The sequence below is a fragment of the Tyto alba genome, unplaced genomic scaffold, assembly GCF_018691265.1.
Source record: "Tyto alba isolate M040663 unplaced genomic scaffold, T.alba_DEE_v4.0 Super-Scaffold_42, whole genome shotgun sequence".
In the NCBI taxonomy this organism is placed as follows: domain Eukaryota; kingdom Metazoa; phylum Chordata; class Aves; order Strigiformes; family Tytonidae; genus Tyto; species Tyto alba.
This window is the reverse complement of record NW_024881318.1, coordinates 2,920,064-2,992,152: the sequence shown is the minus strand read 5'-3', so window position 1 is coordinate 2,992,152 and position 72,089 is coordinate 2,920,064. Positions and strand designations below refer to the sequence as shown.

Genomic DNA, 72,089 nt, shown 5'->3' with positions numbered 1-72,089 from the left:
AATTAAAATGGGACTTTATGTTCCACTAGCATTTAAGAATTGTGAAACAAGCTGAAAATTTCTACACAAGCCACTCAGTTTCATGAATCACCCCAGAGCGTTTGTTCATTTACCTGAAGTTAAAACAGCACTGGCCTATTGCTTACAGAGGGCTGATAAAAATTATTAATGTTTAACATTCTCAAGTTCATGCATGTGAAATAGCTCCAACAAGCTATCCATGAGAATATCGCACCTTAATTCATCACACTGCAAACACACGAGCATTTTCCCCACCAGAAGGCACATTTCACAACATTAAAACGTACGCCCCTCGCCATGTCAGTGACCACAGTGTTAGAGCATACCTCAGTTTAGCACATTGTCAGGCTGCCGAGAGTCTGAGTATCATAGCTACAACCTCTTTTATCCCAGAGGCACCAAAGAACAGCACTGTGCTTGTAAAACCTAACAGCCTCTAACAGCTGTAAGAGGAGAACCTGCTCCTAGTGACCGAGGCTGTTGAAGCTGCAATGAATTCTTCTAGAGAACAGACCTTGCCAAATGCCGCCCTATCACAAGGGTAAACAACAGTCCAGACTGACAAGTCCTAGAGAAATAATACCCGCAGAAATAACCGAATCTAGGAGAAGGCTTGCTCCCGACACGTTTCAGACTGAGTAATCTTTAACAAAGCCAGACTCCACGGAAAGGGTCTGTGCTGACCCCAGAGCAGCACACGCACTCTGTGGCTTTGGCACCGCAGATACAAACGCCGCCTTCGTACAGTGCCATTCCTACCGTAAAGGCAGCTGCATAACACAGACTGTAGGATAGCGTTCTAATGTAAGTCGAAAAAACATCAGCTAATAGCTGGAGGAAATAACCCGCTTTCCACTGGGGATAGAGATTAAAATTTGTATATGTGGTGTTCTGTTTTTTTCCAGTCATAATAAACTTCCTCTGAAGAAAAACAAGTTTTCAGGAGTATTCTAGGAACAGCAGGTGAGTTCTAAATTTCATTTCGTATAGAGTTTATCCTGCAAGCATAAACTCTTTTTTTTTTTACTTGGTAAGCAGAGAGAATAATCTCTGAATCCCTGAATAAGCCTTGAAAGTAAATAATGTTGAAATTACTGCAAATTGCATAGTTTAAGAGTCTTCACTTGAACATGAAAATTACTAATTTTTACTTGATCTTTATACGAACTCAAGCCTCTCCCCCATTTACCAAAAATAAAAATTAATTCACTAAGATTAATAAAACAGGAATTGCATGTATTGAATTGATTGCCCATACAAAAGAAAAATAACAAGAGGTTGGAAAGTGTTGTTTTATTTTAGTGCCAGTAGAAAGTTTTAGCTTTTAAAATAAAAAAAACCCAGAAAATTGAGGCTTCTTCATCTGAAGACAACTCCTCTAAGACTAAACATGTATTTTAAAAAGTTCATGTGATGTAGGAAAAACTGTAGCTTATACACTTGTGTTCTGAGAAACAACAGCAAGGTGCTATCAGTGACTCTGCAAATCATTGCCACAGTGTCTTACTGCATTATGGGGGCTATAGGGATTAGATTTCATACCACTGTATAGACTATTATGGACTAATATAGCAGATATCTTGGTCCAAAAAAATTACTGAAACATCTCAGTAGCATCTCCAAATAAAAATGTTTTCAAGACAGAGATATTTAAAGTAGGCAGTTGTTGCAAACCAAACAGAATTTTCCTCCCTCCTCTCCCACTTCTTTTACCCTTTAGAAAAACCTCACTCCTTTCACAAGTGGTTCTTCACACACAATGAGATATTAAAAAGTGAAGCACAAAAAAAAGGAAGTCTCAAATTAATTTTTCTTTTAAATTCTCAAATTAATTATTCTGAGCAAGATCTTGTACAACCTGGAAAACTAGTGAGGTCATGGCAACAGATTCAAAGCTCTGGTGATCTGAACTGGTGTGTGATTACACAGGCAGCTAATTCCTATTAGCTTAATAAGAGCCAGGTGTTTTCCTTAAAGAGCTCATGCATGCAATCACTTATCTCCCCTCCCCACCTGAGACAATGAAAAACTATTCCTTTTTACACTGAGCTCAGGCTCCTTCATTTGAAACAAGCCCACATTTGCACAGAGTCACATCTCAACAGTGTATTATAAGAATATGCACAAGGTACAACCATATTATTGATTTTTTTGTTGTTGTTTTCACAGCAGATATTTCATGGTGAGGTAGAGGATAAAGTGTTCTTTATTCTTAAACACCAGCAAAAGCATGCCCTGAAGCTTTGTTGAGAATACTTATTTCAAAAAAAATAATTCCAGAGTTGTAGGGCACTACACCAAGGAAGCATTTACACATGCTACTGTGCACTGCTTACCAGACAGGTTAACGAGCCCATGAGGTTAACCACCACACCATTAACACCGCCCTGCTAGACAATTCTCACAGTCCACGGGGTAGCACAACATACCTCAGGACCACAAGTGGGCCCTGCCATTGGCAATGCATCTGCTCAGGCTCAGGGAGAGCGACCCTCAGCCACCTGATGCACCCCTAAATACTGGCCTCCAAAACACTGCATGGGCTGCAAGAGCTCCTCCACAAAACTCATCTAAAGCTAGCCGCTGCCTCAGCTTCAAAGCACACCAGACCACATTTTGAGTGACAATCCCTGGACACCTGCATGAGAGCTGGCATTCTGTAGCTATCCTCTAACCTTTCAACAAAAGGTCTCCAGTCATGGGGTACTCACACAGGAAAAGATGACCTCTTGTCTCAAACTGCTGGGACTCCCGTGTCAGTATTCCTGTCTCACATACAGTTCGGTTCTTCTATCAATACATATACTGCAGATGCTAGCATCAACATCAAAAGGGTATTTAGTAAAGCTAAATTGCTGGCACTTGAATACCTTAGCCCAGCCCGTCAACGCTGTCTCTGGGATCACACCTCAGCAAAATGTTTTTGGGAGCTCTGTGCCACACTGCTTAGACTTACTTAGACTGCAAACCCACTGATTTCCAAGGCCCTGTTATTCTGTCTTGAACAACCGCACCCGGAAAGCCTCCCTCCCCTTCAGAGCACAAAACACACAGAAGGGGCAGGGACCCAGACACTATCACGCTTGCCCAGGCCATCCAGAGGCCAAAACACAAGGCCACCTCTAACTCCATTAATCACAGCCTTTTTCATTCTACCCTCAGAAATAGCATGAGGACAGGGAGCCAGGGGGCAAGTTTCCTCATGATTTATTTCTGATCTGGCCCATTTCCCATAGATGTCCATTCTATAAAGGGCATCAAATCTAATGCTTGCCAAGGGAACATGACCTCCAATTTAATTGCTGAGTACTGGAACCTCAAAGTCATCCCATTACAACCAAAGATTAGAAGTCTACTTACTTGTCAGTTGTAAACCCTCTCACTCCGGCCGAGTCAGTCCAGAAGAGCAGTCTCAAGAACTCCAGAGCTGCTACTAGCCAGTAAATTTAAAGCTAAGTGCAATAAGTAAGCTTCTCCAAATTAACAGAGACTATTCTGAAGACCTAACCACACCAAGTATCACTTCACAGACTCAAAAGCCTCTGGAAAGTCTCTGAACCCCTCACACCTGATCTTAATGAATACTTTCTAATTAGTCCAAGCACCTGTGTAATTCTAAGCACCTGTGTAACCCTCAACCCTGTTTCTACAGCCTGTAAATTCCTCTTTCAATACTTCTGTTAAATAATGTTGCAATTCTGAGTGCTAGGCTAGGAACTGCAACTGCTTATTTTATCTTGAGCTCAAGATCCATATTTCACTCACCAGTTGTTCCTATGTGCAAGTTATCTGCAACATGTAAATGGCTCGTAGTTATTGCTGTCCAGTTAACAAATGCTACAGCCATTCAAGCTTCCAACTGAAAACTAGTTTCTGCTTACTGAAAGAAAATCCTTTCTGTAGCATTCTCCAGTTACCCATTTAACAAATAAACTTTTCTCCTTGAAATAGGGAGAGAGTTCCACAACTCTCTTACAGGACCAGCTGCCTCCCTTTTCTCCCTGCTCCTTCTTTTTCCCCGTAGAAATCTCTTTCAACACCTAAAGAGAACTTACGATGCCTGATGCTCAGTACCTGTGTTAATCTAAACAAATAAAGACCAGGGGCACCTGAGAAGCCTATGCTCTTGCCCTACAGACACATTCTGTTGAACAGAACAGCAATTACCCATAGAGACAGACTAGACAAAGAAACAGCAGATTCATTTTCTGGATCTTGAAATCAGGATTTTGTGAAAAATATTTCAGTTCAGCAGAGCTATGGTATCCAGGACTGAAATAACCATGTGAAATTCAATTTCATGTTGCACAAGACAGTAAATGAGTTAGTAAGCTATCTGCTTAGACTAAGTATGACATCTGTGTAAAGTTTACGTTTAGCAAGGAAAGTGTCTGCAATGTCACATAAAACACTTGATGACTAATTTTTTGTTTTATCACCACTTTGTCTCCAAAACATTGATGCTGTAGCTACATTATTTTTCTGTTTGCTTGGGGGAATAGGTACAGAGGAATATAGAAAAGAAAAACACAACCCACACCCAACTTTACCTTGGCTACTTCTTGGCTTTATTAAAATAAAGTATTTTATTTTATTATTATTTTATTAATGCACTTTTAGTATAAAGGCCTGCTATAGCGAGTTCTTTTTCCAGTCACTATTTAGCTAGAGCCAGGTCAAACTGGCGGAGGAAGAATAGGTTAAAGTATCAACATGGAGCTATAAAAACATTGTCTTCATGATTTTTCAAGAGGCCAAACCCATTTTTACGTCTGCAATTTTTATCAAAAGAGCAGAAATAATAAAAAGCGTGTGAAGTTCTATACTGAATGGTTTTCAATTGTGTGAGCTGAAAGATTTCACCTGAAGCACGAGAATAGGCAGGGGGAAAGCGCGTTGTGACTGCTCACATCTACACTGAACTTCACCAACGGCAAAGAAGTTAAAATAATGATTAATGACAGTTGGGTACAGCAAGCAAAAGGCACCAAGCACCTTTTCGACCCTACTTCTAATGCTCTCTGCCCCAGCAGAGCCAAAGGGACATTTGGGCTCCAGCGGCGGAGACGCTGCCCACACTGCTCCAGGCCTCTGCGGCTGAGGGGACGAGGCTGGTGATTAACAGTTTTCAGGCCACTAAAGGCTCTTCGAGTCCCGAGAAGAGGATTTAAACACTTTTTCGCTTGCAAATATCGAAAATGAATAAAGTTGCTTATCCTCACCTGCATCAAAGACATTCACGCAGTGCTTTGTCTACTCTGTTTTACGTGCAGCTCACGTGGCATTAAAGAAAAGGCAGCGGCTGCTCACCCCAAATCCACTGCAGTGTATTGATTGCATCACGGCTGCTGCGTGCGGTAAATCCTGCAGCTGAAGCTTTGGACACCTGTGCTGAGTGTAGAGCTATCATGTAGATACATGATATCTGAACACATACGAGCAGACTTTAGTAAGATATTAAAGCAAACTAATCTGTAGACCAGAGGGGTAGCAAGGGCCGAGTGGGGGTTTTGTCTTTTCTGAGGTAGGTGGCACAGGCCACTGCTGAGCAAAGGTTTGATTTTATTCCTGAAGATAATAATCCTACTGAGATTTGGACTTCAAAATGATTTAGGGCAATAGTCTTGAAACGACTAGCCTTTATTTACTGTTCTAAGATGAAACCTTCTGTATCCCATGCATGTATCCTGTCAGTACCTAACGTGGGATGGAAAGACTGAAGTCACAGACAAGAAAGAGGCCATGATACACATTTGTCTGATCAGAGAACCATTTATGGAATACTGGCTAAATTCCATGCATTTAATGGCTGCCAGATAAAAAGAAGTCACTACACAGCAGCACAATGAACTAATATTCACTGACCCAAATTCAGAAAAATACTGTGAATAACGTGGGGGCCGGGCAGGTTTGTGGCCATGCCACTCAGTGCTCACAGCCGGCTGTATGGGGAGAGGGAGGCCTGCTGACCTCCTGGTAAAACGTAGGAAGGAAGGGAAGTTACAAAAATATTGTGTTCTTTGTAAATGCCCATTACTAAGTAGTTTATTTTGCTGTGGGTTGTGATTTATATGATTAATGCTTTGCCTGAAATGTGTAGCCTGCAGCAGTGGTTGACAGGAAAAAGGAAGTTCTGTGCCTTTGATAACTGCTAACAGACAGTTAATTTCCCAGGCTAATGGAAGCAGTATAGCTGACCTGGGCAAAAGACTTAAGAGCTAAGGAGCCAAGTAACAACGTTTGCAGGGGGAGAAGTTTTCTTGGGAGGTGGGGAGTTCCCCCCTAAGGACAGGTAAATAAACATAAGTTTCATCTGTTAGCCACCTACTTACATCAGAATTGATTAAATTATATGCACAACTATTTTGCTGGGGAAACAGAAATTTCATGGACAGTACACTGTTAGTCAGATTTTACACCCATAATCTGAAAAAAATCTTCAACCTGAATTCTTTGTGTTAGATGTGCCAGATGATGAATCATTATGGGGAATGCCAGGATGATCTAGAACTGATGTAATGACTTTGATGATTGGGAAACTCAAATCAATTACGTTTACTGAGCCCCAGTAGAAATCAGAAGAGATCATGGTTTCCAGGTTAAATACCTTTGCTCTACTTTATACTGCTCTGAGTTAATCTTTCTCTATCTAGTAGTCAGAATGACCAGAACAGGTAATCTTTAACCACTAGCCATTGACATGCAAGGGTCACAACATTTTCCTTTCGGTAATCTAAGTTGTCCTAGCACTACATATGCCTTCCCTTTGTATTGTGGTATTAGTGCTGGTGAATGTGCTTCCTTTAATGTTTGTGGAGGTTGATACCTCTTGAATACCATAGTAATCTGGGGTAAACAAATAAATACCAGCTTGACCACTTTGAGCCCAAGAATTCCTGTAGTAATTTCCTCTCAAAAATTATGTGGTTATAGCCTAAGCTGATATAAGTCAGCACAGATTCACTGAAATTAATAGGTCATAGCAGAAGAATAAATTCAGTTACACTGTTGGATATGTGTCAGTTTTCTCCATAAAAGGATCTGGCCTAAATCTTTGACCCAAATTTGTCTGAAAATTTCAAACCCAGTAAGCCATGCCCACAGCTGGTGGATTGTAACAGGACTTTTCCATAGATGAAATAGCCAATCCCAAATAAATTAAGAGTATTGATTATATGCTCATTAAAGAGAGAGAGCTGGAGTAAAGCCATAAGATACAACTCAAGTTCTCATACATGAATGGCCATTAATGCAACAGGTCTGAGGCTGGACTCCAGGAAAGGCAAACGGTTAAATATCAGGATTCCAGAGGATTGAAGAATTGGGGGCTCCCTGGACTGGTGCCTCAGTAGTTCCTTTTTAAACCTCTGTACCTTACAGCATCAGATTTTTCTGATCAGAATCTTTTGCTCTAACTCCTTCCTCAACTGAGGGACTAGTTTCCCATCTCCCTCAAAACTGCAACTGACGTTAACCTGAGGTTTGTGATAAATTAGCTGGATAACATGGGGTCTCAGGCAATCCAGATGAGGAAGAGGAAGCTCTTCCCAATCCACTGGCTTCTCCCCACTTACTCTACATGTGCACCATGACCCTTCTCTGTGTTATTTTTTGTTTTGTATAAAGTTCAGACTCTTCTGATTTTAAGTGTAGAATAAAAAAATACTGAGAACTGAATCAGGTGAGCCTTTTCAGGTCACATAAATGACCCTGATTTGAAAGTCTTCAGTTTGAACTGAATGGTGAAATTGGCTTTTGAAATCTACTCTGAATAAGCAAAGTGATTGTGTTTTTTAATCGCTTTCAAACAGGCTTTCTAAACGAGCTTTGTTGAACGTGTAATGTATTTATGATCAAAATTAACCAGTTGCAAAGAAGGTTTATTCCAAAGGGATTTGTACCACTCACAAACCTTTGCAGGCCCCTAAATTTCAAAACAGAGTGACACAGTTCTCCTAATACACTAGTGAGATCTTAATGCACAGAATATTTAACTCCTTTTTTGCCAAAACTGTTGTTCTTAATTGAAGAATTTCATCATTAAGGCTTTACAGAGCCAAACCATACCTTCTTCCTGTTTGTTAAATCTTCCCAGTGTGAAAAACTTCCTAACATAGCCTGATTTTTGCCCCTGTTGCAAGTTATTATTCCTTCAGTTTTTGAGTTATTCTTTCACTCTTTTCACACATAAAAGACTCAGTTCCTCAGATTTCTATTTCACACTTCGTATCCTCCACATTTTTATAAGAAAAATGATAGGAAATAATTCTTTATGGATCAAATTTTGGCCTTTGTATAGTGACACCTTAGTAAACAGGAGTTATGCACATAAAATGGAATCACAGAATCACAGAATAATTTAGGTTGGAAGGGACCTTTGAGGGTCACAGGGCTCAGTCCTCTCCTCTGAGCAGTGCCAACTTCAAAGTTAGATAATTTTGCTTGAGGTCACATCTACACATTTTCAAGGGAAGAATTTGGCCCTCTGATGAATGTGCAATGTGTATTGCATTATTTGTCCTTGTGTTACCGTTAGTAACATTTAAACAAACCGGTTCCCTTTTTTTTTTTTTTTTTTTTTTCAGGAATTTCCAAATAATTTGGCATCTAATTTCAAAGAATTGAACCCAAACCAGTCTGCAAGAGTAGCAAATGTTGCAATGATGTCTCAGATTCTCACCACTGTCTCCATGTGTAGTGGGCAGTACTTCACTTACAATTGCAGATTGTCATTTTGAGGAAAACAGCTTTTTTTTTCCAGAAACACAACCCCAGAAATATTCAGTAAGTGGTGTTTCCTCTGTGATAAAAAGCAGTACATTTGAGTCTTTCTCGGCTGTTTTTAGACAAACATTGTGCCTTTTTTTTTTTTTATTTGAGGTGTCTCACCCTCTTTTTATGATTAAGCAAATTGCCAGATAACTTCTGTAGACTTAAACTGCAGAGCCATATTTTCAGAATGGCATATGGAGTTTGTACACAGAATTCTGGTATAATTGTACAAGTAATTTTTAAATAAATATTTTCCCCAAACCTTGTTCTACTATTATGGGGGACTATGAACTAGTACTATTACTACTACTGCTCGTAATTCCGTCATCTTTATACTGTGTCCATGTAGAGGTCCCAAATGAGAGACTTTCACCAAAAAACAAGCAGTGTCAACACCAACTGAAAAGCAGTCCCTGCTTCAGGAGGGTTTTCTGAAGAGATCAAGGGCAGAAGGTAACACAAAGGTTGAGAGCACCATCGCAAAGCCCTAACCACAAGGACTCTAAACAAAGAGCATAGCTGTAACTGGGGTACGTTTTTCCTAACATTACAGGAAGTCTGTCGGTAGCAGCAATCATGGCACAGCTGGGCCTCACCGCGCAAGATGTCTGCCTACACAAAGAATAGGCAGACATACAATGCGATCCCGATCTTTCAGAAGGTAGCGGAAACGTTTCTTTTACCTTCAACAGATCCCGGTTTTGCCCAGTGTTTACTGATCAGCCAGATAGTGATCCACTCCAGAACCTCCCCAGTCATCTTCCTGTTAAGGTCTTTATAAGGATAAAAAATGAAACTATATCAGTTCATCCACGTTGCTGCATTACCAGCTGAGATTGACACAAAGCCATGGTCCTCCTTCTTGTACAGCACCTGAAGTTAGGTAGCACAGTTTTCTAACCTAAACACAAGTGACTAGGATTGTGCTGTTACAAAACTCTTAATTTCACTATGTTTCTCCAATACCCTGTCATACAGCACAGAATATGATAGCTAAAACTCAGGCATGTGCTCTTTCTCTTTTCCTGTCTCATGTAATTCTCTGCTTCCCTAATAAGTGTCACCTGTTAGCATTATTAATTTTGCTTTGAACTAGTTAAAGTCTTTTACTGTAGCAAAACTGGAAAAGGATAGAGGGAAGCAGTTGGATCACTTACATTAGGCAACTAACATTGCTTTTACAACTAAGTGTTTAAAAAAATGTGTCATTAAATCCCTGCAATTTATAAATTCTGGAGTATTTCATAAGGGGAAAAAAACTATTCTTGAGCTGTATATGCAGTGATAAGACTGCTAAGAATCTATAAATACAGCTTCATTATTGCAAAGAAAGCACAGTTCAGTGCCTTCTTTCATTCATGACTGCTGACATTATTATTTGTATTACTGGTATATCTGAGACTGGAGCTACACTGAGATTAGAAAACAGCATTTTAGGAAACAGTAGGAGATAGTTCTTGCCATGACAAATTGGCAGTCCAAATACATGACAATCTAAAGGAGGAAAGACATGCCACAAACTGGTAAAGGTGCGGGTGTTCTTGTGGCTTTGCAGTTCAGGGCTTTTCCATTACATGGCATTATATTCTGTGTTTGAACCTATGATGTGAAGGACCCTTCTCACAAAAGGAGAGCTCTGACTCTCAGCGCTCACATATACTGCTTGTGTATACTGCCAGTGTCATCTCGCCCTGGCAGTGGTGAGGGAAGGTATGTTAACAAAGATAGAATCTGCATTTGTGCTCTATCAAAGGTCTAGTTACACTAAAGCTGGAAAGCACGGAGAGCGCAAGACACATAATATTTCCAGATTTGATGTTGCAGTGATTTTCTGCTGCTGGATGGACACATCCAGCCAAAACCAGTAAAGTGACCTGGTTCCTCACTTTTGTGAAGTATTATATTGAAAACTCTGCTTTAAAAAAAAAAAAAAAAAATACTATTACTTAAGACTGTCACAAAGTATTTATATTGTAATGGAATAGAAGCATGGTAATGAAAGCGAGCAATTAAATACTCATTAGTTAACTATCAGGAAAATGATCGTACTGAAGGTGTGACTTTATGTTTAGAGAAAGCTCAGGTTCAAATCCCATACTAGCCTTCATAAAAAATGTGAAATCCATCATGTCCTAAACTTGGGGGTTTATGCAAATGTTGATTCTCTGGATGAGGTCCTGAAATGTGTGTGTAATTCCTGGTTTTGCCATTGGTGTTCAGATAGGCTCCGCTGAAGTCAGACTTTTTCCCCCATCTCATACGTGTGCTGGAAAGTAAAACCCATTAAAAATGTGACAGGCTCTTTAAGAGTTCTGAAAATTCCTGTGCAGAAAAGACAGCAAATCAAAATTTAAAAATTAAAAAAAGATAGGTAAAACCCAGAAGTGAACAGTAAGATTAGCACTGTGACCTGAGAAATTGATGAAATCAGTCTCGCTGGAAGAAGTAAATGATTAAAATGAAGTCAGATAAAACACTCTTCATCTCAGGGTGAAGCAAAACAGGCAACTGAAAAAACCCTAGATTTTGCATTTTTCCCTACCCACATATGCTCTCTCTGAAGGGACTGAAAAAACTGAGATTTCAGAGCTTTTTTTCCTGTTCCTCAGCCTGTTTGAGTAAAGGTGACTCTGGCTCTGTGCAGTAAGGGCCATCTCCCTCCCCAGATCAATATATTCATATGACTTATCAGAAAGAGAATGAATTGTTTACTTTAAAACCTCAGGATCCCATAAATGGCGAGGGAAAGGTGTCCACTGGAAACAGAGGCTTTCAACAGCTGACCACTGCTGGGAACTCCTAAAAGAAAACCAAGACCTCCAAAGATCCAAATACAGTGGTGTTCAGCAAAATGTCACGCAAGAGAATCTCAGTTCTGACAAGCCCTAACGGCACACCAGAGGATCATTTGGCAGTTGTGTCAGATGGTAAGTGCCTTCCTGTGAGGAAAAGGAAATGCTAAAATGTATTAACAAAAATAAAATAGCGCAGGTGAATTCTGAATACTAAGCACTTCAGCATATCAAGCTACCCAGAAATGCCTGCAGCCTGTCTGTGTAATTTAACAGGATTTAATGTGTTGGACATAGTGATCTCTGCCTGTACTTCTAAAGAGATTAGGCTTTTATTAGTGGCAGTGGGCAAGCCACCCAAAATGTTTACTGTTTAAAGAAAAAAAAAAAAGGGTGGAGGGGAGGCTGACAGTAAGTGTGGTCAGACTTCACCAGGGTTACAGGAATGCTTCCAAGTCTGGATATACAAAAAGGACAAGTTCTGTGATCCATTAAGATACTTCTTGAAAAACTCTGTTGTTTTTCACAATGATCTTCTCAACTGTAACATTCCAATAATATTCTTTATACAAATGTCTAGCAGAAGAGAAGAAAAAAGTGGACTTTTTTTCTCTTTGTACTTTGGTTTCTCCCTGTACTGACCTGTAACTTTCCCATTGTTTTGAGCTATTTTTTCCATTGCAGTGCTAAAAATTAGTGAACGTTTCTCTTCTTTCATTACCTTTTGTCTTGTAAATATTCTTGTGAATTGCTGGAAGCTTCCATGTACTTGTGGAACTATAAAACTGTCTGTTTGCAGCAGCATCATTTGCCTGGCCATCTACTGTCATATACATTTCATAGTAAAGTCTAGAGGCACTTCTGCCCAGGCTCTACCACTCTTTGCACTGTATCTGCCAGTGATTGTCGGACTTCTCCTCAGAGAACTTAATTAGATCTTCCCTCACCTTTCCTCTCTGTTGCAGAGAAAAAGCTGAGTAAAATGTATATGAGGAAAGCTAAGGGGAAAAAATAATAACACTGTGATGAATTAGAAAGCAATGTAAAGTACTTATGTTCATTTAGCATTCATTTCCCATTATCACCACCTAGAGCACAGGCACATGGATTAAAAATAGCCTCGTGGACCTCAGGGCTACAACTGCAAGCTGCATCCTGACTAGACAGAATATGTCCTGGGTGTTGACTGTGTATTTTCCATCATTAATTCAATAGACTTAGTGCCATTTTGATGTGCAGGGTGCGCAGCAGCTCCCTTCCTTCTTTTAGAGATGTTTCCTTCGTAGCTGTGATTGCACAGTGGCCTGACCTGTGGATCTGCAAATCTGCCTGCCAGTGCTGCGTATGTGTTCAGATGCACAACACTTCCATTGCAGCAGGTACAGACTCAAAACACAGACAAAACTGGTGAAAGACGAAAGCACTTGCAAGAGTTTCAGCCCTGCCCAAGCATTTATAGACTTGCTTCCTTGACAAGGGTGGGAAGGACAGAGCAGTTGTAATAATCACATTTGAAAAAAAAACTGTCTGACCTGGTAACCAGCCAGTGATGGTTTAATTCTCAGGCAAAGGCCACTCAGAACTCAGCTCATGCTGCCACTTTGTGCTTTCACAAAGGACTGGTTATGTACTTGCAAATCAGCAGTTAAACTGGACCAGAGCCCTAATGAGTCTGCACTGACTGATCAACACTGGTTGAACTAGATTACATTTAAGAAAAAGATCCGGGAGAGATACAAAGTTGAATCAAAAGGTAAGAGAGGAAATACTTGTTACTCTGCGCAGAATATGCTGGTAGCTCAGGTGTACTCAGTACATACAGGCAACCAGCTTGCTGTGTATTCGTGTCTCCTCTCTGCTGAATTTTCAACTTTTGATGCTGCAGAATAGAGTGAGCTAAATTTCCCTACCTGACGATCTGCATATAAACATTGGTATTTGGGAGACCTACGCCCTTATCCTTAACCATCTCGTGTTACAGCTCCTTCCACTGTCTGAAACCAGAGCTGCTCCTTCTGCAGTAGCCCTCAACCTGCATCCCATCTGGAGAGCAGATTCTTTTCTGGATCATTTCCTTCACAGCACCATGCTCTGCTCCCCACAAGCTCCCATGTTTCAGCTTACCTGGTGGTGTTGCTCATACACAATCTCTTATGTTGGGGCACGCAGAGTTGCACTTCTCACAAATTGTGGCATGGCCTGATTCAAACTAAGGACTGCCCCTCCTACTTAGAAAAGCTGATATTTAAAATGGCAACCACCTGGTCTCAACAAGTATAGAAATGTGATTGATTTTCCTCCACAGCTGTACCACGTTCAGCATACATACCTCAAACGTTTAGATTTTACAGCCAGCTGATGATTGAGATTTGTGCCTCTCTCCCTCGTTTCTCAGCTGGAATGCACGATGGGAATGCTGACTGCAGACTGAGAATAAAGCAGAGGCGTTACGGCTATTAGTGTGTGGGAGAGACACATCACCAGGGCAGTGAATTAGGAAAGATAAAACATGAGATTGACAGGAAGGCTATGCCCATAGGAGGACTTCTCAGAGGATCTGAGATTGCCTTTTGAATGCTTTGTCTTGCTTAACAGTCTTTTGCTAAAATGCAACCAGATCCAGCAGGCTATTGGAGAGTCTAGTTTCAATACATATGGGCAGCAAATGCTCCCGCATATGTAAAAATGGGAATGCATTTACTGAGCTTCAAAAAACCCAAGACAGAGAGTTTAAATGCATTATAGCAAGATGTTCCATCCTCATCTCTTGGCACAAAAAGACAACTCCATCCCCTCCCATGGTGCTTCTAACCAGTCCACACAGCATTCTTTTTTGAGTCAGAAAGCTCAAGTTTTCAGTAGCTACAAAAACCACTTTGGTACGCAGCACACACAAAATCTACCCAAATTCATGCAAAATGGAACATTAATGTTTAATGTACTCTGCTCTCCTTGAAAGATTTTTACCAATTCCAGGGGAATAAAGGAATTCCACTCTGTAGTCTGTCACTTCTTTTTTTTTTTTTTTTTTTTTTTCCTTTCTTTAAGTTAGCAAACATCATTAGTTATTGATTAGTTACTAATATTATATTGTTAGTCCTGTTAATAAGCATTCACTAGCTGGCTTGCACTTCCACAAAGCTACATTCCATCTGCACAGGTCACTGTTTCTTCCAGTTAATACCCAATATGGTCTCGCATAGATGATCACACTAGTTGACAGTCATGGAGGAGTAAGACACAACGGCTACCACTATTCACCCAAGCTCTGGTTGCTTCTCTGTAGTATTCAGATGTGATGATGACACATAAATGAATTTCCACGGTTTTACCAATCACTGTGCAGCATGTGACCCTCAGCTACTGTCTGTGTGCTCTTGGTCCACTCCTGACGTACAGGATCTTTTATTGAATTTTTTATACTCACTGACGATGTGCAGAAATGTTATTAGACTTGCAGGCTAAACAAACATAGAAACACACTCTGCCCTATTAAACTGAAAAAACTGTCTGGGAAGGAACAAACCACAGCCATGTGTATGTTAGTAACACTGCTTAATGCACCGCTGCATAGGTGTTAACAAGTCATAGAAGAACTTGCATTGAATAAAACAGGTGACGTGGAACTAGGAGTACAGGCCAACTTGGTGTCTTGTAAGTGGGCTAGCTCTAAAATGCTGGTAAAAACAACTATGTGGAAAACAAATACAATCTTTAGCATCATGATTCCTCAGGTCTAACATAGCTCTACAAAAGTCAGGCGCTTATTCTGAGCTGCCTCCATCAGTAAGAAGAAGACACAGGTCCTTTTGCAGAGGATGATTCATCCCTCCCATTATTAATTTGTCTCTTAGGACAGGACCAATTACTTTCTCAAGGTGCCTGTCCATCTCCTTTGCCTGTAAAGGCAAGCTTAAAGCTGCTTAGCTTTTAGACTACTACGGTTAGATTAGACAAAATATCTCAAAGAAATTTGGAATCCCACTGTCTCCCACTTCCTTGGTGAGAATCCTGATGTACCACATACAGATACGCATAAACACGGTCTTTTCTCTGTGTTTTGCAGGTCTTTGAAGCCCCCATGCTGAAGTCTGCAATGCGTGTATGTTACTTCTTCCACGGACTACTGATCTACTACTACCAGAGCTGTGGAGTGTGACAATGGTGTTTGTGTCCAGTCTATCAAACGCCATTATCACACTAAATAGCTACTGGTAGACAAGACGTCAATTCAGAAAAGTATGTGAACTGTAGCAATGCGTTTTCCTACCATGCTGAGGAATAAATAACCTTTTTACATGTATGTCAGGATGACTCTGCTCTTTTTTTATAAGCAAAAGCACCATAATATGTGGGAAATACCTACTCTGCTACATGCACTTCCAGATTCCCATTGTAAAGCACAAGTCATCTGAAGGAATCATCACTATAATGTCATCATTAGGAATGTGGATTTCATTGAAATCAATGGGGTCCCAATTACCTCTGAAAAACAAGATCAGCTTGGGATTTTCTTTTTCCTGTTGAACTGACCAGGACAAGAGAATACTGAAGCCAATCAGCTGACATAGTGAAACTCTGGCTGTTATTCTGGCATCAAATTTGAGCATACGTTTGGAACATTAATTGACTGAGATGCTCATGACATTCTTCAAACAGAACACTTTCAAAAATTCTGATAAAAACCTATTATCTCTAACTTGAAACAACATTTATTCAGGCTTAAATGCTTTCAGCTTTGTTCCCTTCCATGTCACAACTGGATGGATGATTTGAACACGATGCTCAAGTCCATTGTCTTATATTCTAAACCTATGATTTTGGGAATGGTCACAATTTCCTCATAGAAATTCTTCTGAAAGCCATTGCAAAGAATAGGAATCATCTGTAGGAACTTTCAGGGCTTAATGAAAGCCAGGCACCAACACTGCACTGAGAAGCCTAAAACCCATTGAATAATCCAAGGTTTAGGCTCACAAAATGTTGTGCTCTGATTTGCAATGACAGCGGTAACCTTAATATTCATCAGCATGTTCCAAACTCCACCTTTCCTGTGCTAAGTAACCAGGCATGCATAATGAATAGGAAACCTCCTATGGCTGTGAGTGTGGAGTGATGCTGGAAGAAAGCAGAGATGAATATGTGAAATTTATCATTTATAGATTATACTGTGTTTCCATTTGCAACCAATTTTATTACACAGTCTTTCCCAACAGAACATCTTCAATAAGTTACTTCATTTTATTCCCTAAACCTTGTTTTCTTCCCGGAGTTATTGCCGTAGAACAGTCATTAGCAATGTGTGCTGCTGAAAAATAATGGAAGAACTACAAAGTTGTATATTAAAACTGAGTTCCAGTCTAGATATTTTTAAAAGAATTCTCAGCATTTCCAATTATAATAACACAACAGGTCTTCATAGAGGAACCCAGAATAGGTTTCCTAAATCTACATATCCTAATCACTCTTTGCATTCACAATTTTCCTTCATGACCATCTGTTCTGAAAACCTGCACTGCCCCTCAGTGCAGGTATCTGATACAGCAATAAAAGGTGCCTGAATGGAGAGTAATACAGTAGCCTCCTGACATATTAGTGCAGAACAGCTCCTGCAAAAGGAAGAACATAAAGCTTACTACCTACAGGAGTAAGAAAGACTTTCTGTTGCTTATTTTCCTCTTACAACCCTGCAGTGCCAAATAGACATCAGGCAGGGTGACAGAGAAGGGAAGGAGCAGGATGATGGTAGAGAAGGTGGAAGAGGGGTGGGAGTGTATCAGTGCACGTGTGAGTGCAGGGACAAAGCACGTGGTACGGGAAGCCAAGACCTTGAGCATGGCACCAGCTGTGCAGCCACTCATTCACCCACCCAATTCATCTCCTTTTTCTCGAACCCTCTTCTCCAGCTGGGAGGAGAGAGAACACCACTTGTGTTCCTGATCCCTTTAGCATTGTTCCAAGGGACATAAAGTCTCTTTTGAGAGAGTTGTGCCAATAGCACTGCTGTTCCACTTCCCTGACATCCTTCCAGTATCTATTGCACCCATTGGCCTCCTCTTCCCTGGTCCAGTTTTGCTTTCAGGAATAATAAATCTTAATCTTGGCTACCAGATAAAGCATGAACGGATGGACAGAAAAACCCTGATGTTATTCCTCCCTTCTGATGTTTCCTACATTACACAGGAAGCTCATTCAAACGCATTTCTGTAGCAGCAGTACCAGCCTCTTGGTGTATGCCACAAAGGCTTTCTGCTGGGTCCTGATGGCAAGTCCATCCCTGTTATGTCACTTGATACGGACCTGTCACATCACTGAACCGCAGCCGTGATACACCGTGCTGCCGTGTACGTGACACACATCTAGCCACAGCAAACAAGCAGCTCTCCTCACCTGAGCCTGTGTCAACCCCTACCACAAGACCAAATGCGTTTCTACAGTGTGTTTGGGGGAACATGAACATGGTTCATGTGGTGAGCTTTTAGCTGTATTAAAAGAAAAAGGCTGCAGGTTCTTTGTGAAAAGTGTGGAAAGGGAAAGGTGAGGGCTGGGCTGCCCAGTAGCATACGGTTGGGCCCTATCCTTTGTCTGAAAGGAGCCGATAAAGGAATTGGGAAGACTGATGCAGTGGGCCAGATCCAAAACATCTGGCACAGACTGGGCATCTATAAGAACACTAAGCATCAATGCTAACAAGGGACACTGTTCTGCCACCGTTGCAAAACCAGCAGCCTCAGTCATCCATAAACACAGCCAGAATCCAGCAGCAACAGAAAGGCTCCCAAAGCCAAAACGCTCCTGCTGTCCAAGGCTCGGTAAATCACAGTAATTTCACACCCACAATATTTTATGGCAGACTCACAGTGAAATCAGCAGAGCTGCAGATAATTGTGGCTTATTTTTCAAAAGATCTTTGCTGAGAACGAGCTTCTAGCTGAGGGAATCTTTGTGCAGGTGAGTTGGGGGGGGTGGGCGAGAGAGCTGGAATTCCTTTCTCTTTTCTCTGGCTTTGTAGGAGGAAGGCAAAAGTGACCTCGCCTGCAAGGCCCTCTGTGTAATGTTTCTGCAGCAGCTCATTTTCTTCTCAACCTTTGCTTGAGAGAGAAATAATTCCCTTCCCTCTCTCACTATGCCTGCAGTGCTTTCTAGGGGGCCTGTACCAGTCTTGCTTGCCCCTCTCCTGATTACTGGCACTGCAATTTTTCTTATTTGAAGAACATCTTATGCTGTTTCTCTCCTCCCACTCAGTAAGACTCATGTACTGCTTTGCCTGAGCACAATATCTGTATCATGTCAACAGAAAGAGCTGGAGATTTCATCTGTCATTTTGGACTAGCTCTACAATTTGCAATGTCATCACAGTTTATTTCACATCATTTATTCTTTCAGAGATGCAAAGCATTAATCACCACTGCTGGTACTCCAATGGTGGAAGGGCAGTACAGGCTCCCCAGCTTCTACTTCTAATGTTATTAAAGGAAATCCATTTAAAATAGTCAGTCAAACAGCCATGTAGGCAAACAGTCCCTAACCTTCCCCTGGTGCTCTGTGGCAGGATAGCAGTGTAGATTAATTCTCTCCCCCTATTACTTTCTTCCTACTGTGCTCTTAAAACTCAAAATTAAAAGTTATTTCCTGAGACTTTAATTGTAGAGCAACGTGATCCTTACAACACCCACACGAGTATTAGATACACTCATGTTTCTTGAAGAGAAAAAAAAAAGAAATGAAGGCACGATGGAGCTGCATCCCTGCAGTTCACTGTTAGGTTATGTGAGGTTAAGCTGCAGGAGTTCTATTGAAAAGTTCCTCCAAAAAGAATTGCATACAATTTTCTCTTGCTATGTGGTATAAGGAATGGATTGGGAAACATACTGCCTGTTTTCTCATGGGGTCTTCCATCTTATATCTCCTTGAAGTGGATAAATATTCAGGCATAGCATTCAAAATACATCAGCTGTAGGTGCATCCCCTGGAGACTTGGGGCCAAGCAATTTGCAAAGTGGCTGTATGCATAAGGACTGGGAATATGTATCACAGCGCTGCAATCATCTGTTCATCCAAGACTAGTCAGTCGTAGATTCAAAACCTGAAATTTAGCATTCTGGCTTTTTTTATTTGGAAACTTGAAATGATGAATAAACTAACTTCTGTGGCAAAGATCTATCTTCCTGCACAGGTTAAAAAATGCTGCAGACATTTTGGTTAAATGTTTCTCAATTTTCCAGTTTTAGAGAAAATTATTCTGCACTCCAGACATATCTCCCCATATTTCAGGACCAGGCTGACTGTCTTCTATTCCCACTGACTTTCTCCTGTGGGTGAGATTGTTTTTTAGGATCTAAAGCTGGAACCAGAGTCTACAGCTGATTCCCAGCAACTGCACACTGGTTTTTGGTTTTCAAAAGTGCAAGCTGGCTTCTTGAATCCCTGGAGGACTGAGGTACTCTGATTCATTCGCTGCTACCACTGAACGCTTCCGAATGTTCAGGTGACATTTTCAGATATTCCTAAGGTTCTATTTCAAAAGAGACTGTGGAGGCCAGTTTCCACTGAGCCAGAAAGTTCTAAGGATTACAGGCACTTGTTGGAAAAAAGATCAATTTAAGAGTTATGTGTCTACTATTCTGTGGATATGGATTTATACACTGAAATGCGTTAGGTGTTTTTGAAAAACATTACCACTGGAACTCAGATGGGTTCTAAAGCACTTACTTAAAAACTGTGAAAGATTATGTAAAATTATCAGTTTATCTATAGGGACACATATATCTAAAACCCCAATACCTATAGACCATTCATGTGATTAATTACTTTTGAACAGGAAGAAACAGCCTATAGAAGCTTTATTGACTCCATTCTTGAGTATTTTATCATTGTTAGTCTGTGTAATAGAATTTAAATCACAAAGCATTAGTGCTTCAGCCTAAACTACAGTGGTGCCCTATGAAAAGCATAACATTTTAAAATTGCTATCAGGACACAGTGCAATTCATTCATTCTGTACGTATTTCAGAATATTAATATAATAGTACCACTGCTAGCAGCAAGAATTAACCTCTGACTGCTTCTTTAGAAAATGGGTTCCAGTTTCTGCTTTGCTGATGCCTCTGCTGAGATACATATTTATTTTACTTGCTCACAAAATCCATGCTTTGTTTCCCTTATGGAAAAGGCAAAAAGCAGACTTTGGCTCAGATTAAAACACTATCTGTGAAACAGGTAGCTGTTTCTCCCATTCACCTCAATGTGCCATTAAATCTAGAGCCCAATGAGAATACTGTTTACCCTACTGATAACTGTTATTTCACTGCTTATGATTTGGCTGGCATCCAGCTGATGCATATTGCTAACACCAAGGTAAAACCATAGTTCTACCAGGTGAATCTTGCTTCTGGCATTGAAGTCAATGCACATAAACAGGACCAAATTTTCTTTTCCCAGTCTGACTTCTTGGTCTAGACCTTTGTAAAAGATGAGTTCAGATGCACTCAGCTTTCATTCTTTTTCAGATAGCCAGGAAATGCTGCCCGATGCAGGGTATATATAAAGAGGTATTTTCTTTAACAGCAAGTTAAGGTGGGTGGAGTGGCTAGTTATCAGTCTACAAAGAACAGCAATTATAAGCAAAGTATGTTTAAAAAAAATCTGACATGAAAACTTAGACATGAGCAGACAAACAGTCTGTTAATCATCACTTTCCATCAGTCTTCATTGAGCATACTGGAGCTCTCCCTGTGTCACTGTCAGACTATCTAAATCTTAAACTCTCTACATCATGACCCAGAAATGTCAGCAAGGAACCAAGGATGTTCTTGAGAGGGCCTGCATAGACAAGGCATTCCTGCCACAGAGTTCTGACCTGTCAAACAAGACAGACAGGAGGGCAGAACAGACAGCTCAGAAAGTGTGAAAGAGGATGTTTCCTTGTTGTTTTAAAATTCTCTACTTCCATTAGATATGCCAAATAGCAATCATCTGAGTACCACAACAGAGCAAGGTTTTAAAACTTGTCAAGATGGCTTTAACCTGAGGTAATTAGTCAAGTACCTTCTAATTTAGGTAGCTATTAATGTATAATTATTTCAATGTAATTGCCCATGTAGATGAACTCAAGGGCAATGACTGAATTTTAACAGAATCACATGACATCAGAATAATTGAAGCTTTTGTTCTATTACAGAAAAATGACTGCTGTAAACCAGTGTGTTGCCAGATTTTCCTATTATCATCAGTTAGACTTTCCACTGACAGAAATCCAGGAATTGTGACTCACACAGTGTTGTAATATATCAGCTATGTAATATGTCTATTAACAAACAAAATATGTTCAATAAAGTCCCAAGCAGCAGAAAAGCATCCATCTTAGCTGGGTGTATGTCTGTTTAATCCAGATATGATGGCTTGTTATTATACAATGCTCCATGTACATATTTACTCTGTGAGATCAATAGTAAGAAAAGAAAATTAACTTGTGAGTACAGATGTCAAGTCTAGTTGAAAGATGAATGAAAAATGTCAAATCCATCAAAACAGAAATATAACCAGAATATGGCCTGAGTTCTTAATTAATGCTCCATCAGGGGGCTTGGAGGACAGTTCCCCACAAAGGAAAACAATCTAAAAGATTCACTTATGCTACTGCCAGGGGACAAGAATGTCATCATCTTCTCCTTAGTAGGCAACACAGAGCACAGAGCTGTTCACTGTATTGTGTTCCATGGACATGTGGAGCATAAACATCCTCATTCAGATCTATGGTTTCTGCTGTGCTTATTTTGGCCAACAGGCGTAAACAACATTTCCTCCAAGTTTTTGATTAATGAATAAGGAAGAAAGCTATCACTCAGTCCTGCAAACAACTGCAGGGATGCAACTGTGGTCACAGATGGGTGTTCCAAGCATCCATCTGCACTTAGTCACCTGCAGGATCGAGACCTCCGTCTTTCAGACAAGGGTAATATTAATTGTCATTGGGACTGAGCACACCAGGTAAATGCATTAAGGTGATGTTTTTACACAGGCTTGAAATATCAACAAAACTAGTCCTCTGAAGTTGTGGGGGTGGGGGGAGCATTAGTTTCTCAATACCCTATTTCTTAGAGATCAGAAATGTAGGAAGCAGAACAATGAGGAAACAGGAGCAAATTTCCTTCCCAAAGATACTACATACCACTACCATACTTGCTGTTTCTTGAATGACCAGAAACTGCCTCCTTTGGAAAGGTAGGGAACCGCTCTCCAGCCCCTACATGACAGACAGGTGGGAGTACCTTAGGTAAAGTAAGGGTGGCCTGCAAACAGTTTATCTCTTATTTGGCACCCACTGCTTATCAATACAAAGCAGAAAGTACCTGAAATTGCTTTTCTTTTCCTAGCACTGATGGGAGTCTTACACCCAGGTATTGGTTTCAGGAACCACCTGTTATTTAGTCATCACACAGAGGTAAGAAGTCTGACAATGTTCAGTGTTTGTATTCTGTGCTAGCACTGCAGGCTGGGTTTTCAACTCCAGTAAGCTTGCTGCAGTCCTCTGACAGGTATAGTTCCTTCCTCTGGCTGCAAATCTCCACAGAAGCTACACTTAAGTTTAAAGGAGCACAGTATCTTTTTTCAGTTCTGGCCCTGCCTCGAGATTTTGGATAAATCACGACTCTTTAGCAGAAAGGAACTGGCCCAAGTCACCTGTCATGTTCCTTCAAAAAACAACTCTATGCCTCACAGAAAAGTCATTGCACTTACTCTAGTTGAAAATGCTGCAGGGTACTGAAATACCCTCCGTATGCAATGGTTTATTTCAGATGGTAGCTGTTTGGCAACACGCAGACTCCAAACCTCTATCCTACAGTAGGATTGGTGCAAGCCCAACAGTACTGTGCCATGGGGTTAACTGTAGATTCAAGGAAGCTTGCATGGAAAGCAAGAATTGTATGAAGAATCACCCAAGGTGCCCATCTTTAAGCTGGTGACATCAGTTTCTGAGGACATAAAAGATGCTAGCTAATTTTGTGGGGGGCGGAAGTCCATATGTTCAATCACGAATGGCTTTGTCTTGTATTAAAAGACACATAAATCTTTTAAAAAAATACAAGAATAGGATTATAGTAGGATTACAATATGCAATAATCTGGGAAAGAAAACAATTTTTCTATAGTAGCCTGAGCAACAATACTGTGCAAAACTTTCACTCAGTGACATCTTAAATATATTGATGTTTATGTAGCAGCTGAACCCACAGGGTCGCAGGCTCAGACACAGAGAAGGGAAGATGTTTTCCAGTGACCGTGGTGCACTCAATGTCCAAGACTCAATATGTGCAGATACCAATATACAGATAGGTTGTAAAATAATCCAGGCAGATGGCTTAGTTTGTCTTCAAAACCTTGTCCTGGTGTTAAATGTCAGGTATCAAGACCACAGAATCAGCTCCTTTCTTTGCAGCTGGCATCAGCATCAAGATGACTTCAAAATAATGTCATAAGGCAAAAGACTGAAGTTATCCCCCCACCAGGCACTGGTGCCTATCACTACTACACATCCTCGAGAGGAGTTTTCACAAGACGGGACAGGGCAACTCAGTGCTCTGAAGAAATGAAGTCTCTAGGTTCTCTTGCTTTCTTGGGCATTGTTTCTTTATAGTCGGTGAGTTTGGTAGATTTTTGGTTTTCATAGATGTTGCTTTCCTCTGTTTTTGATGAGTGGTTCGGAGAGATTTCAGCCCCAGCATCTCACAGTACTTATTGCACTGGTGGAGGGCTCTGAACTGCTCAATGAAGGAAATCGAGCAGTTGCCTTTAAAACCTTTGTATCTGTAGCAACAAAAAAAAAGAAAGCCAAATGGGATTTCAAGATTCATTTTCAGCACAGGGAGGCAGAGTATGACTGTTGACTCATAACCAGCTTGAAAACATTAACAAGTCTCTTCCACCCATGCTGTTTTGAGAAGCACTAACTCAGTCACAGAAAATCAAACTGAGCCACTAAGAGGTGAAAGAAACCAAGTAATAAGTAGTGACAGAGGAGGGAAAGGGGTTAAAGAAGCATAGTCTTGTGGTCTGTGTCCTGGCTACTATTTGTCATTTCATTTAGTTGGGACTATAATTACCTGCTGGCTAACTTTGTCTCAGTAATATATAAATGAAGTCCATTTACATCATTCTCTATAAACAGTTCTTTTGACTACCACGAAAGACAAGGTTGCCGCATGAGGCGGTGTCAGAACCAGCAGCTGTTTTCATCCAAACATGTCCATAACTTCAGCGTTACATTCCTCCCTCCCCCAGGCTTGACTACAAGATCTCAAGGAGCCAAGCCTCTCGGGAAGAAGGATGTAAGGAGCGTTCCTGAGGAAGGCAGTCTCATCCAGCCTTCACAGTTCCCAAGCCACCACCGTATCTCCCACTGCTACCTTTCGCTTCTTCAGTGGGCTAGCAAAGCCAGGGAGTAGCAGAGCATGCACATCTCTCTTCTCCTCACATTCCTTCTGGTGCCTGCTTCTGAAGCTGCATCAGCTTCTTTAAAAGCTGCACCTGCTTTTTAAAGGAGTAATTTTTGGCCAGATTACTGGGACGGAGAAGGGAGAAGAAAGGTCAGGGTGCTCTTCTCCTTACTGGGTAACCTTAAGCACACATTCTACCCTATTCTCTTGGTTCACTGGACATACAACGTCCTCAGAACTGAACTACAAGTTATCACTGCATGAAGAACAAACAAGATTTAGCACCGAAATTAACACAACATGCTCATGGCACAGCATTCCAGAGCACTTCTTTCCTCATGCAGATTGTATAGTGCTAAAGAAAACTGTTGCCCTGAGGTCAAACTCCTTCTGACAGATAAGCATCTTTATTGCAACACAGTTTGCCAAATCTTCTTCTACAAAGGAATGGTGCCAGTGCTGAAAATACACTGAAATACCGTGCCACAAAAGGACGATTTCTGCCTCCAGTGATACCTAATTGTCCTATTTTGCATCTCCAGTGTTCCTACAGAGAGGAAAGAGAAAAACTGAAACCGCAGTCTGACTGCTTTCCTAGCATCAGTAATTCCATCCTAGGAGGAAAGAAATCTCTTGGGTGGATAATGAAAAGCTGAAAGTTTCTGTAGGATATCTAAAAGGTAATATTTATTGCTTATTCAGGCACATACCAAATTGGCAATGTATACTGGCAGTTCCCCTTACAGACAAAAAAAGTCTCCTATACATTTTGCTGCTGCTTTTAAACACTGTCACAATTGCCTACCCATGGAGGATGGACCCCAAACGATTTCAGACAAGCTATGGCAGCCACAATGATGAAGACTTTGCTGATAATTGTAAGGTGAACAACATTATTTTCTAAGGAAGACCATTATTTTCTAAGGAATTAAATTATTGCTGGTGGTTAACTACAATAAGAAAAACTATTTTGGAGTTCAACTTTTTTCTCATAAGTATTTAGGAGTCCTTTTTGTCTTCTCATAACACTTTATTTTCAGATTCTTCTTTGAAGTCAGAGTTTTTGAATGTTAAATATGCATTTCAATGAAATATAGCTCCAAATGCATTTTACTATTATTTGTCCTGTGAAGCTCTTCACGCCAGACCCTCTTACACCCTGTTACCCTCTAAATTAAACAGGTAGTAAGCCTGCCCTGCTCCAGAGAAACCACTCTGCTGGCTTGCTATAAACAGCCAGGTGAACTTCAAAGGGCAGGCAAAGAAATTTTTTTTTTCCCTCTTCTCTCCAAGTAAGTTCTGTGCTTGTTTACCCAAAGGAAGTTTAAGAGGGCTGCCGTTGTTACTTCAGGACTACACCCTGGAGCTCAGCGAGACAGTGAACTGTTCTCTCACTCCTTTGGAGAAATGATAGACTTGAGGCTTTACTAGAGCCAACAGGTGTGTGCACAAGACACAGCAGCAGAACCTGAGTTCCACGGGCAAACGTGCCTGCGCTCAGCAAGAGAATCTCTTGATATCAAGCATTGATCCTGGCTCCAGAAACTAGCTAAAGCAGAGCAATGCACAGCCAGCAAAGAGCAGTAACTTAGACCAAAATATTTGTATTAATTTATCACGAATATGCAATTAACCATTGGGTCTTTCGGGTGAGTGCCAGCAGCTGCTGCTAGAGCACCTTCCACCACCCCGGTGTGTCAGCGCTGGGTGCCGCAGAGGTGTGTAACGAGGAGATAATGAGGCTCTGTGCAGACAGCCTTGGGGTAGCACCTGCCTACTCTGGTATCTGAAATTCTCCATTTCGGCTGCGAGAGTGATTGAGAGGCTTCATTTCTCCTGTGCTTTGTGTAGGTGTGTTCTGGCAGAAATATTAATGATAAGTTACCTCCAGGGCTATCAATTAGGCGAGAAGTTTCACTGCTCTGAATGATGACTGTTTTAATCTGTGGCTGCAAAATGACAGCATGCTCTTGCTCTTTTTTTTTTTTTTTTTCCCCTAGGTAGCCATTTTGTGGCAACTAAAGAAAATTTCTTCATGTTTTTTCTCTTGCTATAAAATTCTGATAAAATTCATTTATTTGTGAAAATAATCTTGGAATGAAAAAGTTGAGCTAAAAAAAAAAATACACTTTTCTCATGAAGTAAATAAAAGTCTGTCTAAATGGCTATCCTATCTGTATTTGGTATTTGTCACTTCCTGTATGTCTTTGAAGGAACATCTAAACATCAGTAGCATTTGCTCAGATGATACTATGACTAAGAGACACTTTAAATGAACAATTGAATGCCCTGCTAACTAACTTTAGCTTTGGAACTCAACATATGCCAGGAATATTTGCAGTAAAAGTAAGAGCATAAATATCTTGAGAAAAGAGACAGAACATTTATATTAAAAACATGTGATTATTTTTATTTTACTAGCTTTGCTCCTAAATCAAGCCATCATCATTTCCCTTCCCTTAAAATAACACATTTGCATTTGATCTTGTGGCTACAGATGTGGCCTAGGTAACACTCCACTTTGGAAGTCGAGGCATGGGTGAGCCTAGTCTGGCTCTGCAGTGTGCAGACAGCCCCAGGTCTTAGAGCAGGCCATAGGAAAACTAACCTATAGATGTGAGACCAAAGTTTTGCATCACAGTTCTCCAGCTGTTTGCTGTTTGTTAGTCACTGCTTCCAGACAGCCTCCCTTGTGTGCTTCCAGACTGCATCATTTGTTCTGGACAGACCTAATGACCATAGCTCTGCTGTAGTCTGGCAGGACTTGCGAGCTTAACTCAAACCATTCTGTGCTGCCATAGCTTGTGGTATGTGTAATTGAGGGAAGGCCTCCATTAATGAATGGCTTCTAAATTGTACAATCTGTATCGCTCTCATATGTTTTGTGTTCAGTAACACCAAACTATTGATCATTCCAAGCCCTGAAAAATATGAATCTGTTATTTTGCTCAGCATGAGCTATTAATTCACTGACTAGATGATTGATAAATAAAGCCCGGACAGAATTCCACCTCCCAAACTTGGCAGTCACATATTGGCCTGAACCAAATCTTCCTTAAATCTGAAGGTGGGATGTTGCATTTGTCCCCAGGCTTAAAATCCCCAATCCCTCTTGTTGCCTTGTTGGGTAAAACTAGATTTATCAATTCCCCGAAACCAGACAGACTTTCAGATCCACATTTGGCAAACAGCACCCCTGTTAATCATCACGACCGTAGGTCACTGTGTTCCTGATTCCTTCATCTTTGTGTTTACCATTCTTGGATAAATACCTGAGCATTTGTGCACAGCTTCTAACCTGGCTCACTGCTTGCACTTAGAAGCCAGTCACTGCGTTGTATTATTTTGGTTTACGTTCGCCAAAGAATCTACTGAGTAGCTTATTTAAAGGACTGATTTCCTGACTCTGGTGCGCCCCAGTGGCTACGCTCAAAATACTTTCCAGGCTTTTCCGTTTCTAGTTAGGCTTCGCCCTCTACTGACAGAAACTGTATTGCAGCTAATTCAGCACATGGAATAAGTGACCCTTTGCCTTGGGTCCATCTGGTTTCCAGTTCACTGGTAAAACAGACATAGAAAGGGTAAAAGATCAGAATTACTTTGAAGAGTGTTAATTGTTGAAAACATCGGTCTCTCCACAGCCTCTACAGAAAGGAGGGCAAAGATGAAGACAAATGATACATAAATGCTTATCCAGAAATTTTTGTTCAGACTTGGAATACGAGTCTGGACCCCCAAAAAAATCATTAACGGCAGTGAGCAATGCTGAATATCCGTACAAAATTTTAATATATGCTGTTCATTCTGCTTAGTTTACATAAATCGGGGGGATAAACGCCATGAATAATTCAAGACAGTTGCTATATTGTTTTTTTGCAAATTCATTGATAACAATTTATACTACGACATTAGATTATTTGAAAGCTTGACCATACTTTAAGCATGGCAGGGGTGGGGGAGATGGATTTTATTTTTTCCCCCCGATCACAAGTTTGAACTTAGAGTGAAATTAGAATTGCATTTAATTTACATTCCAACCACAAACAACATGAATGTCCATCCATTCATCAAGGAATCATTTCCCAAGGATATTTTTGGTTTGCCTTGATGTGATTGGCCCAGGCTTAGAAGAATTGGAGGCAGAGAACCTGTCTGTGGTCAGTGAGGTCACTACCTCTGCAAGGAGTGGTTGAGGAAACTCTAAGAATTCCTATAGGAAATCACACAAAAAAATCTGCTTTGTATCTTCTCTAATGATACAGTTAAAATCATAACAGCATCATACTACATTTTTCAGTTAAGTAGGACTATGTACGTTCTGCCCAACATGTGAGATAGACAACCTCCCATCAGCATGGCTGCACGCTACCAAAGGCAGCAATAGCCAGTAGTACAGATGAATTCTGTGTACTTGTTTGTTTTCCCCATCCAGGCTCGTGGAATTAAAAATCAAACTGCAGATACTAATGCAGAGGTGTCCTTTCTAAGAAAGGAGCATGAAAAAAAATACAAGACGAGAAAAATCTGTTCTCTTGTAGCAATATCATTAGTTAAATGACAAACAAAATAATACTCAACATTTTTAAGAGGTTGTTCACAAAGGAAAACGATATTCCCTTATATATGACTGAGGTGATGCTTACTACAGCTTGCATTGTATATTCATTTTCTAACTTCACCTTCCCCTTCCCTAGTCCAACATGTAATTCTACAGGAGTAATTTCCTATAGTGAGCTGGTCAACAACACCCATTAAAGCATTTCTATAAATCTTCTGATTCCAGAGAATAGTGTTGCCTAAATAAAATTTTTATGACTTCTTTGTTTTATAACAGGATGATGTAACTTCATTCCAACTGATTTAACTTTGGATTCAGACCTAAAAGAGTAAATCAATGTAAATTTTGAATGGATGCCAGCCTGCAAATGTTAAGGATCTACACAGAAAATTCTGGGGTCAAATTTTTAATAATTTAAAAGATATTGTGGGGGTTTTTTTCCTGTACCACAGGTATATAGCCAAGCTCTAGTATAAGGACTGAATACATATGACCAGATCTGCTTTTTCCTGTCAGTTTCTCAAAGGAAAATATGAATTTAAAGCATTGGTCACAGGTATTTGCTCCTATCCCCTTCCCCTTTCAGCAGCCAGTTGATTTGAATGACTGCCTGCACTGCCTATTCCTATTAATGGCTCTTTCGGCCTGTGGCATAACTAGAAGCTTTAATTAACAGAAACTTAAGAGAAGTGGAAGAAAGTTATAACGTTAAAGGCCTATATTTTTACACACATGCTTAAGTCTCCCCAAAAGACCTGAAACCATTGCAAAACTACTAGGAAAGAGGCTTCTTTAAATATTATGAACAGATCTTATGTTATAGGTCAGAATTACTGCTTTTGAGAAAGAAGGGAAAGAGTTACCATCAAATCCCTTATCTAATAAAAAAGGAAATGTGTTAAGTGGCCTACACAAAGCTGAATGGACATTTTCCCTCCACCCATGCAGCTGACAAGAACATGGACTCAAGAAAAGCTTATGGTCACTGCCTACTATAGGAAGAAAAACTAACTCACAGAGTTCTAAACTGAAAAAATAGTCTTTATAAAAGCTTATGCCATAAATACATATTCCAAAGCTTAGGAACTCTTCCTGGCTTCAGGGAGGATTTCAGCTGTGTTCTCTCACGCAGTCCCTGCACCACCCCTTTAAATTCCTTCTCAAAAGGGCAATACAAACTTTGGCCCCTTTGAGAGCACCTCCCTTCCTAGTTCCCACAGGGCTGTGGTAGATAGCCTCTCTTCTTCCAGTGGGAGAGTAGGAGGGGAGAAGGGTCACCTCGGCTACCGGCAGCTGGAGGAGCAGCAGGGCTGGATAAGCACTTGTATTTGCATTTGCTGGGGTAGGTGCTAGCTAGGGCAAGCCCAGCTGGAGCTCTAGCTCCAACAGCATGCTGGGTGTGAGAGATTTCCTCCATGGTCAGAAGCTCTGGGCACCAACAACACTGGGTCTGTCACTGCACCCCAGGCTGGAGCCACTGCTGGCCCTGCATTTTCAGCCCTACCTTCCTCCAGCTGAGGTACCACCAAGTAAAGTGCCTCACTTGTAAGTCACCAGAGACCTCTCAAGCAAAGCCCAATCCACAGTGTAGCCCCATCCTTTTAGAACAAAATAAATGTGTTTCCCTTATAGGCGGATTCCCATAAGTATGAACAAAAAGAAGTTAAAAGAGTCAGACGAGGACTGTTTTTTCCCAAAGTTAAAGCAAGAGTACATTTCTAGTGCACCCTCCCCCCAACATATTTACACTGTGAAGAGACTGATGTGTAAAGCAAAACCATGCTGTTGAGAAATAAATTTTCACTCACCCTTTGGCCAGTGTTGCTATGCCAACATCTGTTAACTTCATTCCTACACCTACAAGGCACGAAGGAAACAGCTTATGTTACACTAGAATTTCTAGGAATATCTTAAAATTCAAAAGCACCGTATATAGAGGCATTAAATATTATTTATTGATTCATATTTTTAATTTCAATTGTCACAGTTTTTTCAAAACATTTTAAAGTACCCCGATTAAAAACAGGATGTTTGTGCTTTGTATCACTAGCAATTTCTAGAAATCAGTCTCGTACCAGTAGTTTACAGACAGCAAGGTGACAAATAGAGCATAATTTGTGTCCTGTGTGAGACAGTCAGTGGGGGAGAAGGAGGTGTTATGCTCTGATGAGTGCATTTTAAGAAACATACAAAATCTTCGCTTATGTGCCTGCCCTGAGATGTGTATATTTATTTACGGGTTTTGTGGTTTTGATGATTTGCAAACTTGGACTACAATGTTTATCAGTAGGAACTGCATATTTGCTTTGCTAATCAAATAGCAATAGGTCAGACAACCTTATTTTTACTTTTTGGGTAAGATCAAAAATCTCTTTCTCATTCAGTATTTCCAAAAACTTGGGGGTTTTAACCTCTTCCTTTGTTGACCTGCTTATAGGCAAAATCCAGTCCTGCCATGTGCAATTTTTTCTATACAGGAAAAAATCACCATTTTGTCAAGACCATTTTCCTTGGAGAATACCCCCAGAAGTCTCAACTGTTATGCCTGAAAAATGCAGCTTAGATACTCATATGAGAAGATGATCAGAGAGGAAGGGTGTTTCTCTTCAACAGCAGCAGGTATATTGTCCTTTGTGGCAGCAATCATTATAGAGGCTCGGATATGATTTCTGCTGTTGTGCTTCCCTCAGGCTAGGATCTTGTTCATTTTTCCCCCTTTAAATTACTTTATGGGTCTTGTTTAGATGACTTGATAGTTTTCCTTTCTCCTCTTGTTAAAGAATATGGGATATTTTCTAAGATTCCACATTTTTTGGTTTTCTTCAACACGGGTCTGTCTTTCTCTGCTTCAAATACATCTTTGCATACTGTGTTGGGTACAGGACCAGCAGCTCAGCAGTTACAAGGAGTCACACCCATAGGAGCCTAAGGCAGCATTTAGTAAATGTGAGGAGGGAGTTTCTTCACCATTATTCTTTTTCTGAAGGAACACATTTCTTCAGACCTAGCCAGGACCTGAATGTGGAGCATTCCACTGTTGAGAGATTGTTTGTATTTCAATATGAGAAAACATGAAGGACTAGGATGTTATTAAAAACTGAAGTCTTTAATTCACAAGACATTTCATTAACCTCTGGGAGGTGAGACCATAAGCCAGACTTGACTCATATTGAGTGTCCTGATTTACTAAGGAGATATGTGGAAAAACAACTCTCCTGTTAAGAGTGTAAGATTTGTTTTTCCTTTTCCAAACTGTCTTCTACAAGGACATAAGTGAGGTGAAAATTCCCTTTCTCTGCTGATTAGATAAACATCATAATACTGCATAGGTTAATCCTGCACGTTAGCCCCTGCTGCCACAGTAGGCAATTAATTAATGTCTTTCTGTTCCCTAAGATGACACACACACAAATAAATACAGTGTACTTAAAAGAGGCTAGAAAATAAAATACCCTAACTCTCTCTTCTATCTTTTATTCTGATCTGCATGAGATGCTGTGTAAAACAGGCACAGGGCCACGGTACTGTCCACATCTGGAGAAGACTTCGCCTGTTACAAGCTTATGGAAGGAGCACATTCAGCATTGCCAACAGGACACAGAGAGCCAAGAATAACATTGCTCAGAAATAAGTCTCTGGAAGTTCTGCAGTTACAGGGATTGATTGTGAGCGGTCACCAGGCTGTATCACAGGAAAGCCATTTTATTGCCCCCATTCAGAAAACTCACCTTGCAGGTCAGTGACAAGCAAGCTCCCACTGGTCTTCTCATACACCCAGTGCTGGAAGGTGCAACACTTCTGGCCAGCCTCTGAGTCTCTTCTCAGGAAATTTACTTCTTTGCCATCCTTGACAGAGTATTTCACAAATTCCCCAACCAGCTCCTCCTCCACTGTTGCATAGGGGATGTTATTAGCAGGGCGATGAACAAGAAAAATAGGAATGATCCTGAAATCAAGGGATAAAAACCAATAAAATCCAGAGAGTTCTGTCAGTGAAGGAGTAAGAAACCCTCAAAGTGGCCAGTGTTCTCAGAGAGTGAATGAACAGTTACCAGGTCTAAACCAAGCCAGGAGACATCTGGATAAGATTGGGACCTTCTAGGCAGCTCAAGAACTTAATCACATTATCCTCTATGTTCTTCGTATTATTTACTCAGATGTAAACTTTTTCAAAGCATCCTTTCTTACGTTGTCCAACTACATCCCAGAACCTAAACTCTGCACAGTAGAGTGCTTGCTTATTTCGGAGTGTCACTGCTCTGGCTGCTCAGGCAAAGTGATACGTGATCCAGTCTCTGTGAGCTGCTAAGAACCTGCCAATTTGATCCACTTCAGAAAGAGCTTTGCCCAAGACCAGCATAGGTGGAGAATTTCTCAGACTAGACTTCTAAAACCGGACACATCCAAAATTAGCAAACACTTTTGATAATGAAAATACAAAGCGACTACTTTACCAAAAAGTAAGAGGAAACAAGAATGTCTCTGGAAAGATCATCAGATTCTCAAGACAAGTTGGCTCAAGTGAAAAATCTAGAATCTGAAGATTCTTGGACTTTGGCAAAGTTTGGATCCAGGTCAGAAAACTTCAGCTAGTTCTGTATGAAGTTTTCAGGAAATTGCAAAGTTGAAACATTTTGTCTCATTTTATTTATTTAGAAATTGAGCTAGTTTAGCCAGAAAGACTTACAAAGTTTGAAGGAATCCAGATTAGGTCCATTTATGTCTAAAGATTCATCAACACTCATGTCCAATTGGATAAAATTTCACTTGGAGTTTCATGGTCTTCCCAGATGAGAACGTGAAGTGATAATGACAACAGACTGGAGGGAAGTGTCTGTTGCAGTAGCAAGACGAACTTCTTGGTCACCAAAGTTCCTGCTGTCTGGAAAGCAGTGTTCTACCTCCAGATAGTCTTCTTCTGTTTGTACTTACATTGGAAAAACTCTACATACTTGTTAGGCAGCAGTATGATACTAGGATATAAGTCTCCAAAATTAAAACCTTAGAGTAAGCAAAAAAGTGCCAACAGTGTATATTAGAGTAGAATTTAATACTGCTCTGGTCATTTTGGAAAGCCATTCAGCTGGAGCTGGTAACAGAACATAACCATATTTTATCAGCTGGCTCACAAGAGCTCCTAGCAGTATACCAGAACAAATGGGAGAAAGGACTGTCACCACAAAACAGGCTTCTAGTTACTTGTTTTCTTACAAACAGTCATCTCTTAGAGCAACACTGACAAAGGGCTTGCTTCTAGACATACTTGTCCTGGATTCTGGAAACGGCAGAACTGTGAATGTACATACGTGCTCTATATACACTGAAAGGAGGTCTAGAAGAATTAGTCATGGGACAGAGAACCACATATAACCAGAGCGCTTCTGTATAAGTCTTCCAGTCCTAGTCCACAATCAAGTTTCTCTGACGCCATTAATTTATTTGTTGTTGTGATATTTTACCCTTATTGTTATAGCACATGCAGTTAAACTTGTACAGATGGCCTTTAAACCACTCGTTATTCTCTTTCTAAAGAACAATCACTGCAATTCTAGACACTTGTCTAGTTCTAATCTACTCACTCAAGGTATGATAACAGCTTAACTCTACTAGTATCATTCAAGTGAACAGCTTTTGTTAGTATATGAGGCTCCATATAGTTTCATATCACTGCACACTGAAAGGAAAATAAATGTGTCACTGGTTAATAGAAATGTTAGTACTACTCCATTGTGGCAGCATCATAGGTAACCTCAAGACCACAGAATCCCTCTCTCTCTCCCCCTCCTGCCCTTTTATAAATGTCTAGCTGCCAGGCCACTGGCTATTATAGGGCAGGGCTTTCTCTATCGTTTCCTCAGCTTTCTTTTGCAGTCAAATGTGCACAGATAGGCTAAGGTTGTAGCTTTAAAGCTAACTCTGGAGAACACGGATGACTTTTCTCTTGCTCTATTTACCTTATAAAATGTTGCAAGGAATGTACCCTTTTTAATACAAGTTTGGTCTGACAAGGGCTGGCTAGAAGAAAGGAATCTAGCCTTAAAATTTTGAAATTAAAAAGCAAACCAAAAGCACATGCACGCCATCTCTAGAATAAAGCACCAGATCTGAACTTTCCATGTGCCTGTTATTTGCACCAGACTTCAGTTTTCAGAGGGTACATGCTCTCTCTCGTATCAAAACTAGAGGTTATATCCTGTGCCCAGAGAAATCTCTCAAACACAAATTTTACCAAGAGCAATATATTTCCAGAGAAGAAGCTGACTTGCACAAATATTTTCCCTAAAGATTTCACTGTCATCTCCATCACAATTTCTAATCCTGAAGAGACGGCTTTAAGGAATCATTCCACAGGCTGTGTTTTAAGCAGGTTTTTTTTCAGGGAATTAGTGCAGCTGAGCAGATCTTGTGTCATCTAAATGGAGATGGAGATTTAACCTGCTGTCAAGCATGCAGGTCTTACCCTTGAAGGAAGGAAGATGGAATTTCAAGCATCCATTGCAAATTCAACTCTACACAGTAGCCTGACACTGGAACAGCAAATCCTTTGAAAAAGATCTATTACCAAATCCTCAAGGTGCCACCTCCCAGCCCCAGAGGCAGAGGTGAATCTTTGCTGAGCTATTGGTCTGATGTACACTAACTTGGGAAATTGAAAACTTTGAAATTAAATAGATCAGTCTTTGGGAAAAACTACAATCAGAGTTGAGCTTTCTGGCTTAAGACTCTATACATAGAAAGCCTGACTGAAGAGTGATTTCATGCCAGCTTCAGAATGATCATGATTTCTCAGAAGATTTAATTTTTAATGGAAAGTTGGAAGGCCAGACTTATCCCCTACTGCTGTAACTAGATGATACTAGTAGTATCACCTGCTGGTGTTACTTCACTAACACGGATAATTTCCTCTAAATTTGTATAAAAATCATGCCTTTTGCCTGCTATTTACTGTCTTTACTCATTGTCCTTTTCTAATGGGAACAGAATCTTTCTCACCACCTTGATACTCAGTATTATTTAGGTAATGACTCCAGCTGTAACACTGTTCTCAGATTTCCTCTTTCTTCTTTAGTAATTACTCCAAGCAGTCAGTGGGGAGCTGTGGCACATGACAATATATATACACATACATGTATATGTATATAAATATATTTATATGTATATATACTCACTCTGGTACTTCCCCAAAGTCTTCCAAGGTTTCAGCTTCAGCTGCATATATCTTCGCATACTCTCTTGCAGTATTTTGGACGTAGCATTCCTATATTACAACAGATATGCCTATGGAATATTACTCAAAACATTTACCAGATCATCTGTTTGAATATTTGCAAGACAGTTTTTCCCTACGGTTCTTGCTTACAAAGGACAGGGGAAGCTTACCTGCAGTGCTAGTTTGTAGTTCTTTTGAACTAGATCGTCCTTACTCTTGGTCCCGTATGTGATAGCATTGTGCACTTTGAGAACACAGGCGTGGCCAGGACCGAACACCGGCACGAGGCCTTGCATCACTTTACTTCGGAAGGCTTTCCGGTGCATGCCTTCACCAAAGTGAAACTCTTCTGTAGCTATTATTCCATGCAGGTTCCCACCAAAATAGCTGTCACTGATGAAATCTTCTCTGAACATGAGCTGCATGAATTCAATTTCTTCCACACCTGAAATACAATGCCACTTTGTTCTGCACAACATCCTGCAGTCACAGGGAAAGGGATGGACATGGGAGCGCAAATGCATCTCTCTATAGAATATTAAAGAAAATGGAAACAGAACACATGGCCTAACTTGTCTTAATATGGGTTTGGGACCCTGCTCCTCTAAATCTAACTTGTTGCCTCTACCATCTAAAGCCAGCACAGAGAAAGATGGCAGTTCAGGTTTACAAGAAAACAGAGCGTAGCAAACAAAAAATAAAGATCACAAAAGCTGTTTTTAAAACTATTAGAGGAGTTGTAAACTGGAGCTTCAAATGAATGTGAAGTAAGTCAAGCTGACTGAGAACTAGAGGCATTGAGGGAATACAGAGATCCTGCCAACTCTGCTTTTTTGGGAAGACAGAGATGGTAATAAAGCCAATTGCAGCAGCGTATGCAGATATGAATTTAAAAGTAGAACACAGTTCTGTGCCCAGTGTGTTCAGAGCACGTTCTTCTGAAGCTAGTCTGACTTTTCTGAAAAGCCAGAAGTTGCTGGTACAACCAGAGCTTGTTTTAGCTTTCAGCTTGGAATGATTTCAGGGAAAGATTCTGCCAACGTATTCGTAGAGGCACTCAGCTGAAAGAGGTCTCAGTCCTTATCCAATATGACCATTATGGAAACATGCCTTTCCTAGTACCAGCCACATTCACTACATCAGCTCCAGTGCTGCAGACTGGCAGGTTAAAGTGTTTCTTTTCAATCTGGCAAGCACCAGCTTAAAAACAGGTTCATGAACAAAGGTAGAAGAAAATAACCAGATTTTAATTTCATAAGTGGTTTTGAATAAGAAGCACATTTCTATAAATGACCATGTCAGTCTCAATCAAAAAGTAAATACATAAATTTTAGAGATCTTTGTATTCAGGAGAAAATGGTACAATAATATTTCTCTTATCCCCACACCTATGGATTTTGAAGGTACCAGTAGCATAAGAATGTACACTTAAGTTTGTTACAGCTGAAATCAAGCAGGATTATGGATTTCACCCTTTTAAATGATCACCGGAATACAAATAGAAAAAAAATATATAAGGGCAATAAAGAAGTGGTTATGGTTAAGCACTGAGAAACTAAAAAATTCTAAGTGCACTTCAAGTCTCTCTAATCCTAACATTTCAAGGAACATCAGTGAAAAAGATAAATAGGAGAACAAAAGGTGTACAGTAGGGAGCAATGAAGGCCTCTGAGCTCCCCTTTGTAGTTATGGGTGGTTTAGATTCTGTCCACTACTGCGTCTCTTTGAAGCACAGAGGAAACAGTGCACATATAAAGCTAGAATAAGAAGGCTCCTTAACACCACCTAAAATTCTCTGTTGACCAAAAGTTATGCAGTGCTGTTACATGAAAAGTCCTGTCTTTACTTTAACAAGGAACTAAATGTTTAATTTTATTCTTCTAGAAAGAGAAAGAAAACTCAATTGGCCAAATGAAGTGCTCTATTAGTACAGTGTCCAGAAATTATAAACCGATTTGCAACACACTGTCTATCTTTAGCTGCAGCCCTGCAAAACATACGCCGAGTGTGATTAAACACAAGTTAACATATGGGGAAAGCATTCCAAATCTTCATGCCTGTCTTTCTCTTGGAGTAGTTACATAGCAGGTGACTTGCAAAGACCATGTGTTCAAACACCGCTGGCGAGTTTTTCTGCCAAAAGAGCTTTCAGTACTGTGTGTGTGTCTGCGTCTCGGTATGACGCGACACAATGCTATTTCACTGTTTACTGGGTGTGAAGTGCTAGTGCATCAAGCTAACGAGAAGCTACACAGTCACGTTCAGACCAACAGTTTGTCACAGTGGGCACTCCATCACCCTGCACAAACCATTCCATCCTACATGAGGGTATTTCACCTACAAAACTCCCGTGAGCTAAAGTGAATTTGATCTTTGATGGTATAGCAAAGGTGAGTGTAAAAAGGGAAAGACAGCTAGCAAAACCACAATACTGATTCAGTGGCATTAATGGATAGTTTCCCATGGGATAACTGTCAAAATGTCTCAGTCTGGTTAAATTTTTCCATCCTTTGTTCTATTTGGAAATCAGAATGAACAAACATTTGAGCACACATTCAAGAGGACTGTGTACTTACCTTCACAATTCTGAAAACTTGAGAGATGTTCCAATACTACAAGGAGACAAAGAAACAGATTCTGTAGTTAAAAAAAAAAAAAAAAAAGGAAACTGCCATTGTCATTATTATTAATCAAAATTATAAATTGAGTTTTACCTTCAGAAGTCAGATTAAACTCAGCAGTCACCTTTCCATACATATTATTCAAGCAGCAGTAATACATTCCCTGGTCTTTGTTACTGGCTTTAGCTATTGCCAAAGAGACGGGAGAGTCATCCTGGGCACTGGAAAAGAATATGTTAATTTTCCACATTAATATTTTAAAAAGATCTCTCCCGATCATCCCATATCTCTCTCCTCCTGTCCCTGGAATTTCTGTCCCTCAATGCAAAGACTGATTCAAATATGATGCAAGCTGACAAATTTTATTTCACCCCACTTAAAAGCATTCAGCCTATGTGTTTCACAAAAGTATCTTAATCAAACCCCAAAACAATTACATCACACCAAAAGGCATTCTAATATTCCTGTCAATATCATGGTCAAATATATGGAGCATGAACATATGAAAGCCCAAAATGTTGTATGCTGTTCCTCAGTACTGACTCCTGACTCAGCTTTCTCTGTTCCTTTGCTTTCTTCAAGCTAGATAATTGCTCTCTGATGTCTGTGTACGCAGTTTCACAAATGGATCAAAGGTAGATGCTACTAACAGGGGTGCAATGCCATGTGAATGCTACAGTACTTGCAGACCCACGCTGGCTATAGAAGCAATAAAACCACACAGTGCTATGTCTGAGTGAAAAGTCCTCTCAGACTATGAAGGTTTTCACATGTACCACAGCGGATGTCCACGGAAGTATTTATCAGCAAACCAGATAATCTATGCAGGGATTATGGAGGCCTGGCTACTGTGTTTTAAAGCTGTTGTGAAGTGAATTAGTGAAGGTGTACACAGTTTTGTTGCCAACGTGAAGTTTCATGATATTTTGGCACACTGGGGAACTAATTTTATCCAACAACAGTTTTTAAATTGAATTACCTGGCATATATTAATATTACTAACAGCATGTATTTTTCAATACACGTTTCCGAGTGTTGACAGGTAATAAAAATTCAAAGATTTATTGTCTAATTTCCTGTAATCACCTCCTATTGAAAGTAAAATCTAAAATGTACCAAACAGTCCAGATTATGTATTTCTGTAGGTGAGGTGTATTTCCAAAAGAAGAAACAGTGCTCAGGTACACACAAAACAATTAATTAGATTTTGATTGTGAGAGAAGGGAGATTTCCACTGAACTCTACTGAACATTTTTGAAATAAAATTTGTAAATAGGAATCTCTCTTACTGTAAATCTCTGTTATATATTTCACTTTCTTTCCAAAATTTAAAAATATATTTATCCTATGAAGTTAAAATTCAGATATTTTGTTATCATGTATTATACTTGTTATTACTGTAAAAACTGATAAATTTGGTATCTCTGCACTATTTGTTAAAACACTGCAAAATTATTTAGCAGATAATGACATGTATTAATATTACAGTGGATACTGCAATACAATAATCAAAATCCATATAGTTAAAACAACAAGAATCAGAATGACACGGGAAGTTTAACTAACTCATGCAACTTTTTCATTCCACTTAATAAAACATCTGAGAAGATGCCTTCCTACAAAACTTTTTTATTTTAGCAGAATTGTGCATTCTGATGGAAACATCTTTTCTTATTTTTTTTTGCTTTAGGTAGAGTTCATTTTGTATTTTTGAAACATTATAAACAGATTTAAAAAGTTATATGAGAAGAATGTCATTACTGCTACAGAAGAAAATAACTCATTTAATGAAAATGAAGTTTTAAGAAAAGCTGGAAAAGATCCTGGTAAAGGCCTTAAGAAGCTTTTATTTCCACCCTTCTCATTGCACTGCCTCCAGTCACTCAGTCAGGTTAATTGGCTGGGCTGAAGGGAGAGATCATTCTTCCTTAAATACAACTCCCATTGTTTAATCCAATCAGCTTCAAGTTCCATTTGATACTGAATATGAAGTTCAAAGTGGAATCATGGACTCACAGACTGGTTTGGGCTGGGAGGGACCTTAAAGCCCCCCCAGTGGCACCCCCTGCCCTGGGCAGGGCCCCCTTCCCCCAGCCCAGGGGGCTCCCAGCCCCGTCCAACCTGGCCTTGAACCCTTCCAGGGAGGGGGCACCCACAGCTGCTCTGGGCACCCTGGGCTGGGTTTGGGGGGGGCGGGGGGCTGAACAACAGGTGACGAAGTGACCCCAACCCCCACCCCCTGCCCCTTGTGCTGCTGGGGGGAGGACGTAGAGAAACTGGGAGCAAAGCGGAGCCTGGAAAGAAGGGAGGGGTAAGGAGAAGGTGTTTTTAAGATGTGGTGATTCTTCTCACTGTCCTACCCTGTCTGTTAAGTGTTGTTGTTAGTATTTGAATTAAACTGACATTTTTTTTCCTTCCCCTAAGGAGTCTGTCTTTTGCCTGTGCCCATAACAGATGAGTCATCCTGCCCTGTCCTTGTCTCGACTCTGGAGCCTCTTGCTTTATTTTCTCCTTCTCATTCCTTCGAAGGAAGGTGTGAGTGAGCAGCTGTGTAGTTCTCAGTTGCCCTCTGGGCTCAGACCATGAACTATTGCAGTCTCACCACACTCATCATAAAACATTTCTTCCTTATGTCCATTCTAAACCTGCCTTCTTTCAGTTTAAAACCATTGCCTCTTGTCCTGTCACTACAGGTCCTGGCAAAAGACTCTCTCCATCTGTCTTATAAGCACCCTTTAAATACTGAAAGGCCACAAGAAGATCTCCCTGGAGACGTTTCTTCTCCAGGCTGAACCGCCTCAACGCCCTCAGTCTTTCTTCAGTGGAGAGGTGTTCCAGGCCTTGGATTGTTCTCATGGCCTCCTCTGGACCTGCTCTAATAGGTCCGTGTCTTTCTTGTACTGGGGACCCCAGAACTGGACACAGTAATCCAGCTGGGATCTCCCAAGAGCAAAGTAGAGGACGAGAATCATCTCTCTTGACCTGCTAATGCAGATTGTCTTTCTTGGCTGCAAGTCCACATTGCCAGCTCACGTCCAATTTTGCATCCACCAGTATCCCAAGCCCTTCTCTGCAGGGCTGCCCTCAATCCATTCATCCCCCAGTCTGTATTGATATTGTGGAATAATCAGGTCAAGCTCTACACTGCATGTTAGTTGTTTTAGCAATTCACTTCCACCACACAAAGACAGACAGCTTCCCACATATTAACCGAGCGTGTTTATGTTGTTTGGCTGGGTGCTGAGGTTCAAACTTCATTTGATCTTTTACGGTACTTGAAAGTTGGATGAGACTGGTTATGAACAGGCTGAAAGGAATTACTGGTGATGGAATGCAAACTGTGACCAATATTATGCACTGTGTGAAGATATGCTTCTTAATTACCCTGTTTAAACTTATTTTTTGCACCGATCATACTAATCCTCTTAACAGGTACAAGAGTGAATTGCTGGCATATTTTCCCCAAAGCTATTCAGAAACTACCAGTCCTTCAGAAACATTCACTCACCTTCTCTGCAGTCGAGCTAATAACTTGGAATCTTTAGTCCATGTAATGGTGGAGTCACCATGAATGTTACCAAATTGACAGCATAGTTTAATATTTCCAGAGCAGTCAGGGAACAACTCTGCTTGGACTTTCTTCAGCAGCTTGGGAGCTTGAAACAGAAAAGCCACAGTTCAGGATTAGAAGATAATTATATTGTTTTGGTATTTTAAAGGAATCCCAGAATGATTTGCAGATATTAAGAATATTAATATGACAACACTGGTAAATAATCATGATTTCTTCTGATGCAGAAAACAAGGCTTTAAAATACAGAGGTTTCAAAAGACTGATTTCAGTGCCCCACACAGTCAATGGAAACATTTTCAGTGCAGACATTTTGAATTTATGGAATAGGACCCAAGGGAAGTTCTAGCCTGAAAAGGCGTCGACATAAAATAATTTAATCAAAACACATTCTCTCTGACTAAAGGACCAGCTGGTTTTACCAGTAAAAAAAAAAACAAAACACCACAAAGGTAGAGCATACCATATAGTTACACTATGAGAATTCATATTAACTGAATACTTGTAACTAGTAGATTTTTTTAACTGATTACAGCCTTTGAGAGAAAAGACTTTAAGTCCCAGGAGATGCTCAGTCTCCAAGGTGTTCTTGGAACATACCTAACACACACTGCCAGGATGAGACTCTTTGCAAGATGCAGCGGTGGCACCAGTTCCTTTAAAACACAGCTGGAGGTAAGAACCCACACTTAGTGGTTAGATATTTGCATTTGGTAGTATCAGTGGCCGTTGCTTCCCTCTTCAGTTTCAAAGGATTCTTTTGCTGCCTCTAAAGAAAGTCCCTACCTTTCCAGCCATAAGGCATGGTTCTTTTGCTAAACATTGATCATCACACAGGACAAACCCAGGAATCACTCAGGTTACAGAAAGAGAGCGCTCTGCCCAGTCTGGGGAAGGCCCTGATAATCTGGTCCTCTGCTAAGACTTGTTTATTGGCTCACAGAACATTGCAGAACCTTTGTACATGGGCATGGCATGAGCGGGGGCGTGGGGGGTACTTGGAAAGAAAGGGACACATACACAGGGAAAGGTATCAACACATACGCAGGGAAAGGTTTTGGGATCATGAGATATCCCTGTGCCCAAGTGAGACATCCCCAATAGATGTAAGGGCTGTAAAATGCAAGATGTTATGTTTCTGACTGTGTTAATTCTGAGCTGCTGCACTCTGAATGAGCTGGTGTGACACATCTCCCTCGGGGATCCCATTCCTGCAGTCTTAACTTTCCCCATCTAATGCTGTAGGAATGCTGGATCCAACTCGGTCAGGCACCTGGAATTCACTGCTATGTTTAACTTGCAGTCACTTAAGTCCTTAGGCCTAAGAATCTTGCTGAATCAGGGCTAAAATGACACAGAGAGTATGTGACAGAACTGTAAATAGACCTAACGGCTCCAGATTACCTGCCCTAACCACAAAGTCGTCCCTCCTGCAACTGAAAATGATACAAAAGAGAACACTGAGAATATAGCAGACCAACCATACCAACCTCCCCATAATGCTGGGCAAAGGTCCACACAATTCTCTAAAGTACTGACATAGATTCATTTCAGTCTAGACTGAAGCAGATCAGAAGCAGGTTAAGAAAAGTCAGTCTTAGCTGATGCAAACCTGTAAAACATTTTTCAAGCATAGTCTCAGGTACATGGGAAAAGATCAGGCATTTCTCAGTAATTGCAATTTGCTTGCTCTGCTTTGAAGGAATGTGCCTCTCTCCTCCCACACATTTGGTTCTCTGGCAAAGGACACACCTTCCAACAGAGAAAAGTTTGGGGTTTTTTACAATGTGACTGGAAAAATACAAGTCTCACCAGACCACACTGGAATTAGAATCTCTGAAGAGCTTCACAGTTGTGTAGCTTACCCATAGTCACTATTCAGTCTTGCTCTGATCTGTGAAATCATTTTATGATGTGAACATGAAATGTAATGTCAAAACATAAAAATAAGACCTTGGTCCTTGCAAAGTATCCATAGAAACCACAAATACCTCACCTGTCTAGCTGCTACACTATTGCTACTCCTGTCTGCGTTTTGTTTTCCCTGTTAGCAACCTCCTAGACACTCTGAGGAGCAACCTGAATCTCATTTCAATTATATGTTTTCTATGTCAGTTTAATATTGCTAATTTCATCAGTGTCATTTATGACCAACAGTGGTGAAAAGGAATGCAGAACCAGCCATCAATCACCAGACAGGACTGCAAAACATTATGTTTATCAGTGGCACCCTACCACTAACAGTATTACTTTGCTCGTAATAAAACCATTTGGCAACCAAGAGAGGGTAGTTGCATTTGGGAGCCACAGTGTGGAAGAATACCTGGGAACACAGCCCTGACAGAACATAACATGCAAGCACTGGGCTTGCAGTTGCTATACTGTGTGTAGTTTTGTGGTACCATTATGCTCTACATCCCTGAAAAGTTACTTGAAGAGACAAATGAAGTAGTAACTATTTCAAATGGGTTAAAAAATTCATAAATTTAATATATTTTCCAGCTAGGAAAAGGATGTTAGGGAGGTTCAGCTCTGTGGCACGGGCCCAGCACTAGTTACTAAGTTCACAGAACTGGAAATTAAAATCAGTGAGGGCAGGACACCTTTAGCTAACATGATTTAGAGTAAAGGAGGCTTGCAGTGTATTTAACAAATTTTAATTTCATGTTGTAGCTGAAACGATGGGAAAGGACAGAAATGAAAATCAGTTTTCTCTTACCTTTGCTATCCTTTTTCAAAATTAGTTTCCTTTGCTCTTTTCTATCTTCTTTATGAATCATGCCTGCCTCGCTCTTCACAGACTTTTTAACACAACTAGGATCCTTGCTGACATTTCCTCTCTCCTCTAGTCGGGGTTTTTTTGACAGTGTTGCTGGCAGTAATTTATTCTTAGCTCCAGCACCTACATGCCCACTCTTTGCTGTGTCTTGTTTACATTTGATGGGCTTGGGCTCAGGCTCAGCAACAGTTGGTGATGTCTTGTAGGATTTTGAGCCTTCTTGACTTCTTAGCTTTTCTGCATTGACTGGGAATGGATCACATGTGGTCAAGGCCAAGGAGAATGGCTGAGGTCTGCTGCAGGGTGGTTGCTTTTGAAGATACTGGCTGTTGCCTGAATCAGCTGGTGGCAAATTAACTAGACCACTTACTACACTCTCTGATGTTCTAACTTCTTCATCTTTATCACACTCAGTAGACTTAACTGAATTAGCAACCTCAGTTAGCTTGCTGGAAGAGATCAAGTCAGGACAGGACTGCTTAGTGCTAACACTCATAAACTGTCTCTGAGCCATGGAGCTAATTAAAGTGTGCAAAGGAGACTTCATTTCATCTTCATCTGGGTTACATTCAATAACTCTTTGAATCTCTTGTTTATTTGCACACAAAACTGCTTCCTCCTTGTTTTCTTCAGGTACCCTATGGAACCGATCCCGCAATGCTTTGCAGAAAGTCTCTAGTGTACTCAAACTTTCATCTACTTTGACTGCAGTTTGTGTGGATTCAGTTTTAACATGACTTCCTGTGCCAGGACACTCCATTGCTGAGATACTGGTACAAAGGCCCTCTGACCGGCTTACCGGTGTGAAGAATGGCAACGTTTCTTTTACAGTCAATTGCTGGATATCTAACTGGTTACTGATATCTCTATAATCCTCATTTGCTATGCTGTGGCACTCATTTTGAGCCTTTCTAAGTAGCACGGTACCAGATGCATCTGTGCAATTTTTTGATGAATCTGGTTTTAAATCTTCACCAGACTTGAAGGTGCTGTTAACAAGAAATACATGTTGTTCTGATGTATTCTGAGGGGAAACTGCAGTCTGAGTCTCTGAAACATGACTAACTCCTGAGTCACAGGAAGTTTCAGCCCTTTGTTCATCACCTATGCAAATCTCTCTCCGTTCTCCTGTTCTACATGGTTCATCTCTGGGCAGTTCCACACAAAAATCTCTTAAAAATGGATCCCCAGAAGAGAGATTGAATGCCACTTCTTGTTTTTCTATTTCTGGCAGTTGGTCTCTATTTTGGGGGAGATTCTTACACATGATGGTTTTGGGAGTCTTAGTTAAATTTGGCAACTGCATTACATTACTGTATTTCTGTGCATTGGAAATAGATTGAAAATCTTGACAGTCATTATTTTTTGAAATATGGTAACTGTCAGAATTAGTGTAATTTTGTGCGCTCAATTCTGAGCGATTTCCTCTTTCTTGTAGATTATCTTCAGAACTTTTATGTATGGTGTTAACAGAAGACTGTTCTTCATGTGTAAACTGACTGGTATTTTCACTGGGGAAAATGTCTTTCTCTTCAGGGAAACAAGCCAGTTCTTTTCTTGCTGGATAACAGTGTCTAGATTTATGCCCTTTACCAGTTACAGACTCATTTATCAGACATATGTTGTGCTCACTATGAAGTAATTGCCCAATTGTCCCATGTGACTTATCTGACATGTAAGCTGGATTTTCTTTGTCACATGCTAAATTACCACTCTGAGCATTTATTAATCTTTGAGAAGAATTTGCATCACATGTTTGGGAAGCATTAGTAATGGTAAGCTTTCCTTCCCAAACAACAGTCATTTGAATAGATCCATTACTGTCAGTTATTGTTTGATTTGACTTCTGCTCCAAGCACTCCCCTGTATTTAAGATTATACTATTTGCTGAAACACAAGGGGATGGTGCTTCTGTTTTATTTCCAGTGCTAGAATCTAGACATACACCATCTGTTTCTACCACCTGTGCAAGACAAATGTTTCCTATGGTTGCACTGTTACATGCTTCATCTGTTTTAAGTAGGATATTAGAAACACTGCAGTCTTCTTTCTCCGTTCTTTGTCCACTAGTTGGTAGTGTAATAGGTTCCTGCTCTTTTATCACATTTATTGGCAAAAGATGATCAGAGCAGGTCTCCTGTACAAAGTTCAGTTCTGTGACTTTGATATCTGTCGGCCTAATTTCTAAACTTGTTATCCCCCGGTTTTCAAATGGGATTTGATAGTCTGAGTCATCTTCATGAAGAAGTTTCCATAGCTTGTCATGCACTGCAGATATACCAGCATCTCCTTTGCACCCCGGTTCTCCAGATTCCAGGACTGACTTGGGATTAGCTTCGAACAGACATTCATCACATGATAGACTGCAGAGAACATCTGTGTCATTGCTGTTGTGTGAGTCAAAACTATACCTTTGCTCTCCCTCCCCTGGCTCATCACATAACTTTGCAGAAGAGAGAACAGCACATAAACATTCTTGTTTATCAGGAACAGAGTTCGTATCCCATAAAGCAAAAGGTGAAACATCACTCTTTGCTTTGATGTCATTGCTAATAACTTGCTCACAGAAGACTTGTTGGTGACAACTTTCTCTCTTATCACAAGGAGCATGGTGTTGAGAATAGGCCTGTAAGTTTGCATTTTTTGCTTGTAATGTCTTTTCAGTACAGAGCATTTCTGAAGCTGGATGGATGGTTCCTGCACTCTCACAAGTCATGACGATGTCTTCCTTTTCTATTTCAGGCTCCATACATAGTCTCTCACAATTCTGGGTAAAGAATTCAAGATTAGCACCTTGATTCTACAAAAAAGAAAAAAAGAGAAATGTAATTAAGAATTAGAATTGCTCCTTGACACAGGCCTGAACTAGAGTCCTGGCTTGAAATGTACCTAAATTTTTAAAATTTTCTTTATTTTTAATATTTGTCAACAGTCAAGTTTCTGACTTGTAGCTATCAACCTAATGGACTGAAACCAAACTCCTGGGTCTTAACAGGCTTGATCCCTGGTGAGTTTCAGATCAGGATCCAAATGCTGAAAAATATAAAATTTAATCAAGATGAAGATCAATGACTGATATAGTCCAGCTAGATAAAAACAGATAAAATAAACCAAACCAAAGTGATATAAAATAATCATATCTATGCCTTTTGCTAACAGTCGGAGTGTCCCACCATACTACCCAGACTAGTTCTTTGTGAGCTTGCCTTGCCCTTTGCTTCCATCATGGACACCGGTGTCTTAAGTTTCACAGAGATGCCTTCTTAATATGTATCAGTCTTGAAAAGTTCAGAGAATGAACCCCAAGTCTGCCGTGCTTCAGAATAAGACTCCTACCAAGAAATGAACTTCTCTGGGTCAGTTTTAAGCCGCCTTTGAAATTTGTCTTGGGTCTTCTCTGACCCCTTGAGGTGACGAGTCCTGCTTCAAAAGAGTGCCAGAGATCATTCCAGATCTTGCTTCTGTCCAGATGGTAACGAATTGCTCAATATAAGGCACGTTCAGTCCACTAGCAATGAAATATGCATTGCAACCTTAGGGGTACCTCTGGGAAAGCAGGAGCAGGAAATAAAAATTCATATTCCTCCTGCATCTCCTTTATTCTTCTGTATCAAAACATTCCAAATTGTCACTTTATGTAGAAATAATCCATTCCTTGATTAAACTAAGCCAAACTGAACTTACTTTTAATAAGGTGTGCACTCCTTGCATAAGAGAACAATTGGCTGATGCTTGGGCTTGCATGGGATAACAAAAATGCTGCCATCTGCCTGGCATACAAAATTTGTTAAACTGTTCACCATTCCTCTCAGAACTGAGCCTTCACTCTTAAATTCTTGTTCTGGAGTCCCTGCCATGCTTTTGTTCTCCAGGATTTTCTCTAGTTCTCTGCAGTTCTAAATTAATTCCATGGAGGCAGTGAGCATTTCACCCATAGCAAATCACAGTTGGAGAAGCCTACAACTTTTTACTAGACAAAAATACATTGTTTCCTAAACGACTTGTGCTTTATGCTTTTGGTTACCATTCATTTGCCAGAACAATCTGTAAAAGTAGAGAGCAATTTAGCAGTCAACCTTTGAAAAAAAAAAAATTACTTTCAAAGTCATTAACGGAATATAACAACATGGACCTCAGGAATTATTTTGTACATTTGACCATGTATCTTTCTAGTGGTTGTCTCAAGCTTTGCACCTACTCCCAGTAAAAATAAAGAAATGTTAAACAACATCAGACTGAGTTTAAAAAACACCAATATTTATAGACATTTTAAACTTTTTAGCTTTTATCCAGCCACAAACTCAACTTCATAACTGTTTTGGGTTGTTTTTTTTCCTCATGAGTCCCAGTTCCATCCATAGTTATTTGTTAACTTGTAGTGATGTGCTGGACAGCTGAAACTACCAACTGTGACACATAATGGGTGAGTCCTCTGGGTTATAGCAGAGCTGTAAATGTGTAATGACTGCTGGCAGACACAATTCAGGGAAACGATTCTAAAAAGCAGCAAGTGTTGTTATTTAGCGAAGGGTATGTAATGAAGGATTTCCCATGAGTTGTTGTGTGCTCGGGTAGAGGCAGGGGCCGCTCGGACACTAGGTTCTTAGTTTCCATAAGTTCATGGTAAAAGCATTACCGGCTGTAGTAAATATTGCTTTCCTTTGCTGCAAAAGCCACCCACTTCAGCTGCAACTTTCATCCCTTCTGTTTCTCCATTCAGCTTGAGTAGGATGTGGAGCTGACTACATGCTGTGGACAACGGGGAAGGAAGAGATATAGAAAATTTTTGTCAATGATTTTAACTGCTGTTCCCACCCCAAGCACCACGCAGTTGCCACCACACTGTCTTCAGAACTCCTCGGCCAGTGCATACTTACCTAGAAACCCTGAGCCTAGGAGCCTCAGCTCCACAACCACAGTCCCCTCTGACTCCCGAGGCCTTGGTCTCCTGCTCAAGTCTACTCTGCAGAAGATGCCAGTCTCTATCTAGGTCTTTGAGTTTAGACACACACCTTCTCTCAAGTCAAGGGGGGATATGAGCCTAGATGTGCCTCTACAGTCAGTTCCACTTCTCTTCCCACTCAGTTCTCAGCATTTGGTCTGAGCCTAGTGCTCCTTCTGCCACTTCCACTATGCCCTCAAACCTCTGGAAAGCAGAGTTTAGTTTTCTATTCCTTACAGCCACAGCAGCCTCAAAATCACAGCTTTTACTAAAACCTGTGGAATTTGTGCTAAGTATGTTAGACATAGGATCAGTCAGTCCCTACCTGCTATTGGTATGAAACTGAAAATGGCGCTCTCATGCTCACTGGAAAGGGGGCTGATTATTTCAAGAACCCTTTTATCTATCTAATCTGTGTCCATGTTGGCATCTGTCTGCCTCAAGCATTTATAGACATGCAGCACTGTAGAGTCTAGACGCACATTTGGGTGGCTGGAAAATCAATACAGTGACAAGAGAGGGCTTGTGATGGAGTGCCTTGCCTTGCATTTTACAAAAGTAGGTCTGAAAGCAGAATGCAATTTTAAGCCTCGCAGTGGCACATTTATTAATTTTTTAATTGATATTTAACAGGGATATGTGCTCCTAGGGTATGTGACAATCAGCTCCATGTTACTTTTGTTTGAAAGCACTTCTATCCAAATCCTTTAAATATGTTTTAGGAAACCTTGCTGGCTTTAACTTTGGTATTTTCTTAGATTAGATTTATTTCAGCTAACAGAGTCCTAGAACTATTCATCTTGATTTGGTCTTTTGTTCCCTGTTCTCACAGAAGATTTCTAGGGTTTAATGCCATACATTTTAACAATTGCTCCAATTATTGGACAGTCTGCTCAGCTCCAGGGGTGACAAAAGAATGGTAAGAAACCAGATAATTTAATTATATGAATGCATTAGAACAACCAATTTTAATTTGTGTGTGTGTAACAAACTGCCTGGTGCATGGTGACAGAAAGATGAAATCACAGTTCTGTATTCAACTCATACATGAAATATACAGTCCATGTACTTTCATTATAAAACCATCGTTACTGTGAATAAAGTAGGGATAAGCAGGTAAGTCAGTTACATAATAGCTATGTAAAAGGAAAATGGAAGCAGCCACTTCAAAACCAAAGCCTTCTATTTAATCTTGTAAAACCAGTGTAAGGAGGACCCTTCCTTGTTTTTTTTGTTTTTTGTTTTTTGTTTTTTTTTTCTCTGCTAACAAGACTCATTGTGTTCCAAAGTCTGACAGGAACAATTAAATAGAAAGGACCATAGGGAGTAAGTGAGCACTTTTGTCACCTCTGAGTTATGGAAGGAAATAAGGGATAATATGGAGAAAAGAAGAAGAAATTTAAAAGGATTCTACTCCTTCATGGCAATCTGGTATCAGGTCATTTTCATCTGACAGTCTCTGTGCATATCTAGAAGACACAGATGACCAAACTAATGACCTACAGACCTGCAAAATGTTTTACAGGTGAAGTGAGCTACCCCCAAAATGTTTCAAGTCACCCCTTTAAATGTTTTAAGTCACCAGGAACCAATGAACAGCACCCAATCTGTGGCCTCAAATGTTATGGTAAAACCGATCTGTCCTTTCAGCCCAGGGTGTGCTGGTTCATTTTCAGATCTGGGGAAATTCTTCTACTCAATCCACTGTATCACCCAACTTAGTGGCCAACCTGTTATATTTTTTACTCTTTCTTTTAATTGTTTTACTGCCATACTATGCTTGTAGAGTGCTAAGTAACTATGCAAGCTATGCATAAGTTTAAAACAGGACTAGATCAAAAATACAATTTTCTGAGCACAAAGCTCTGGCTGTGAAAGCCACTGGCTCTCTTGTGTCAGTGAAGAGAGATCCATTTGTTTTCTAGTTGCCTTGCACGCTACCTCTTGTTTTGGTGCTTGCACTCAGTATCTCACATTCACTCTTGGTTTTAGGAGTTGTACTGGATCCCATTTTGGCGGGAATGACAGCTTCTGTGCAGTTAAGAGATCCTTTCTGGATCTGACTGGCTCTTAAGCTTGGCAGGCTGTGTGCTGTTCAGTGACTGGCTTTAAATAACACTGAATTAACAAGCAATAGCAAATACTTGGGGAGCATTCTAAGAAACACTGTATAGATTGGCTGTGCTTCAACATATATAACTGCATCAACAGGATGCAACCCTACCGGTACTCTGGTTACAGACTTGTGCCTGGGGTGAAGCCAGCTCAAAGTCAAAGACAGCAGTTACTTGTTATATAAAAGTAAACTTCAGTGTGGTGCAACCCAGAGTGTGGATGGTTTTCATTTTTAGCTTATTTTATGACTTTTAAGAGAAAATAATTCAGCCTGTGGAAGGTGATAAACTAATACTCTGCGATCCACATTTGCAAAACAAGAAAAACAGCACAGGAAGCCTGACTGGGAAGGATTATTGTTGGTGTTCAGAGGGAAGTTTAGGTAATTACCTCCATCGGTCATTGTTTGGGCCGTCTAATAAAATCATCTGCTGAGAGGTCAAATGATATCAGATACTAAGGAGATTGGAGCATTTCAAGAACCTGAACAAAATACAATTATTGCCATATCTGGGAGGGTTTCATTAAATAAATACCTGATTCTTAAGGAAAGTTTTCAATGTATGAGACATGGGAATATAGCACCTGAGCAAGATGTTGCATTTAATTTCATTACTGATCTGGAAGAAGAAAGAGTCAGCAGACATGTGAAAACAGCAAGTGCTAGCTTCTGGAACAGCATAAAGGAACTGGAAGACTACACAGACCCAGGCGGCCTGGAAATGCTCCCAGTTCCTGGGACTCAGTGCACCCTGCAGCCACATTCCAGTCCCATTTCAAGACAAGGTCTAGGCTCTTGCTGTTCCCTTTTCCACCCTGGTTTCCATTCAAAGGAGAAAGCAAGAGGAGCCATTGCATCTCAACAGCTGACCCACACATACCTCATATGCAGACAGAGCCATAAAATAATGAATCTGTGCAGGAAATAAAAATCAGATTTGGAAAAGATCAAAGTAATGCACTTGGGAATACAACACATACATGCCAAGGGGAAAGATATCAGGGGTAAAACTACACTGCTGACCAAGACATACACATAACAGAAGGAAAAATTAAATATAGCAGGTAATACTAGGGTCAATGGAGGCTGTGGTACAATACAGCAGCAGAGCTACAATTTCCTCTCTTGAAGTATCATGTCACAACAAATAGTGTTCAGAGTCTTATTAAAAGAATAAACTATATAATTCCAGAAAAAATATTTTGATGGAGTGAAGGTTAGACAGAAACACCAATACAAGTGCTTTCATTTGAAATTAAGGCAAAATTTAAAAAAGTATACTTTGCTCTGCAGAAACTCTATGTTATTACCTAGAGTTAATAGCGATACCAGCACTATCTTTCCTTATCAGTATTTCTTGATAACAAAACTGAAAGCACATCATAATTATCTCCTAAATAAATATATAAAGATGGGATCTTCAGAGTATGACAAAACACTAAAGAAAGCCAAATACATTAGGTTGCAATTAAAGCAAAGAACAGAACAGAAGCTAAATCACCTTACTGCTGTGTGATAAAAAGTCGTGAGTAAAGTTGAAGTTAAAATGACCCTTTTCCACGTGATTTTTTTAAAGGCACCTCATAACATCATGAGAATCTTTGCAGTATAATCTGAGCTAGCTGTTCTTCTCTGCTCCCTTTGCCATACCTGAGAAATGGATCATCTTCACCCAATGTGACAAATTTTGTTTCCGAACTGAGTGAAAAATTGTCACATTCACACGCAAATAAACTCAGTAGGCATGAATTAAGGCTGTTTTAGTTCTCTTTCCCCTACAAAACATAGGTATAATTTATACACCAGTCTCTCACCTGATCAGCTGAACCATCTCTGTTAACAAAAACAAGAAGTTCATCTCTGAAATTAGACGATTAATTTTACATCACGGTTTCTCACTGTTTTTTAAGAGAGAATAGTTTAGCAAGGTAATTCTCCCCTGTAAATCAAGACTCCACGTTACATTTATATCCCTCTGTTTGTACAAATGGAGTGTAACAAACCATCCCCATAATACAGACATTAAGTATATCACTGCCTCTGAATCAGAGCTCACTCAAATCCACCATGTTTGCAACTGCTTTTAGTTTACACTGTTCTCCAGCAGTAGCTTAGCAGGTCTTTCAATTTCCCCATTTTGTGCAATGCCACTCAAATTCCTCTTTCCTAAAATAGCACTCTGCTTTAAATGGCACACCTGCCTTGTATTAGCTAAAATAACTCAATACCTGTAGTTATGTCAACTGCTTTAGACAGGTGAAACAAAAGACATGAGCTATATTTTATCCTGCAGATGCTTGCTGACAGTCACATCCTGCTATTCCTGCTGAAGAGGCAGAAAAGGAGGAAGTTAAGTAAGAACTGTAGTATTTCAAAGGACAGAAAACGAGTTCTCTGCCTTTGACAACAACATTGATCAATATGCTGACCAGGCATAGCTGTCATGGATCCATGCTCTGAAGTGGTAAGGATTTTCCAATGGCTGGGGGTTTTGTGTGTCTCCCAGGAAAGACTGGAGCTAACCGTACCATTCCATTTTGTCACCTGTGTTATCTGCCAGCCCTAGAGTGGATCCTGCTGAAGGAGCAGGGTTGGTACCACAGCCTGCGTGAGCTCTAGTTCCTCAGACTAGCCCTCCTCTGTTTGCTCTGATGCCGAGCTCCTGCCCCTTAGCGTGCTGCTCAGGCCCGGACGGTTCCCGGGGAGCATTCAGCTCTCCTCTCAGCCAGACGCAGAGCAACAGACTGAGACAAGATCACCTTTTCAAGCAGATGTACCAACTCTAGCCTATTAGAAAGATGAGGTGTAGCCTCTCAAACTCTGCTGTTGGGGCTGTGGCACACAGTATGAATGTAATACTCAGAAACAAAGCATGCTAACCACTTCATGGATTGTTACTCTGCACCCAAGGACTACTTCAGTATTTTATACAGAGTGCAAAACTTTCCAATGAAGTGAAAAACCTTAAGTAATGAGAGATCTAATTTCTGCTAAGGTTCAAAGTTGGAGGAGATTCAGATCCCAGCTTCCTCTGTCATAGGAAACAGATTTAGGAAAACTCTTTTTTTCAAAATTCCAGCAAAAGAGCTGTGAGCAGTGGCAAATTCACCAAGAGCGAGCAAGAATACATGTCTCAGAAAATTGTAACTGACTAGGTTTTGAGCTCAGACAACCAAAAAACCTTCCTGTTTTCCAGCAACTACTCACTTGGATGTGACAAGAGGCAGAGATGTATTTTAAAAACACCTGAATGAAAAATTAAACAACTATAAGCTGATTGAAAATGTTATGTTAGGCATACACAGTAAATTCTTACTCATTAGTGTTTTGGAACAGAAGCCCTCACCCATTTTGTGTTCAGAGCCAGACACGAAACCATTTCCCATCCAACAGCCATTTATTGGTCTATGTGAAACCATTTGCTGGGTTTCAGTTTAACTCCTCACAGGCAGAGCTAACCTGTCATAACTGTTCTGACAGTCTTTCAAACAGTTTCCTTTTGCTTCTCCTCCTCTGTTGTGTAGCCAAGGTCCTTCCTCCCCCCTTTCCTTTCCACCTGTTTCCCACATCTTTCTGCACATTGCGCCCAGCACACACTCTCTCCTTCATGACACTGTTGGAGTGCTGTGCACATGATTAGCAATGAAACACTAAATCACAATTTTCCATTAGACAAGGCAGCTTCTAGGACATCATACACAACAACAGAGAGCTACCATCTTAACATACCGAGCAGGGCCAGTAGCCCAACAGCTGAACAGCTTCATTGGCCTAGGCAGTCCTTGCAATCTCAGCTACCTCAGAATCTAACAAAGCAGAGGTACTATGTGCTAGATGAAATACTTTTTGTGCACAACCAGATTTCCCGATTACTTAGAAGTTCTGTGTCAGTTCTGTTTCTCTCCCTTTTGCACAATAAAATTTAAAATTATCCAGAAGCTACATAAATTTATGTCAGGAAAGTCAAACCAAGTACCTCTCAAATTTTATAAGAGCAGGCTGTTCTGACATGAGCAAAACCAAAATAATGGCAGGATGAACAGTAGGTCTAATCAACAGGAAAAAAAGTCCTCTAGAACTATACGACCACCACATACCATTCTTCCCGGGGTATCAGCATAAACATTAAGTATTTTGCTTATGCCCTGGAATCCCTCTGAATCTGCCAGTTCACAGAGGACTTCAACATTGCTGGCATTTGGCAGGCCGTAGACATGGGCTCTGTAATTCAGGAATGACACCAGTACCTTATGCTGGCTGAACACTAAACAGAGACCAGCTCTTAAATGACACACTGCAAATTTGAAGACTCCTGGCTGTAATATCATACAGCTGGCACAGTTGGCTTTAAGGACCTATTATTAATTAAGCTGTTTTGAAGCATTACATAAATAATTTCACCTGGTGCTAGACCATGAGGTTATGAGAGGAGTCAGGAGCCTCCCACCTTGACCACCTAATAGAAGAAGTCACCCAGAACAGCAGCTGCTGCACAAGCCAGACTGCAAAGATTGTTCCAGTTAGAGACAACTTGGCACTAAGAGGAAGTGTAAATCCCTCAGTAATTAATGCTGTGATTCTGTGGCTGCTAAGTACCTCAGAAGACCTGATTCACCACACGGAGAGAGAAAATACAATGCTCTTCAGAAGTGGTCAGCTGTGGTTTTTGCTACAAGTCCATCACCTTGCTCTTGGCAGAGCTCTCAAATGCTGGGCTCCAGCTAATACCACAGTGCACTTTTATGTAAACCTGTGTGCAGCAATAGGAGGTTGCTTCTTTCTTGCCTTTCTTAGGTTACACAAGCAGATTGCTGAGGAGTTTCTGGCTTACTATATGAGAGCTGTAAGAAGCTGTCCACATTTTCCTTGTGCTATAAAGAGTAGTTACCAGATGGGATGCTTTTGTTTGGCTCATTTTCAAGACCACACAATTTTGAACCTACACCTAAATTTCATCTATATTCACGTGTGTTTAAAACCAGGGGTTCGGTTTGTGCTCATCTCCAGCTCTTTTGTGCACACCAATACACTAGATAAAAATTGAGTAGGAAAGAAGTGAAGTTCTGCTCAAGGACACACAAACAGAAGAAATACATACTGACTGCAGGTAGCAAGAGTCTAACTAGCCAATCTGAAATCTGGCCATGGCACTTACAGTAACATAATAGCTGCTCTTTTCTAAAAGGCTTCTGGGATTTAAATTATTGTCCTGCACTTGGAAAAAAATGAAACAACCTCTTGCAACCCACTTAGTAGGCTAATTACAATAGGGTGGCATTTCTCATCATAAGAGCACTACGTGCTGCTAAAATGTGATTAGAATTTTATGTACTATAAAAACAAAGGAACCTATGGATGTTTTTCCAGCAGAAGAATTCAGTGATTTTTGACTGCTTAAGACACACCAGTGGCAAGATTAAAGACAGTCTGCTACCGAGAACTGGGAGACATTTTTGCCTAAATAATATAGATGAAGAAAAGCATGTGGAACTGGAAAAAGCTTGTGCATGTTTGTGATAAATGTTTTGGGTTTTTTTTCTGTGCCATTAGCTACACACCTTCAAATCAGTAAAGTCGGTGATAAGATTATTCATGATTTAATACTCATACATATGTATTTATACATCTTGATCTTTACTGTGTGAAATAAAAAGTATGATCCAATTTCTCCTGCTTATGAAAACTGGTGGAGCATCTTATCAGTCTGTACAACTACACTGATTTCCCCAGCTGATTTCCTACCAACACCATAAAATATGCAAGTACATGGAGAGTACCACTTTGGGGTTTTTAACTGGCTTTTATATTTTAACTTGAATATCTGACTCTTTCATTGTTTTATTTTTAAAAAGAAAAGCTTCATTCACCTCTGTAACATGAACTCTCTGGATTAAATTCCCGCTCCTTGTTATAAATTCTGAGCAAATCCCTGTTGATTTGGTTTAGACTTCCAGCACCATTAAGTGGATGACAATTTTGTTCTTTGCGTATAAACTAAAAAGAAAGTAAATCAGAACATTCCCTGCTCACAGTAGGTATTTGAGAAACTTTCAGGGTTGAAAGAAACATTACTTTGATAAGACCTGTGCAGTAGCCTACATATCGGATTTCCCTATCCAGCTGTCCAGAGTCCCATTAGTGCCTCTTAGTATTATCAGTCTCACTCTATAATTAGAACAGCTTATGGTTTATTTGGGCCTTTTTCATAACAGATTTCCTTCCCAGCCGTAGCTGTCATTCAGAAGTACATGAATAGAATCTTTCAAAGTAATTTCAATTTTACATTGTTTTTTTGACAAATAGAAATAAAATGCATTCAAATCAGTAGAGCAGCTCTTTCTATTAAATGATAAACATTCTACTTACCCTGAGTGAGCTGTTTTCATTTGGCAGCTGATGTTGCTCAGACAGGCCCCAAGTCCTTTTCCTTTCCCAATGACGGTCTTTATCTGCCTCTGCTGTATGACACAAACCAGCCTGCATTTGCAAGCTTTCTGTCTCTTCAGGGATTTGTGTCGAAATGACACCTTCCTGACTGGGAAACAGAGCACTGGATTCCCTAACCTCTGTTGCAGTCTGAAAAGATTGTCCTATATTACTTACATATCTGCAAAGCTCTCTAGGGTTTAACAACTTTAAAAGGTTTCTTCTTAGACTTTCTGTTAAGGTACAGACAGCATGCCTTGCATTTTCCTCTGGCAAATTTCTTCCCCCTTCCTCTAGCAGCAATGAGCTTTTACCCAGCGAGTCCTTGTCTGTACTGTTTTCTGTCATCGTCTCTGAAGCTTGATTTGTCAAAGAAGCACCTATGCCACCAGTAGAAGAGTCTGCCTTGGCACATATATTATCCTTGTTCTTTGATTTCTCAGTTGAGAAACCTGCAGCTGAGTGGCCACTTCTATTATTTTCTTCTTCAGTTCTGGGATGGTCATTTTCAATGGCTGCAGATGTAACAGGCACATTATACTTTTCTTTGTCTTTCAAACTGGCACTTTTATCTCGGTGGTGTCCAACAGTGAGAGTCATCTCTGTCTGCAAAGTTGACTGGCTGTACGTAGAGGGGTCTCTCCTTACATTTACTCCTTTGAATTTTGAGTGATGACCACAGAAGCCAATGGTGGTATCCATAGGCATAGTGTTATCTGACACTTGGAACAGACAAGGCATTTCAGTGAGGAAGTAAGCACACCCATCACAATCCTTACTCAGTTTTAAATCATCTTCATCATCACTTTCTAATAAAAACTGTAATTTCTCTTCCCAGATTTCATTTTCACGCACCGTCAGCACATCTGAACATTCAAAATACTCTAGGTCATCATCAGAAAAGTCATCACTTACACTTGGAATTTTGTCTGCATAAATCTCCAGAGTAGTAGCAGAATTTTCAGAACAGTCTTTTACAAAATAACTGTGATTTACTACGGGAGTATCTGCTTGCTCACTGAACAGGGTATTCATGGTTAGCGGTGTATTGAGCCCAGTCTTTTTACATGCCTGGACATCAGCCAGAGAGTGACCAGATACAGAGTCTTCCGTGTTAAGGCAACAGTTGTCTGTGTGATAAGTGATTGCATTTGTAGGGCAGGAATGCACCTGTCTTCTGCAGTATTTCTCTGCTCCAGCAGTGACACTGACCATACTGTTAAAATTAATTAGGCGATCACCATTCTCTGACAAATCCCTTAGGCAGGAAATCTTTTCCTGGGTTTTAAATACATTTTTCACATCCATGGTGTCTCCCATGCTAAGCAAATGTCTGTGGGATTTCTCAAATGAGGACAATACTTCTGCGTTTCTGAGCTTCTCAAGCAGTAAACCACTGATTTTTGAAGAGTCAGAATCTGGTGAAATCAACACGGGGTCACGCTCATAGGGGTAACTCCTACGTTGTGCGAAATGTTTCTCGTTCTGCTCATTTTACCCGAAGTCTCCCACGTTGTCATTTAGGTCAACAACAAACTCTGGTGAAATGGTGGGTTTGTATCTGATTCGAGTTCAACTACAGTTGAACAGCAGGTCATTCTAGCTGTCAAACAGTTTCCAGGTACAGTTCAATAAAGTGCAGATGTTGCTCTGTGCACCTGAAAATAAAAGAAACCTGAAGTTTAAAATTACTTCTAAAATGGGTATATGTATTTTCTAAAAGGTGGTCAATTGACACATAGTTGCAAGCATTTTTTTTTTTTAAAAATCATTATTTAAAAATAAAGATCAAACATTAAAGCAGTAACTATAACCCAGTGATCTATGCAATGACACTTAATGGCAACACATTGTAACTGTCCAGGGTGATTTGCGCTAGAAAAACAGATTCTTAGCACGCCTGCACATACAGGCAGCAGCACAAAATAGGCTTCAGCACACATCATTTAGACATTTCTAAATGCAAATAGTAATCTGCAGACAATGTAAATTTTCACACGTGCATGACTTCTACAGGTACCAAGTACCTGCTATTTTAGTAGTCATATGGTACAACAGTAGGCTATTCCTTGAATTGGCATCATAGGGACATAAATTCCAAAATCTCTTTGTAGAAATACCTGGAACAATGTCTGGTTAGACTTTATAGGGCTATTTCTGTTTAAAAAGTAATTCTACTGTACTTTGGCTTGATGTTTGTAATTTCTGTGGTGAGAGAACAATGAAATGAGGCTGGTTAACTTCAACATCCTGCTCAGACCGAGTCTTACTTTGAAACAGCTGTGTAGTAGCAAGATGGTGTGGCAATACAGAATTTACATAAAAACAAAGTGAAATACAACAAAAGGCTCCCATTAGCTGAATCCAAAGAAATATGGAATCATCCTTCTCTTCTTGAAAAAAAAAAAAAAAAGTTTCCTAAGCATTCCCAAATCTTAGGATTTTAGATACCTAAGATGTTTTTGTGTACTACTAGAGGCACTCTGGGTCATTCTTCACCACAGGGTACCCACACTAATCACAGCAGGACTCTTCCACCATCTAGGTAGAAGTAGTGTAACGGAACTGAGTTTCAAGTAAATTTGATCTCATGGAGGATGAGAGACTAAAAGCTGTGAAAAATAGTGACCTATTCTTACTCACAGAACTGGTATGACATGAAGAACAGCAGGAAAAACTCCCCTGCCATCTTTCTAATCTGAAGAAGCAATTTAAAGACACCTCTATTCTTCATTCTTCTTTTCCTTCTCTCTGTTTCTCCCATTGTGACCTTTTTAGCTAACATCTCTCTCCTGGCTGCAAGATCACCAGCCTCTAGCACCCTAGCACAGCGACCGTTCCCAGTGCCCTCTCAAGCACTCTACAGCACTGTCTCCTCTCTGCAGGCCCACAGCAGAGCAGTCATTGGACCTGTCAGCACCCAGCTTCCTGTCACAGTCCACTGCAGGCACTGATCAAAATCAGTTAGCAGGAAAATATGTGGCAGCTAGAATAGAGCTTAATGGCTAAAGCCAGGGGCTTGCATGGCTGGCTTGGAATCTGCCTCTCCCTGTAAAGAGCACAAAGCAGCTAGGTGTATTTTCATTTCCTTCAGGCAAAACCTGCCACAGACACCTTTTCCACAGAGTTACCTTGGAGGCAAAAAGCAGAAGGTGGTTAATGGGAAGGATACTAGAAGGGTCAATGTTAGGTTGTGTGACAAACAGTTGCACACAAAGGAGTGCAGACGAACAGCAGCAGATGGGGCAGCCACACCAGCACCCTTTCCCAGCATACTACATACACATATGTATACAACACACACATATGTGCCTACTGAGTACGTGTGCTCAGCCTCCCTGCTGGGGCATGTGGGCATGGAGCTGCAGCAGCCTTGCCATAAGGCTGCTGGCTTCGGCACCTCCTAACAGCCAGCCTGGGTCAGCACAGGGCCTCTGAGGAAAGGGAAGGGAGGAGAGGAGTTCAGTATTTTTAATCCGAGAAGTAAGAAGGGGGAGTGGGAGGACCTAGTGAAAAGGCAGCAGAGGCAACGTGCTTTGTCAGTTTAGTTTTGGAATAAATTGGCAAAGGTCCAGCAAACAAGGAGGTGGAGACCAACAGGAAAGGATGGTTTGAAGGGCAAGCCTGATGTGCCACAAAGGTATATTGTCAGCTCGGAGATGTAGCCAGGAAGTTGCCAGAAGACACAGAAGATGACAAAACAGCTTTACAGTAGTGCAAGCCAGCCTGGTCACAGCAGCTTGGCTAGAGATGATTTGCAGCATGAAACGAAGAAGGGAAAACATGTAGAGGAGTATCGCTGACATACAGAAGGTTTCAGGTTACTTTTTAGTAGGGCCTGTTGCAATAGGACAAAGAGTAATGGCTTCAAACTAAAAGGGGGTATATTTAGACTAGATATAAGGAAGAAAATTTTTTTACAATGAGGGTGGTGAAACACTGGAAGATGGTGCCCAGAGAGATGGTAGATGCCCCATCCCTGGAACAATCAAGGTCAGGTTGGAGAGGGCTCTGAGCAACCTGATCTAGTTGAAGATCTGCTCACTGCAGGACTTGGACTAGATGACCTTTAAAGGTCCTTTCCAACCCAAACTTTTCTGTGATTCTACGATTATCCACACAGGTGGTACAGGGCAGGAAGCTGGTGTACAGGCTTCCTCAGACTACCGCCTTTGAGACTGAGAAGCAGTCTTGTTCAAAATCCATCGGAATATGGGCTTCCCTGCTGACGAGGACAAGACGAGGACAACTACTGCATATTGCAGTGGTTTTAAATAATGCGGGCACCTGGCAACTGGCTCTGGGCCAGTACCCTACACATGCTTCATGCAGGCCTTTGAACTACAATCTCGACCATGCGTGCAACAAGAGCCTGAAGAAAAAAGGCATTGGATCCCATTATCTTCAGCCTTTCAGAACTCTGATCACGTTTTGCTTACGATTTCAACTCTGAGAAACATAAATATTTAACAGAAAAAAAAAATGGAGCAGTAGATATTAATCTTTTCCTCATCCCTTTTATGAGTGCCATGAAGTTACCCCCCAGCGCTCACCCATCTCGTCTTAAATATGTATTTGCCTAATGTTCCCTGTTGCATTCTTTCAAATCTGCTTTCATCTTTGCTTTTCAGAAGACCAGATGCCTCTTTCCTCTTTTTTGGAGGGTATAAGTTATTTTAAAAGCATGGTAATTTTCCCAGCTGAAAAGAGCTTTGGCAACATTTTTTTAATGCAGATTGACTCATGAATACTCTTTACTAAAGCACTGGTGCTATACAGTTATCATTATCTTAGTTCAGCTGAATTTTGACATTGAGGGGGAAAGAGCTGTCAGATTTCTCAATATGAAAATTAGGTTAGATTGCTGTGCATTCTGTCAGATCCAACAATGGAAATTAAAGCAAAATAATGTCCCATGAGGAAAACTGCAATAAATTCTGGTTTTCTACCCAAGAGACATTATTTTTTTTTTTTAATCTGGGGAGAAAATAGACGATATTAGATAAAACCATAATTCAAATTACTGAATTTAGATAGAAATTGGAAGGAGAACTGTTAGTATAACATTCTTTCAGCTCCTCAGAAGAACCTGTGACAGAAGATGAATTAATGAAATTGACTGTGGAAAGATAAATGGGAGACCATGACAATTTACAATCAGCTGTTGACTAGTAATCTGAAAATAAACTCAAGTTCTACTAAACTTGGTTTTGAACATTTGGTGAGAAGAATACAAGAGAACATTTAAATGTATAAGGGTGTTTTGGCTGCTTGTCTCAAGTCTTGCTCAGGAAACCAATGATGCTACTTGCTGAATCAGGTACTAGATAATGACAGGATGACAGTGAAGGAGTAATTAACACCACCAGGTTTTAGCAGGTAATGGTAAGAAAGATGCCTAGTTTGGTTCTCTAATGATCTGTAAACATATTTGCCACCTCTTACTGATCAGAACCATAGCGATTGTTGGGGAATTTTTATGGTACTACTTGAGGCAAATTAAATGCATGTTTGTGCTTAAATTTAAAAATAAATAAATAAATTCATGAACAATGCATTAGGCAGACCCACACTGCCATAAGCAGTTCTAGAAGGAGTCTGCAAAGATTACCATGAGCCCACTCCTGACATACACTGGCACCAGCAGCAATCCCACCAGCAGCTGCCCGGGTACCTTATGCCCCTGCCCGCCGGCTGTGCTGCCCAGAGGTGGCCCGGCCATTGCAGGAGGGCTACAGGACAAGGCTCTGGCTGTTTCTTATCTCACTATCAAGGCAAAGTCACTCCCTTACAGGGAGTAGTTCAGTCTCTGGCATTCCTGCTTCCAGCCGGCTTAACCCCTTCTGCACTCGGGCGCTCTTGCCCTCCATGACAGATCATTCCTCAGTCACAAATTAACACTGCTGAGCAGCTACAATTGGAATTTCCCCTCCACCATCCCCAGACATGTTGGCTTCCCCTTTCCCCACCTACCTCTCAGGTCTGCCTCCACTCCCATGAAGAAAAATGCACACGTATCACCAGGGTCTGATGTTGCGTAAGCTCAATGACCTGAGAACTAAGGATAAGCGAAAACAAAGCTGGCAGCAGCACGGAAATGGTAACCTGAGAACTGTGGCTGGATAGGATTCAGGTGAAATATAGAACTGATGAAAACCTGGAATAGTCAGATTAATAAGGAGGCAATAGGCAGTAAAGACGTTTTCAGATGCTTCACCAAAATCCTTTTATGGCAGGAAGGAATCAGTGTTCCCAAAAAACTGTCAGTTCCAAACAATATTATGCAAAAGAATGGTTGGAAAAAGCATCGAAATGACTAAAACAATCACTCAACATTTCTCTAAGGAAAATATATAATAAACCAAATTCAAGTAAGTTTTCAGAAAAAAAAGGGTTTTTTACAAAAACCTTATTCATAATGAAAAAATAGCCTGAAATTCTAATTCTAAATAAAAATTTTGATTGCTCAAACTTATTTTCATTAAAATGCCAACATTTTTCGCAATTTGAAACTTGGTTTTAATATAAAAAATGTTCAATATTTGATCATTTATTCCAACTGAGACCAAAACTTTTGAAAAATTACACTTTAACATGGAAGGAACAATATTTAAATTAGTTTAATTATTAGTAATAGTAATTTTGTAGGTGGTTTTGGGCCCAAAGCTACTTCTAATGATTTCAGAAGGAACTGTGGGCTTAATCCTAATGTCAGCAAAAAAAAAATTTTAACAGATTTGATTAAACTTAGAAAGTGGCCATTAATTCTCCTCTGTTGCATCACTTTTAAAAAATTTATTTATTTAGCTATAACCAAAATGGAAATCTTCCTTTGTAAGCAATTTTGCATTCACAGAAGTTATTTCAGCAGAAATTTTACGCATTTTACAAGTCCAGGAGGGAATCTGTGTCTTTCTATGGGGTTCATGTCCTCCAGAGTCAGTGGAAAAAATTCCCTTTACTAACTCTCTGCAGATTTTTTTTCTCTTCTTTACTATCTATTTGTCATGTAATCTTTGTTCTCTGTGCAGTTCTGCTCAGCCCACACCCTCATTCAACAGGATTTATTCCTATCTTTCAGAGGCACTCACTGCTCCCCCCCTTTCACAGGACCTGTCAGTCTATACCCACATATTGTCTCGCGCCTTATCATCCCCACACAAGCCTCTTGGGTCAGGAGCCACCCTGTGTGTTCACATGCTGCCTGGCACAATGGGCACCTGATCTATGCCAACACCTTGTATACTACTGCAGTACAATTACTGTGGGTAAACATGCCTTGACAACCAAAGCATTGTCTAGGTACGTTAAAAGCTCCACATCAGTGCACGAATACCCCTGTATGGGCGTATGTGTTCTGCAAATGACCCGCCTTACACCCACATCAGTGCAGAGGAGTGGGCAAGAAGAACCTGCTTTAGCTCACACAAAGGGTTATCTTAGCTACACACGCAGGAGGAATGAAACCGATAATCCCTCTATGTTTCCTATCAAGAAAAATCCTTTCATCAACTAGTATTTTAGTCTCTTTATACCAAGCTGATACTGGGTCTGGGATACCTGAAAACACAAGAAAAATGGATAGCTACATAAATAATATGTGTTTGTAAGAACCTCTGATCACACAGACCATGTCTCCAGTAACTTACCTGCCCTTGTCCACACTTGGGGGCCACACAAAATCTGGCAGATGCCTTTTGCTTAACAGGTCAAGGATTAACTTTCATTGAACTTCTGCACACAAACCTAGATAGAAAAAGCACAATCTTTCTCTTTTGTATGTATGTGTATATGAGGAAGATGTGGATGCATGCATAATACACTCAGCTCACCTCTTCTTTTAACACTTCTCCATCAGACTCATCTTGTTTAGAAAGTCAGTGAGGTATCTGCTTATGTGCTTAGTTGTTTACTCTGAGATATTTGGTCTGAGACAGCCAACTCCCCAAATGACAACAGGGTTTCCTACTATCACCTCCACTCCACAGGCCAAACTTTGGAATCTGGATTTGCACTTTTGAAAAACAATTATTATCCCCTAGACTATCCTACTAAACTTTAGATTCATCAATAGCTCCTTCTCCTTTCCACTTACCTGGGCATACTATATATACTTTCACACATCCCTTTATAAAGATGTTACATTGTCAGGTATCTTAACCACAAAGAAAGCTGGTATATAAAATTAGACTTCATGTAAAGATAAACATGAAAAATCTCCAAATCAAAACACCAATAATCACAAAACCTTTCTTTATGATGAACAGAAATGGTCATATACTATGCAGATCCAACCAGGAAGCTAGCTGGTATTGACAGCAAGATGTAATAAATATTACATTGATTGAAGGGACAGAAAGCAGCAAAAGCAGAACAGAAGCAACAAAAAGAGCAGAAAAGAATCTCCACTAACTGCATGGTGACAAGAAAAATCTAAAAGGGGCAGTGTCTAAAAGGTGGGACTAGGTGGAACTTCCCACCACCTGGGTCTTTATCCATGCCCCTGCCTCATGGTGGCATCACGTTGGAATAACTGCTGCATACACACTGTTCCTCCCTTACCCTGCCTGTATGTGGCACAGACAGCAAAAAACAAGGACATGGGATGCAACAGAGTCCTGCTGCAGCTTGGCCAGGTTCTCGCTCTGCCTGATCAAATACTGAGGAAGTACTGAGGAATGCAAAGGTGATTTAGTCTAGAGATAAACAGGAAAGTTTGGGGTGAAGTGCTGGCCACAAGAAGGCTTGTATACGTGATTTTTGGTTTCTACAGTACTCAGGGAAACAGGACTATGTATGTATTTCTGTCAATAAATATGACTGTACTGTTTAAGGTAAGGCATGAAAAGCCACATACCAGAGACAAAGTCACAGCAATTCCTAGCATATATATATGAGAACTGAATGAATAACATTTACTGAAATAGCTTGCATAGCAAGTAACTTGCAGTAGCAGACATAGCTTAAAATTAAATATTACTGCTAACAAAGCTTGTGTTTTTATGACCCTGAGTCTTGGGCTGTTTGTGTTTTTATGACTCTTGGTTTGCAGAGATACAAAGACATCATAGGCTTAATCAGTCAAGTAACCTTACAGGTCCTTTCCAGAACTACCTACTATGGCACTGGATGTATAACACACATCCTGCCGTCCAGTCGTCTGTGAGGTCTTAATGCCCTGCTTAAATGCAGTTATGTTCCAAGGTTAATGCTAGTTCCCTCTCCATTCTCCCTGGAAATAGTTCTCAAATATGTCTTAACTTTCTTGCAAAGAGTCTGCAGACAGTTTGTATAGCTGCAATGTTCCTCTAAGAAATCAACAGCCATAATTCTATTTGCTCCCCATTCCCAGTCTGCCAACTGTTTTGCATTTGGAAACACACACATTTTTTCAATTCCCCATACAGGGCATTTCTCAATAGAGACTTTTTATTTTGTAGCAAATTTCATAAGTTTAGCATTTTTCTTCTTTGAAATCAAATCAAAACATATACTTCTCCTGTTATGCAATAAACACAGACATTACACACCAATTTAGATTTCTTAAATGAGGTATTATATTCCCTGTTTGGACATACATACAATGTATTTATATTTACAATAGAAAATATACAACTTTTTTTTTTTTTTTCCCAGAAAGGTTGTCATGCATGTTTTGCCATATTTAAATGCTTATTTTCATGCTCTCTTTTTAAACTTTTCCTTTAACAGAAATCAAAGCTTTTAATAGAAGTTTTCCTTTAAAAGTTGCATCAACATTGGCATGATTCTGTGAATCTTTTTTCTTCTGTGCATCCATCAGTACTGATGGAATCAAAATCCACATGAAATCTCTGATCCAGTCTCTTCCACTCCTACTCTATATAAGCTTTCCAAAGTTATAGTGCCAGACAGCCATAAAAACATTTTCCAGAAGTGTTGTGATCATGCCTACATTCTTAAACGTTGTTACCTTGTAGAGGTTAAAATCTCCAAGATAACAGAAACTGGAATTCTAGAATTCAGTTATAATTTTGTACACTCTATTCACAGTAGAGCTGTAGTAAGTATTTCTACAGCGGTTGGCTTACTACAGACTGTAACATTTGACGGGGTAAGAGCAGTGAGAACCCGTGCATGCAAGGATTTACAATGACTGCATTTTGTATTTGCTTCTGTATCTCACAGTAGTTCTGCCTGACTCAGTTCTGTCTGGAATACCTAACGCTAGAACACAAACAGTATCTATTACCATATTATTCTTCTATAAATCCTTCAAGACACTGCAGTCAAACATTTAGAGCAGCATTCTTGTCAAAGAGCATGCAATGTCAGAAATCAAACTAGCAAAATACTTTATTATCCAAACCAATTATCATATATCTGTTGTATTAACAAGGTCTGGATAAGAAAAACATCAGTGAAGTTTTAGCTGTTCAAAAAGCAGATGTCTGGAAAATATGTCCTTGGCAAACGTACTGTGATATACTGTGTTTCTTCAACTTCTGACATCTGAGGCTTTTTGACAACTTTTATATTAGTGTACTACTCACTGTAAACAGCATCACAATATAAATAAAACACCACAGCTATAATTCATTGGCTAAGTGTTAGAAGAATAAATAACTGGCTCTGCATATCTCTAACAAAGACCTTAATATAGAGCAATTAAAATAAGCAATCACAGCACAACTCTTAACACTGATCTGTCTTAATCTATTTTTAACATTTGTCAAGCATCTGACACTGTCAGCATGAGCAATTCATGCAGCCTCATAATCATCTACATGCTACCAAGTGACCAAATTTTTTATCAGGAATGGAGGAAATCTTTACCTAATGAGTATTAGGCCATGCATATTCAGAAAGAATAAAATGCATAATTTAAGATATCTAGTATAACTTACACATTCTTTAGAGAAGGAAGATGGCTTTCATAGGATTTTTGTAATGTTGGTTACCTCACTGAAACTCAGTGGATATAGTACCAGAGTGTAATTTTAGAAACATTTAGTAGAATTCTAAATGTAACATGTTTCAAAAAAATAATCTATCAAGATGAGCAAAAATGACTATACTTTAGCAGAAGCAAACAACAAATCATATTTCCTAATTAATAACAGTACAAACCACTATATTCATGTAGTGCATTAAAGTAACTTGCTCTTCTTTTTTTATCTTTTATGATACACATTCTATTTGCACACAAGAGGAAAAAGTAGACAAGTAATTTTAAAAGTATAAACAATTTGACCTCTCAAACTACAAATGTGCACTTACCCTTGCGTGCTCTTTCTTTAAGTTCTAGAAGCAGGCCAGGCCTGTGGTTTGACTCTGTGTTACAAAACAAAAGACATTTAATTTATGCATGTTGTTTCAAAGCTGAGAAGCTAGTTGAAAGCTTCAGTGTTGTTTTGCTAGTGTGACCTTAGTATAGCAAGTCTGATCACAGAACAGTTTGACTTTTAAGAGAGACTATTTCATTACATGCAGCAGATGGCTCTTACTGGGAAAACCTCAGCCAGACAGAGCGGGAGTGAGTTGGCAGTGATGAGAGGGCACATCCTACTTCCATAGAAGTCCAAGGGAATTTCCTCACAGCCTCAAGAGAGAGGAAGTATTGGCCTTAGCTTTTCATAATAAAGTACCTGCTTAACTGTGATTAACTGCTTTGCTAGGCATATTGGCAATTTCTTACTTGCTTAAAGTTAAGCACACAAAAGTTCTGCCCAACATGAGAAAATTTGCAATCCCTGACAAAGAGGTTGAGACCACAGGTGGATAGTGAGCTTTCAACAGTCACCACATAAAAATTCACCTAATGATTCACGTTCGCCAAAGGCAAACAAGTGAATCCTGAAGTAAGAAAGTATTCCCACTCCCCTTACCCAAGAAGCCAAGCTTCACACAAGAGGAACTAGAATGAATTGTACAAACTGCTCTGAGCTCAAAGGATCTAGAAAAAGGCTGAAAATGCAAGTTTTGTGCCAAGTTTTTTCTTGAGCATTTTGAAGAAAGCACAGCTAAATGTAATTATGAGCTACTACCATGCTAAATACTTCTTGTTCTCAGTGTTACCTAGACCTAGATAGGAAACAGGTGTGCTCAGCAATAAATATAGCACCTACAACCACCCTCATTCAGGACTAGCAGCAGGAATATATAGGTTTTATATAATAATCCAGTAGTCAAATGAATCCCCAAAGAAATGAGAGACCAGGATATAAAACCATAGCCAACCTAAGGTAATTTAACTGTTTGATGTTGTAGGAAGACACCCAGCAAGCACAGACAACAGGTGGAGGTGGGTGAAAGGCACCTGCCTGATTTTCTAGTAGCTAAGTCATACACAGCTGTGGTTAACTACATGTCATCAGGAAGTCAAATTCACAGTTTTACCTGTATCCATTTTGCCATGTTGATTGGTTTTGAACCTAAATTAAGAGAAATAAACTATTGGTTAATGATGCAGGGAAAAGCCACTCAATGCAATTTCTTCAAGTTAACTAACTGGAAGTTAGAAGAGATGCTGTACTGTTAATTGCTCTGCAATACAACCCATGAGACAATACACTCTACTGAACAGTAACATTTATTAGTTTGCTCTCAATGCCATGCTACTGTAGCTGCCTGACTTCTAGCTTACTTGCTGGGAAGGTAAGGCAAGCTTGCAGTCACATGAAAAAAATACCTCAGAGATACAGGCACTCACATCTGAATGCTTGATCACCAATTTAAGGTGTTAGTAAAATCACTTTCTAAGACACTTTCAGTCCACATTGCGCAAGTTGTAATTCCAGGGAGGTAAGGCTTTCCCTTAGGTCATGGTCACACTCATCTGTCCATCAGCAGTGACACAGAGCAGAC

At 40.2% G+C, this 72,089-nt stretch overlaps 1 protein-coding gene across 1 annotated transcript; it reads right to left on the bottom strand.

Moving 5' to 3' along the window:
• Window positions 1-23,887: 23,887 nt before the first annotated feature.
• LOC122152385 (alpha-protein kinase 2-like) lies at window positions 23,888-60,563 on the bottom strand. Its single transcript, XM_042804930.1, is given in 11 exon segments — window positions 23,888-24,213; window positions 24,216-24,391; window positions 31,387-31,435; window positions 33,307-33,524; window positions 36,748-36,836; window positions 36,959-37,233; window positions 39,365-39,400; window positions 39,503-39,630; window positions 42,918-43,065; window positions 45,700-48,559; window positions 59,184-60,563. Coding segments are annotated over 11 exon segments (5,415 nt in total). The 3' UTR covers window positions 23,888-24,157.
• Window positions 60,564-72,089: the final 11,526 nt, after the last annotated feature.